The sequence below is a fragment of the Sorex araneus genome, chromosome X, assembly GCF_027595985.1.
Source record: "Sorex araneus isolate mSorAra2 chromosome X, mSorAra2.pri, whole genome shotgun sequence".
Taxonomy (NCBI): Eukaryota; Metazoa; Chordata; class Mammalia; order Eulipotyphla; family Soricidae; genus Sorex; species Sorex araneus.
In genome coordinates this window covers 343,670,692-343,742,780 of record NC_073313.1, presented here as the reverse complement: position 1 = coordinate 343,742,780, position 72,089 = coordinate 343,670,692, and the positions used below count along the sequence as shown (strand labels likewise).

Genomic DNA, 72,089 nt, shown 5'->3' with positions numbered 1-72,089 from the left:
ACACTTAGAGGTAATATATTATTTGGTAAAAGGTACTGAAACTTAAATGATTTTTAAAAAATATTTTTCTTTCCTATTATCTACTTTGGACTGGAGCCATAGCACAGTGAGTAGGACATTTGCCTTGCATGCGGCCGACCCCGGTTCAATTCCTCCATCCCTCTCAGAGAGCCCAGCAAGCTACCAAGAGTATCCCGCCCACACGGCAGAGCCTGGAAAATCACCCGTGGTGTATTCCATATTCCAAAAACAGTAACAACAAGTCTCACAATGGAGACGTTACTGGTGCCTGCTTGAGCAAATCGATGAACAGTGGGAAAATAATGCTATAGTGCTACAGTGCAGTGCATTACCTACTTTAATTATAGAATCTATTATAAACATTAATGGAACATTATTCATTGCATATTATTATTATCCCACCAAATCAGCACTTCTTTTCCATGTAAAATAGTAAATAATATAGTAAATAATAAAAAATAGTAAAATAGTAAAAAAGTAAATTATTTTCATGCAATGGGTTTGCTAACAGGTGTTTAGATTTGGGGTCATCATCACTTAGTTGGAGTCCAAGAGCAGCAATAGACTAAGTGACTGGGGTGTCCTTCTCTACCACAGGAAAGGGTTTATTTCGCCCTGAAAAAAGATAAGTTCAATCATAGCCATTTAATCCCTTTGAAACTGACTTCGTCTAGATAAGCCACATATTTTAAGAAGAGAGACTGACCAAGCTGGTTTAGACCTTGCGGCTCTGCAAGAGGAATCAGGATAGACAAAGTTACCCACAGGAAGATTTCTGTCCTTTCTGCATTGTACAAGAAGTAAACTAAAATATTTAGAAAACACTGACTTAGACTTGACTTATGGTTTAATTTTAATCAAGGATGAAGCCTTAGATCTGTTTCCTAATTTGGGAGGCTATCATGAGAAGACCTGCTGAAATATGTATGTGAGATATTATATTTAAAGCTCTTCAGTCCCTGCATAGAACCTGTTCACTGCATGTGGTTCTGCTGGCATTGATCCCGCCAGCAGTTGGCTCTTTCAGATAAGCCTCCAGGATGGGCTCGGGGGCTAGTTACAGAGTCAGGTATCTGCAGAATTGAGTGAACTCTGAGAGACAGGCCCATGGGGAACTGTGGTTTCTCCACCAAATATGTGGCTCCTATGATTTTACTTTTCTTCATAATTCTGTATCAAGGTTGATTTCAGTTCAGTAGCAAAGCAGTCTTTTATTCAAGTTTTCGAAGGAAAACCATGAGGGGCTTGGGATGTCACTCATGGTAGAACACTTGACTGGCAAGTGCGAGGAACTGGATTTGATTTCTAATGCTGCCAGAACATCCCCACCAGCCTACCACAGCCTCAGAACTGTCAAAATAATCCAATTTTTTAAAAAGAAAATGAGTATGAGCTATAATAAATGATATCACGTAGCTTAATGTGAAGTCTGTTTCAACTATGCAAAATGATATAAGCCTTCTAACAAAATTATCTTTGCTCTTCTGATCCAGTCATTCATTAACAAAAATGATTACAATAAGAACGTTTGCATTTTTTCTTTTGTAACGTGGTTGAAAATAGTGTTCATGTTCATGCTTTGATTTAGAAATTAATTTCACTTTTACCACCATCAAAGAACCAAAATCCTCCACTGCTGTTCTTATGATGCTTCTAGTCCGTGTCATCATTTCTGTATAACAATACAAGAACATAGCAAACTCCTGATTATTCTAAGCAACTCCTTGAAGCAAGGAGAGAGGGAAATATTTACTGAGGTTTCTGTTGAGAGTTACAGCACTTGGATTTCTGTATGGTATAACCTTGAAGGACTGGAGCAATAGCACAGCGGGTAGGCATTTGCCTTCCACGCAGCCAAACTGGATTCAATTCCTCGGTCCCTCTTGAAAAGCCTGGCAAGCTACTGAGAATATCCCGCCTGCACTGCAGAGCCTGGCAAGCTACCTGTGGGGATATTCAAAATGCCAAAAATAGTAACAAGTCTCACAATGGAGATGTTACTGGTGCCCGCTCAAGCAAATCCATGAACAACAGGATGACAGTGAGACAGTGTTATAACCTTCTTCCCCTCCTGCTCATTCCAGTAGGTGTTGTTTCATTCTGAGCTTTCGAGTTACTTTCTTCTTTTTATCCTTCTTGTTCTTCCTGCCAGGAAGCTCCATGCATCTCCCTAGTTTTGTCTGCTCTTCATGATATTTCCCTAGCTTCTACTCACTCTACTTCTTTATGGAGAAGTTCAACTTCTTTTTCCTCGAGAAAATTCAGAACCAGTGTGAAGATCGCCTCTTTTTAAATGGGGTGAGATAAAGAAGTTTTGATAATTCCCATGATAATAAAATGATTCAATAACACTTAATACCCTCCCGATCTGATTAGTCAGTTGTTTCAGACATCATAAAGTACAAATTTCTATGGGATAAGAGAAATATTTTATGGCGGTACAGACGGCAACTGAAAAGAAGCAAGCTATTTACAAACTAGAGTGAGAAAGAACTTATGGCTTTGTTTATTTTTACAGTCTAGGCATTTTTACCTGTTTTTTTTTTTTCTGAGAGTTTATAAAGTTTTTTTCATTTGGTTTGCGTTAACAACTATTTATTAACTGAAAAGTCCTGTCCAAAAAAAAAATTGCAGAATGAGAGAGAAAAAGAGAGACAAGAGATATTAGTGTTAGGGACTTTTATGAAATAGGATTTGCACCACGCAATAAGAAATTGAATCATGATAATTTTGCTCTGAGAACAATGTAGGGCCATGGTTAAGGAATCTGGGACCTAGACTGCGATATCTAGGCCCTCTTCCTGTGCTCTGTGGCTTGTAACTTCCAGAAGATTACCTACTGTCCTTACATCTCAATTTCCCCAATTAATAATGTAATTGCTATTAGTTGAAATGTAATTGCATTTCTGTCTTGCAACTTTGGGAAAATAGATAATAAGTATTTGCAGTTATGCTTGGCAAATTATAAATACTCAATTGTCATGGCTTTTATTATAGGCTACAAGTTAAGTGGTATCTTTTCAAAAGACAAACCCAATGACAGGTTTCCTGGGATGAATAGTGGTGGTTAATGCTAGACCTATTTTCTTTCCTGGTTTTCTGAAGGTTTCAGGATCTGAGTCAGACAAGGGACCTGTGAAATGTCAGAAGGCAGACACATCCCTGCCTGGGCAGGCACCTGCCCCACTAAATTCTTCCCTAAGTTATTTTTGACAGTTACCTCTCTATTAAACACAATGTCCCTGTTTCCATCAAGGACAATATGTGTGTGTCCACTATTGATAGGCACCGTGTTAGGCAGGAAACATAGGCATGATAGAACCATTTATCTCATCTCTTCTCCCTTGCATTCTGGCAAAGGAGATGGGGAGATAGAAAAACAAAAAAAGTATGCAATATGTTGTACTTTTAAAATTATAAAATTTTCATTGAACTTTTAAATTTCAGATAATTTTAGGTTCACACATACTTACAAAAATAATACAAGCAGACTCTAGGGGCTCTTGATTTTCCTGATTGAAAACATCTGACAAATTATAGCACATATTACAATCAGGATATTGGCTTTGACTCACCTAAGATCCAGATGTCTTCATGGCCACACAAACCCCTTTGGTGACCTTTCATAGACACACTATTTCCCATAATCCTGAAACTACTCATCTGTTCTCTATTTCTATAATTCTGTAATTTCAAAAATGTTAAGAGGATTGGTATAACCTTTTGGATCTTGCATCTTTTTTTTTTATGAACCTGATCCTCTAGAGATTTTTTTCCGGTGGTGATATGTAGCAGTACCACTGTAGCACTGTTGTCCTGTTGTTCATCAATTTGCTCGAGTGGGCATCAGTAATGTCTCCATTGTGAGACTTGTTGTTACTGTCTTTGGCATATCGAATACACCACAGGTAGCTTGCCAGGCTCTGCTGTGCAGGTGAAATACTCTCGGTAGCTTGCCAGGCTCTCCGAGAGGAATGGAAGAATCAAACTCGGGTTGGCTGCGTGCAAGGCAAATGCCCTACCCGCTGGGCTATTGCGCCAGTCATGTAGCAGTAATCTCTTTCTTTTTTGTTGCTATTCCATGATCTGGATGTTCACAGTATGTTTAACGGTTTACCCTTTGGACAAGTGGGCTATTTCCAGATTTTGGCCAATAGAAATCAAGTTGCTTTAAAGTTTTATGAGCAATATTTTTGTTTTAAATGAACAAAATTTTTAATATATCTGCTATATAATGTCCCAGGAATGCAACTCTTGGGTGTATTGTAATCCCATACTTAATTTTTAAAAATTCCAGACTGTTTTTCAGAGTGGTTGTACTGATCCACTCTGTGATGGGCAACATACGGTTCATTCAACTTCTCTGCATATTCAACAGTATTTGGTACCCTCATGTAAAAAAACTATTATGATGGTTTTGTAGTGATATTTTATTGTGGTTTTATTTTATATTCCCATAATGGATAATGATGCTAAATATCCTTTCATGTGCATATTTACCATCTGTATAGCCTCACCATTGAAATGTCTGTTCATGTCTTTTGTATATTTTGTAATTGGAGTGTTTGTTTTTCTTACTGTTGAGATTTTAGAGCTGTTTGTATATTCTAGGGATTAGTTCTGTGTTAGATATGTGGTTCGTAAATATTTTCTTGTGTCTGTACCTTGTCTTTTTATGATCTTAATACAGTCTTTCATGTAGTAAAAATATTTTTATTAATGATATTCTGTTGCTCTTCATATGGGGGGGTGTCAGAAAAGGAATCTCTTATGGTAATTTAAGTAGAGTTCTAAATAAGTGAGCCTTGTATACCTGTACATTCTAGGAAGAATAAACAGCAAGACCTTGGACTGGGATCTTGGGACACTCAAGAAGACTCAATACAGGCTGGTAAAAATTCAGTGGTTGAGGGAAGAGTGTTGGCGATGAGATCTGGGAAGTGATATGTGATTAGACCATCACTTGTATCACTTGTCAACCCATTGATCTTCGATTTGCTCCAGCGGGCGCCAGTAACGTCTCCATTTGTCCCTGCTGCGTGCTAGTGCAGTCCAATGATATCTGCTTGCTCCAGGAACAGGAAGAGCCTCAAATCGTTCATTCACAGATTTGGCGAAGAAATATGACCATCTAGTTGGTCGGCAGCCATGAGGTCTTTGGACATCTTGTGGAGTCCAGTCGGTAATAGCTCTAGTCCAGCGGTAGTCTCTGAATCGCATTACATGAATGGCCCATCTGATTTTTGATGCCTTGGCAAATGAGACAGCATTCCTGATTTTTGACCATCGATGGAGGTCAGAACTTTGGATTCTTTCTCTCACTTGAGTGAGACATGATATTCCCAGCATAGCTATTTCGATTCCTCTTTGGGATACCCTAATAGCATTCTCATCCTGTTTGCGTAGGGCCCAGGTCTCTGAGGCATATGTTAGTGCAGGAAGAATGGTGGAATCGAAAAGACGTGCCTGGAGTCAGAGGTTCTTCGTTTTCTTAACCACTTTTTCGATGCTCTTGAAGGCATTCCATGCTGTTCTCTTCCTCCTGCGCAGTTCTGGCACCAAGTCATTCCTCATGTTGATTTCTTGACCCAGGTACACATAGCTGCTGCATTCAGAGATGTTCATTCCATTGAGAGCAAATGGAGCTTCAGGGACCAGTTCGTTTTTCATGAACATCGTCTTGTTGAGATTCAGCTGCAATCCGACCTTTCCACACTCGTGGTTGAAGTTGGCCAGCATTGGTGCCGCTTGACTAATGTTTGGTGTTATGAGAATGATGTCATTAGCAAAGCGGAGGTGGTGTAATTGCTGACCATCTATCTTCACTCCCATTCCTTCCCATTCCAGTCGTCTCATGATGCTCTCGAGGGTGGCACTGAAGAGTTTTGGTGAAATGGTATCACCTTGCTGAACCCCTCTCTTTACATCAATGATCACTTCCTTGTAGAATGGTGATATCCTGGTGGTGAATCCACAATACAGCTCGCGGAGGATTTTGATATACTGAGTTTGAATGTCCTGTTTGGCCAGCGCTTCAATGACTGCCTCAGTCTCAACAGAATCGAAGACCTTCTTTAAGTCGATGAACGTTAGACAGAGCAGCATCTTGAACTCTCTTGAAACTTCTGTGAGTTTGGTCACTGTGTGGATATGGTTTATCGTGCTGAATCCCCTTCGGAACCCGGCTTGCTCACATGGTTGTCCTTCATCTAGTGTTCTGCCTATTCTATTCAGGATGACACGAGTGAACAATTTGTAGACGACAGACAGCAGGCAGATCGGGCGATAGTTGCTGATGTCGTGGATGTCTCCCTTCTTGTACTACAGAACTCCTCCAATCTCCGGCATCTGAGGGAGGCGTCAAACCCAGACGCTCCACCCTACCCAAACCAGATAAATACCTCACTGGCTGACCCCCACTACATCCACTACCCAGCCACCACCACACTCCAGGCCACTCTCTGGACACACCATAAAACACGTAATACCCATTATTCCCACATCATATTTGATAGGTTTAAATTTGGTGTGAACCATGGTAACAACTCTGAGGGCAATTGGAGGCCTCCCTAAAAGCCTTCGTCCCTCTCGGAGAACCTGGCAAGCTACCAAGAGTATCCCGCCCACACGGCAGACTAGCAAGCTACCCGTGGCATATACTATAAGCCAACAACAGTAGCAACAATTGGCCTCATTCACCTGTCACCGAAAGAGCCCCCAATTTACAGTGTTAAGAAAGATGAGCAAGGAGAGGCTAAAAAAATCTTGGGGACAAACTAGACTGCCAAAACGAAGAAAGACTAAAATGATTGTCTGTATTTTCAACGCACATACGCTGGCACTAGAAGCATCCATCAAGGAGCTGATGGTACAAGTGCAGAAGATCAAGTACGACATCATTGGTCTGACTGAAACGAGGAGACATCAATCACATCACGCCATTTTTGACACTGGAGAAGAATTTTCCTCGGAACATGTGACAACAGAGGCGTTGGTGGCATTGGTGTCCTTGTCAACATGAATTTGGCCATGAGCATTGATTCATTCGAATGCCTAACAACCCAAATTGGATGATTACGCTTGAATAGATGTGGCTCACTGCCTGAAGTTTCTATCTTCGTTGTCTACAGACCAACTTCCAACTATGATGAAGAAGAAATTGAGAGGTTCTACATGGAACTGGAGACATTCTATAAAGAGGACCACACCTTCTACCACATCATTGTTGGTGATTTTAATGCCAAGTTAGGTCTGAGAAGGTCGCCCGAAGAACTCCACATTGGGACACATGGCCTAGAATAGAACGATCAGGGTGAGAGACTGTCTGAATTCATCATATTGACCAAGACTATCCATGGTAACTCACAGTTCCAGAAGGCAGAATCTAAACTCTGGACATGGGAGTCTCCCGGTGGACAGTTCCACAATGAAATTGACCACATCATATTCAATCGAAGGTTTTGACTGATGTTACTGTTGTTTCAAAATTCCAAATGGGATCGGACCTCCATCTCCTTTATGCAAAATTCTACTTCACAGAGCGGGAAGAAAAGTCTGCAAAATTTAAGTCCAAGAAGGCAACTCCCAGAATGACCACCAACTGGGAGCTCTCTGGCACTATTGCAGCAACGTGGGAAGATGCCGTCCTTGACAACATCGACGAGGAATACGATCAACTGGTTTTAGCACCTCTATGACTGTGCGAAGAATGCCGAGAGTGAGAAAGCCACAAACAGACACCTATCTTTGGAAACTCTTGAGCTCATTCATCAGCATGATTTGGCGCGAGCCTCAGGCAATCACAAGCTAACGTCCGAACTCACAAAGCTGTGCAGAGATGCAATAAAGGAAGACCTCAAAGAGAGAAGAGCAGCAGTGTTGGCCAGTGCAGCAGAAGGCGGGAAAAGTATTCGCAACGCTCGCCTGTCGTTCGCCAACTACAAGACCAAGATGATTACCCTCCAACGTCCTGATGGATCTATCACATCAGAAGGGCAATGGAGAGGATTATTCACATCTTCTACTTGGATCTCTTTGACAGCCATGTCCACCTGCCCACATACCAAATTCCACAGGATGGATATGTCCTTCCCAACATTCTCCCTTCTGAAATCTGACATGCCATTTTGTTGGTAAAGATGAGTATAGCACCTGGTCGGGACAAGGTCAGACCCGAACACCTGAAGAATCTGCTGCCAGTACTCATCAATACACTGGCTCAACTCTTCACATGCTACCTGTCTGAATGCAGAGATCACCTTAAAGTATATTTGAAATATTTTAACTTTTACTCAGAAACAGCTGGGAGCCAGGGTGTGACCATAGCTGAGATAGATTTTAAATCTATCTGCTATGTGGAAAATAATTGGAGATTCAGAAGAGGAGAACATTGTACAGGCAAACCAATTTAAACTTAATTGCTTAGCTTTAGAGTGTCTCAAATACCTAAGTCAGAGAGTATCAAATACCTAAGTCTTATAACTTTTATTCTAGTGCAGAGTTTCGTACATGTCAATGAAACAATTGGGATGACTTTATTACTGGTGGTCTGGATCTTACAAAATCTGGATTGGTAATGTTAGAAATAAAATTTTCAATTCAGAGTGTTTATGATCACTTTTGTAAGCAATCTCACTGTATCTATATACCATTTGACTTGTTCCTAAGAGTTGGCATGTTACTGGCATGTCTTTTCTGAGAATCAACACAGTTAAAACGTTTTGTTGCCTGCCAATGCTTTTCATCATTCTATCTTTTCTGAAAGTCCCTGCCTGAAATGCAGACTAGCTCCATCTAAAACTGGGTTGTGTTGCTTGCAACTTTGGGTGTGTTTATTGCATCAGCTGCTATTGGGAAAGCATGAGTTATTACATTGTAATTGATAATGTCTTTTTTGAATAAGATACATGTATCAACTGAGAGTGACATTCAGGACTTTCCCTGAACAACAGGGTACAGCTCTGGCACACTCAATTCAAACAAGATTTTCTTTTTAGTTTACTATTAGCTGATATGTTTAAAAAAGATTCTGTGAGTTTTATGGTCATAAGGCTCAACATCAGTTGGAGGACATTTAAAGACAGCCCTGACTGGCTTCAGCTGCACACAACAGTTCGTCTATATTGGAGAGCACAGGTTAGTCACTGCTTTTAGTTACTCCCATTTATAAATCAGTTTGCCAACCTTTTTCTCTCGAGGTGTAGTCAATTACCTTTGTTGATTAATGAAGGGGAGCACGTTGCAGATGCAATTGTTATATTTAGTGGTGTTTGAGATGAAGCCCTTAGTGACCCATGTGAAACAAAGACCATTAAGATCATCTGATAGACTGTCATTTTTTCCAAACTCAACCACAGAAGTAGAAGGAGTAGGTGCTTGGATTCTCACCTACTCCCCAGAGGATTCGTTTCAGTTCTCTCTTCCCCTGATCCTAATGCAGCATTTCTAAACCACCAAACAGAGTCTACATTTATCTCTTCTTAATATTACTTCATTGGCTTGAGGAAATTAAAGGTAATATTCATTGCATTGCTTCAAAATAAATCTACTCTATGTGTCTAACAATCAAAAAAGAACACTCAGGAAAATCCAGGACAGTTTTCAAGAAAGGCTCTGAAGAGGATGTGGACTTTGAAGGAACTTTTAAATACTTCTCTTCTGCCCCCTATCTTTTGATCATAACGTTAACCACCTGCAATTATGAGGATTAAATGAAACAATGCAAGATTTGCTACTCACTGCATGATGACAGATCACTGTTATGTTCTAAAGCCACTTCTAGTCCATAACAGATAATGTGGTTTTTTTAGAGTACATCATAGACTTAATAAATTCATTTGGATACACCGAGAACCCTCTGACTAATCCAGAGAATGTTTTACAGAAATGGTTGTGGTTACATACAGATCTAGATATACACCTATAATCTCAAAACACATTAAATGGCTTAATAATCACTTATAAATTGTGAACTATCCATTTATGCGTCAGAGGTCATTCTTAACTAATAAATGTAAAGTTTATAGAAATACATAAGCTGAGTCTCTAACACCTTTTTGGGTGGAATTTCTTGAATGTATGCATTTATTTTCCATCTTTTTTATTCTACCATACTGTTTGTGATAGGGATTCAAGCATACAATGTTCCAACACTATACTGTCCACCAGAGTTTCCCTCCACACCTCTCACCATGGTATAGTTTATGAATATTTTTATTTTTAAAACATTTTTATTACATGAATTTACAATATTGGTAGAGGAATGGGTGTTGGAATACTGTATAACTGAAACCGAATCACAAAAAGCTTTGTAAGAGTCTATCTCACAATGACTCAATTAAAAAACTTTAAAAAAAACAAATTGCCATTATCAGGCCTGATTAAATGAAATAAAACAAATTTTTTAAGCATTTAAAAAAAGAGAAAAGAAACAGTGAGAGGACAATAAATGGCCAAAGTCATAGAAACTAGATATTTCTGTCCAGAATTGAGCTTACCTGGGAATCGTAGGGCTTCTGGGTTAGCCTTCTGGACAATGATGGAAGAAAGCAGGCTCTCTGGTGATGGATATGGTGCTGGGATGTTGTAACACATTGTTTAAAGTCAGAAAAATCCTAAATCTTTTAACTTTAACTATTTTCCACTTGAAGTAGGAATTGAAATTTATGGTATTTTATGTACTACTTGATATTTACTCAGTAAGTATCAACTGTACATATAGTATTTTAAGCCAATTTATTCTATACTGGGTATAATTGCTCTTAAGAAATTTAAAATCAAGTAGTTTAGTGGAATGCACATATAATGTACTAGACTTGGGTACAGTCCTAGCCAATATTTATTGTTTATTGAACGCCAGGAACTGTTCTAAGAAGTTTAGATGTCCATAACTTCTTCTGAGTTCATGGTAGAGTTAGTACTCAGGAGATTTGATTCCTATCATTCCTGTTTTGTAGCCAATAAAGGCTAAAATACAATAAGGATCAGTAGAGAGAAGATTCCAAATAGGCCATTTGACTCCAAGATTCGGACTTTTAATGACTGCAATTGAAGATGTTAGAACATCATAAAGAAAAGTCCCACTCAACCAACAGGACAATGTTTGCTTCCCGCAAATGGTATCCAGGAACTGGGATCCAAGATCTATTTCCAGAGACAGGCAACTGGACAGCTCATGAATATGTTCCTGGAAACAAGAAAATGCAGTAGGAATGACTTCTAAATGTTACAAAGAAGGGAAGAAGGGAGTGGGAGTAAGTTACCCAGGGAACAGTAGATTGTGGGGCGACAAGAAAGAAATAAGTGAGAAGCAGTAAGTTCTTTTTCTCATTTCCATAACTGCATCATGGAGACATATGCTCCAGCAGTTTTTACTCCTTCACTTTGCCAAGATCCACCCCTCCACCCACAGCACCAGCCCTTCCCTGCTGCCACACTCACCTGGCTTGTAGCCATTCGCCCTCAAATTAGCATGACCTACCCCACCCCTCCCTGGAGGTATGTTCCGGGCTATTTGGGTGATTATTGAAATATCTGCAAAAATCCTGTCCTTTTTTGTCTGATTCTAGTTCAAGAGGACAAGAACAGTTTTGTTTTATTCTTCTTTGCACACCTTAACCCTAGAGCTCTATCATGGACAAGGTCAGTACCTGTCAGTAATTAAAGTGTGGTTCCCTCCACCAAAAGACATGTCATAATCTTAAATATTGGTACCTTAGAATGAGACCTTATTTAGAAATAGAGTATTTATAGGAGGAACCAGGTTAAGATAAAGTCATTAAGATGAATCCTATAACTTGTTTTGGTTTGGGGGCCATACCCGAAAATGCTCACAGGTTACTCCTGGATCTTCACTTGGAAATTATTTCTGGCAGTGCTCCAGGGACCATATGGGATGCAGGGGATTGAACCTGGGTTGACCAAGTGCAAAGAAAATGCCCTACCTGCTGCAATATTGCTTCAACCCATAAGTTTAATTTTTGTTTTACTCTAAAATAATTCTCCTCTACAATGGTGTTTTAGCCTCCCAATGACTAATAAATTCTTTGCTTCCTGGATGTTTTGACTCGAGAGAAGAGTGCAGGGATAAGGGACAAAGAGAATGGCAAGAAGGGTTAGGAGACATCCATGTCACCCGGGACCATGTGTGACATTAGCTATATGCATAAAATCTCAAAATTCACATATTGTTGAACAAGCACTAAAATGTAGGGAAAAGTGTGAGTCAGCCATGCATTTGTGACGATCTTGTCATGCACGGATTGGTACCTGGCAGGTTGCGTTTTCTCTAGGATTTCTGCCACCAACTGTCACTACATACTTTTCAATTTGCACAATCTCATCATTGCCAAGAATGAAGCACCTCCATGCGCCTTGTAATTACAGAACTGTTCCTGTCGCCCCCTCCCTAAATCCCCTGGAGATTAAATTTGCACATTCTGACAAAGTAATTTTTGATTTTGTTTTCTGTAAGGAATCATTGAAGATTTCCCTCATGAGACCTCTATCATAAACAATGAGTTGGCTTCGACTCTGCAAAGTTCTTCCTCTGTTGACAGTTTAATTGTTCTCTCTGCTTCCAGGCTTTTCACCTTTTATGAAATATGATGCTTTCACTACATCTTGTCTAAATACAGGTATGAAAAAATTGGGTGTGTTCATGAGTTAAAGAGCTAATGTCTAATTAGAATGTGGTGTTTGCAAATATTCACAAAGCTTCTTTTAAAATGACGGGGGAGTTTTTTGAATATTCTTAAAAGATTCAATATGGGAGTTCCAGGATGTGAATAAGAGGAAAGGCAGATTCTTTGGAACGTAGTCAGCATACTTCAGCCCCGACCAGAGACAATTTTATTGTCTCCCCTTTGTCCTACTACATAGATTCATCATCTGGGCTGCATAAGGACTAAGTTCCTACCCATTTAGCTGCGTTATGGCTCCTTAGAAGCTACATGGTGCTTCCAGGAAAATGTCGTCAGTCTGGACCAAGGCAGGTCTCCCACCTGTACTCTCCATCCAGGCTTTCATGCCTCCTCTGAAGTTATTCTTTGCCTCTTGAATTTTTTTCTGCTTCCCCTGACTTCTCTTGCTTTTTTATCTTCCCCCTTGTCTCAAACCACATAAAATATGCACCATTCTTAAACAAAAGGAAACAAAACTAAATTTTTATCAAGCTTCCTTTCCATGGCAGGGGTTTTACTTCATTGCTCTTTGCAAAGGCCTGAGAAGTCTAAACATATCTTTTTCTTGTTGCCTTTCATTCTCCGAAGCTCACTGTGTTGTAACCTCACACCATAAGAGCTTAAGAAAACCATGCACTTCCTAAAATGGGAAACTTAGTCCTCATCCCACTTGACCTCAGAATCATTTACGACTAGCAATGAGAAGCCATGTGCTAAGTTCAAACTAGAGATTTGATAAACAGAGAGAAGGGGTAGATGGATGTTACTCATTCATTGTGCCCTACTAGACCTTCTCTTCTCCCCACTCCTCAATGTTTACCCTCATCAGAGATTATTTTTGAATTTATACTCTCATTCTTTTCTTGTTCCCTTTCCTCCCCCAGTGTGGATTCTTACTTTACTTTGTGCTCTTGGCCTTTAAAAAGAGTTACAAAACTGCTGTGTTGTGTATGTGTCAATATTGCACTGGGACACTATATAGTCCTTAGAGTCTATTCATAGTTTCTTGGATATCTAAGTAGAAGTGGGATTGCTAGTTCACATGGCAATTATCTCCTTTTTTAAAATCTCTTTTTGAGAAACCTCCATACTTTGCCCATTTTACATTCCAGCAGTGGGAAAAAATCTTCACTAACATTTTTTTAATTTCTGATTTTTGACTGCAGCAAACCTAATGGTGTGAGTTGATGTCTTGTGGTGATTTTGGTGTGTATTACCATGGTGGCTAAAAAAGTAAGACAATTAATGATGAGCCATTGATGGAGGAACTTGATTATTTAGCTTGGAGAATAGAGGATATATCTCTCTCCTACCAACATTACATCTGCTATTTTTCAATATTTGCCAAGTTACTATATTAGAGGAGATGACTGGGAATCAGATTTCTGCCCAATGTTAAAGATGTATGAATATTTGGAGTTGTCCAGGGATGGAAGGGTGTACACTGCAGGTGTTGCTCTAACATAGTTCTCGGGGGATACTTCATAGCTCCTTCACTGCATAATAGGTCATGTAAATGACCTCGGTATTGCTTTGTACCCCTGTTACGAATACCATGTATGTTTTAGTGAGGTGGCTCTGGGAGTGGATGTGCTTCTCAGGACAATTCACTGATTGTAGATGTAGGTTACTAGATATTATGGATGGCAGAATAATTAGAAAAAGATGTTTTACCTAGATTTTTGCTCCTAAATCCAGTCTAAATGAATGATTGTTTCGTCTCTTGCAGTTTTCTAAAATGTTCTATGAAAAATCATTGATAAACTTATCAGCAGTTGCAAACATATTTCTGTTAAAGTGCAGAGAGTGAAAATTTGAGATGTCTTGTTGACCCTGGGATCTCCGCAACTATTTGTTGTAGCATGAAAACAACTATAATCTGTTTACAAATAAATGGATATGTCTGGGTGTCAATATGACTTTATGAAAACAAATAATAAGACAAAATTGTCCCAATGGATCAAACAATCCTGTAGAAGGAAACTTTCTCTCTACTTAGTCTGACATGTTGATTGACATACAGAAAATGGATTCAGCAAGTCTTTTCTATGAGGCTCATGTGGGTTTATTTTTATAATCCCTAGAGGTAGACAAGGTTTGTATGCGTATGTTAATTTGTTTAGGCTGGTACTATTGAAACATCAATATTACCTTTGAGGATCAGTTTTACCTCTTGTTGCTATAAAAAAATAAATAACAAAAACAACCAACCAACCAAACAAAATAAAACCCACTCCAAACCTACCATAAATTTACTATCAAAACTGGTTATCTTTAATAATAGCATGTTGACTTGTTTTGACCTTGAAAATTCTAAATGTTAAAATAAACAACATATGATGTTTAAAAATATAATTTATATTGAACAGTCAGTAGAGAGCAGTAGAAGAGGCAGCCAGGCACGTGGTGGAGGAGTGGCTTCTAGTATTCTCTGATTATTGGAATGATAGCAAAAAGATGGTGACCACTTCATTTTGGGGTCTATTTAATATTCAGTTGTAGATATGTGATTAATCATGTCTTGGAAAACAAAATGCTATTTTCAGGACCTGCAATGGTTTCCATGTGCTGGCTAGAGTGTATGCCTGTGTTATCTCACCAACCTGTTGGACTGTTTCTCTGTTCAGTGACTCAGAGGGAAGCCCTGCTAGACCTACCATTTTCACTGTCAATGTTGCAGTGAACTTATCACCTGAGATGGTTGGCTTTTTTCTTTCGGACCTAACTAAGAAAATGAAGAAAATGATAGTGTAAGCTTGCAAAGTTCATTAAAATTTCAATACACAAATTGCCAACTTGTGACTTACTACATTTCTATCAGTTGCTATCTTCTACTTGCAAACAGCTGAGTGTCTTCCTCCCAATTTTGGATGAGACATAGAAAGGGCACCAAAACCTTCCTCAAAAGGTCCTAAAGGAAACATGTGTTGCTTTAGACAAAGGAAACGGGGAGTGCTACTTTCAAACAGTAAGAAATGCAGGATACATCTGCTACAGGAGTTTTAGACTGCTTGAATGAAGTATATCTAAGTAGAGTTATTTGCAGGGCAGATTTAACTCAGCACATGAAAAATTTTCAATTCACATTTGAAATAGGAGAGATTTTTGAGTCAAAACTTATTTTTAAGACTTCATTCTCTATGGAGTTTTGTAATTGAAATTTCTTAGAGATTTCACCTCTTAATCTTAAACATTTGAACATATACCATACGTACATGAATTCTACCATTGGAATTCCCATTTATACTATTTCCACAATGAGAGCCAGTGGTGACATTTGAGAGGATGAAATGTATGGCAAAACATATGGAAGCCTGGTAATTCATCTCAGTGAAAGATTTCCTGGGGAAGGCTGCAATGTACTTTTGATGAAGAATGTTCTGCACTGTACCCTTTGGAAGCTTTAGCCTTTATGAAATAGATGAATTTATATTCATATTTTCAAATTTATGTTTCTAGAATTTTTTCTAAATGAACGTCTTGTATCTTTTCTTTTATTATTTTTGTGTGTGTATGAACGTAATTTTTTCAGTCTTATTTGTGAGGATCTCACCCTAGACAGGTAGCTTGGTAAGGGAAATTGAGTTTTTGTGTTCAATGGTGCTATTAGAGGTTAGAAAAGACTACCCTAAGAGTCTGCAGCATTAGATGTTCCTAAGTAGAAGTACATTAGTTGGAAAAAAATATTTAACTAATTCATGGCAACATGCATTTTAAATTCCAGGTCTAGTTTGATCACCATCACGATCACGAAATCCCGTTGATCGTCGAGTGGCTCGAGCGGTCTCAGTAACCTCTACATTCGTCCTATCCCTGAGATTTTAGAAGCTTCTCTTTATTCGGCCTTCCCAATGATGCCGCACTGGAGGCTCTCTCAGGGTCAGGGGAATGATATTCAGGTGGTTACTGGCTTTGGCATATAGATACACCATAGGAAGCTTGTGAGGCTGTCCCATGTGGGCAGGAAGCTCTCAGTAGCTTGCGAGTTTCTCCCAGAGGGAAAAGTAGGTTATAGATATCACATGGCCGCTTTGCAGCCACATGCTTCTGAGAGCTTGCTTATAAGTCTCTGGATGTTGGCCGTTGATGGGATTACACACACCTGGGTTCCTCTGCCGATACCTTCATGCGTGAGGCCTGTCCGAACATGTGGAGAGGGGCCTTGAGCATGGCTGTGGCTAGGTTCCGGTGGTCTTTGGCTGCCAGGACCTCTGCTCGGGGCAGGGAGGGAAGCTGGAGCCCATCTCCTCCGAGGGGCCCCAGGGAAGACAGCCAGGCATGCGAGCAAGAGGCTCTCTGCCTCTTGTTTGATACATTCTGAAATCTCCCTCTTTCTTCTGATTATTAAATGATCTGCTTTATTATCTGCTTTATTCTCCAAGAAAACGATGTGACTGACCAGACCTCTTTAAACATTTAAATGACCCAGCTTCACAACTAACCTTGAAAATAAGCCAAGCCACTGAATTATCACAGATAGATTATTCTCTAGGCTGAAAATTCAGACACCTTCTTGGAATTTTTCACAGTATTAACAGCCTAGGAAGACTACACCAATGTGATGGGAAAGTTGCGTGTTAGCCCACCGAATTCAGTGAATGAAAACAATAACACTAAAAAGCTCAACCAGCACTAATCAGTTAAGTTAATCTTCAAGGACTCCAGTGGCATAGTTGTGAGGCATAACAGTGATCACAAATTGACTTTTATTGACCTGTTTTTTAAAAAATATTTCCATTCACCATTTGTCGTAACAAAAAATATAAAATAAATGCTAAGGAGGCAGGCACTGGGGTGGAAGTTGTTGGACATTGGGTGAGAGAAGGTCACAACCGTGGTTGGATTGGTGTTGGAACATTGACCGCCTGAAACAGCTGTATTGTGAACAACTTTGTAAATCATGATGTTTAAATAAGAATAAAAAAATAAATTAAAGTATGTGACTAGACCATAAATTTATACACTCATAATAGTGTCATGGAAAGCTAGTCTCCTGGAAAAGACAAAAGTGAAAACATTGAGTGGGCTCTGTCAAATTAGTTCAGGGATATTGTCACACTTCTCGGTAAAATATAAAGTTTCAAGGGGGCTATTTCAATTTATTTTAAAATCCTGGAGTTTTAGAAATTTTGGCATCTGACTGTATAGACATTTCTAAAGCAGTTTGATCTATAGAACAATTGACTACTTGACCTGGCCCCATCTAGCTCTGGGTTCCCCTCAGAACACTCTATCCTGGGAGAAAGCAATTTTTCTTGTCAATCTTTTCCTCTATCGTTGATCAAGGTGATCAGTTGTTCTTTCCATGACTACTTTTTTTGAATGAAAGAATGGATAAAAAATAAGAGAAGAGAAAGAGAGGGATATATAAAAGGTAGGTGGGGCTGAGGGAAGGATAGAAGGATGAAAGAAAGAAAGGAAGCAAGGAAGGAAAGAGGGTAGGAAGGGATAAAGGTTGAAGAAAGAAAATAGGGAAGTTAGGAAGGGGAAGGAAAAAAGAAGAAAGGAAAGAAGGAAGGAAGGCAGGAGGGAAGGAATGTAAGGAAAAAAGAAGGCAAACAAGGAAGAATGGTAGAAAAAGAGGAAGCTGGAAGGGAGATAAGGAGACTTTTACCATTGAAGAGATTTTAGTGCATTTTTTAGCAAATGATTATAAAAAGGATTCTAAAGGGTAGATATTGATCATTCATCAGCTGCCAGAATCAGCGAAACATTATTTTCATGCTGTGAATACTCTGAGTCATGCCTGCTTCTTAGATGGACTTTAAGCCTCTGAGTAGAGCACGTTCTGAAATTAACTTGAATAACCTAATTTCCACCTTCCCCTAGCTCTCTTCTTACACACTGTGCAAAGGGCAAAACAAAAGTGAGACAAGAAAGATTAACAAGGCCTGTGCCAGCTGTTAGAGAGAAGTCATTGTTTGTCTGCATTTAAGGAGAAAAGGACACTATTTGGCAATGTGGGGCGCCTCTGCATCGCTTGGAGCTAATGATCATCCTGAGAATTGAGCTGTAAGGAGAGTTGCCCATTGACCAGCCCTGACTGCTCTCACTGACAGGTGCTAATGGGCGGGGGCAGGACACAGCTGCCTGAGCAGGAATCCCATTATCCTTTGCTGGGTATTGATTCACCCTGTGGGATGTTTCCTTTCTGGCTGTGTTAATTTCCAGAGTGCACATTTGCCTGGTTCTGGGCACAGAGAGAGAGAGTCAGAGGCGCTCAGGGCAAATGTAATGGGCTCTACCCTTCAGTCTGCAGCGGTTCTAACTGTGGGGATAGAGACTTCCTCTAATTATAGAGCCTGCTAGGGGACATGATCTGGAAGAATAGCTTTGCCACTAATATAATTGCCTGAGGTGCATAGCAAATTAATCTAATGACATGAGGTGCGTTTTGAAAGTTTTCCCCTTCATCTATAAGATGTAGTTCTCATTTTAAGCAACTTCATGTTTTTATACTGAAAATTCAGCAAGTCATTCCAAAAATCACCCAACTGTTAGAATCTTCATCATTTATAGTCATCTCAAATTTTTTCAGTCTCTTCTTTGTTTTTTTATCAGGCCTTAAAAATTATTCAGAGATAATTTAGAAGTGATCTTTGCCTTCTGGGTAAATTCTGTGATTTGGTGGTTTGGGTTGAAGGACAATATGTGAGGGACATGGGTCTACTACAGTTGATGTTATTGAATATAATGTTTTAAGATTTTTTTTTACTTAGATCAGAATAGTTTAGGTTATCTCATCCAATTATTCTCAGCATTAGCCAGTTCATATCATTTAATAGGTTTTTAGCTGAAATAGACTTCCTTATACTGAGTCAGAAACCTGTTTCTGTCAATTTTATGTCGTTCCGTATGTATTGTGTATGTGTCTCTGTGTGTGTGTTGTATCATGAAAGTGACATTTCAGGTAAATTTAAATACTTGAACATTCAATTTAGTTGACAAATTGTCCCCATTTCCTTGGTTCCCTTGCATATGTTTTCTTATGATACAAACTGTGTGAGTCTGAAAGAACACCAGTCACGTATCATTTTTGTTTCTCAGCCTCCATCTGGCCATCTTTCTACGAACGACTGGATGTGTAGCATTTTGCTCATGTTTCTGAATTAGTAAAGGCGTTAGACATTTTTAATTCCTTTGCATTCATCTCCCCTGGGGAAGGTGAGAGAAGGAAGGAGGGATCTGGGCTCGGAGCCTTGAAAGAAGGCAGTTCTAGCACCACCAGCTGTGATTTCTGTTCTCTAGAAATAGGTTTCTACATCGTCCATTTGCAGTATCTTGCCTAACAAGAAAAACCTTCCCTTCCCTATTAAGTTAAAAAAAATGTTCAATTCCATACTTGATGTCTTTATGGAAAAGCTATATGGAAATTAAGCTTAGCACTATGGTCGGTTTGCTAGGTCTGAGAAAGAAGTGGAGTGTGAGCATTCAAGAGCAGGAGGTGGGGAGTGGGAGGTACTATAGAGCAGTATTTGGTAAAACTATTTACGTGGATTTGGTTAAAAAATAGGTAGAATTTTCTTAAACAAGAGACTAAAATCTTTGTAAAATGCACTGCATTTTCATGATTATAGAAACCATTATATAGGTTTTGAAGAAAGTTAAAAATACAAAAAAAAATAGGCCGCCAACATGTGATCCCGGGGGCTGCACGTGTGTGCGGCCTCTCCGCAGTGGCAGGAGCGTGACTCCAGACATCAGCTAAATTTTTTGGCACGGGCAGCTCCTCGCAGAATGTCTCCAGACTGAGAACTAAGCCGAGGCCCCATGCCTGCCCAGGAGGGGAAAGGTATTTCTCTCTCTCGCCTCTTCCTTGCCAGGGGTGAAGGGCGTGGTGACCGCCATACTAAGACGACCACAGATGGGGTTTACAAGCTTGCAATGATCCAATATCTGGAAGAAATCTCCCTGTACTTAGTTGCTAAAGTACAGAAATCCAAAACCTCATATCTCTCCACAACAGGTCTGACTCTAGTGGGGTACTCCTAACAATAAGAGTGAGGTTTGTGTTGAAAAATTGAATGTAACCAAAGTAAATAGAAAGTAAAGTGAAGTTTATCAGTTACAAGGTGGGGGGGGCGGGTGCAGGGGGGGCGGGATGAGAGGTGTACTGTTTTTGTTTTGTTTTGTTTTGTTTTGGATATGGGCACTGGTGAAGGGATGGTTGTTTCAGCATTGTATAACTGAGACTTAAGCCTGAAAGCATTGTAATTTTCCACATGGTGATTCAATAAAATAAAATTCTTAAAAAAACTACAAAAAATAGTAGTTTCTATAATTCTGCCATTCATAAATAATGACCATGATTACATTTTATATAATTTTCATCGTATTCTAAATATTTTATTCTTGCATTGTTTTCTGTCATTTGCTATTTTGTTAAAATCAGTTCCCCAAAGCATTAAGAAACCCTCAAATATAGCAATATGAATGGCTAAGTAGTAGTTGGGGCATGTAACAACGGATGTTGGGGAGTTGCTTTTCTCTTTAAACCTATATAGCACAGTGGAGGTAGAAAGACTTCTCCAAAGCAGGCAGAAAAACACTTTTGAAAAAAAGGTGAGTTCCATGATAGCCTTTAGGAGATTTGAATGGGCCTGTTGGATAAAATGAAAGTTAGAAAGGAGTCCATAAAGAGCTTCATTGTGATTGCATCTCTGAAAGAAGCAGATGTTTTAACATGGATTCCATAGGACAGGTAGAAAACGCTACCTCAAAGATTCTGTTCTTATCAAAGCTTCAGAGAATGACGCTGAAACCACCTTGTGTAGAATTGAAGCTGGTAGAAAAGATCCACTGCAACTCCGTGGAAAGGGATTTGAGAGTGCTCAGAAGTCTGGAGCTCAAAATTCAGATTTCCAGCGACTCAAGTTCAATCTTTTGCTCCTCCCTGGTATACTATCTTGCAAATAGATAACTCACAACACACAAAAAATTATCATAAGGTAGATGAACATTGTAAATTTACTCCAAAAGCAGCCATAGAATTGTAGCACTCTCACTGTAGCACTGTCGTCCCGTTGTTCATCGATTTGCTCTGGCAGGCACCAGTAACGTCTCCATTGTGAGACTTGTTACTGTTTTTGGCATAACATATACACCACAGGTAGCTTGCCAGCCATAGAATTAGAAGAGGAGAAGCAAGAGCTGAGCCAAGGATATTGCTCAATGGGCTGAAGTGCCTGTGTGAGGTCTGGAGTGTGAACCCCAGCACCACATGACCTGGGAACACTGTCTGATAGAGGGTTGGTGGCACACCTAGCACTGTGGGGTCCGAGCAGTACTGCATCACATGGCACAACTTAGAATCTTTAGGTCTGTAACACCATGCTGAGAATTACCAAGTTTTATCTCTATTAAAAGAAAAGGGTCATAAAGATAAAACTTACTGGAAAAGAACTATGTCAAAGCTTAAAGGAATACATATAATAAATAACTCTCATTTAATGACTCATTCAAACCAATGAATGAAAATGTAATCCTTTCTAAAAAGAGAGAAATGAAAAGTCTAACACCTCAAAATAAAGATCATAATAGTATAAAAATTGCAAATTATCATGAAACTAACTGTATCTTTATTAAAATACAAACACTGAAGAGATAGCACAGCAGATAAGGGGCTTGCGTTTTGCTGACTTGGTTTGATCCCTACTCCCCAGATGGTTCCCTCAACCTGCCAGGAGTGATTCCTCAGCAAATATCCAGGAGTAAACTCTGAGCACTACTAGTGTTGGCATATACATGTGTATATGTATATATGCTTATATATATACATATATGGGTGTGACTTTACTATATTTATTATGTACATGGCTACAGTCATTCTGTGACATGGGGGTAAATTTAGGGGTTGGAGGAATGAAGAGGTGAGGTAGAGTAGTATAAAGATATTGGAGAAGGGTTAGGACTTGGGTGGTGCGTGGTATTTTAAACTAAAAATAAATAAGTTTGGGATATGGAGAAAAAATCAGAAAAAAATTCACAGATGATTACACAAAAAACCATTCAAAATGATGAGAGGTAAGGAATATTCATATTTGATAATTGTGATTGGAAAGGGAAAAGTTTACAAAAACTCTTTAAATAATATTTAAGATATTCAGAAATTAAAAAAAGAAAGATGCTGCTCTACTCATGACAAAAGGAACACATAAAAACAAACCGATTTTTATTAAAATATATTAATAAAGATAATTTTAAGACAAACAGGAACAAATCAAGAGGACTGTCTCTCTATCTCTAAGGGGAGAAGTTTAGGGTATTCCCATGACTTTTTAAAGCATTCATTTTGAAAGGTTTTGGAACAATGTCCACAAAGTGCTTAGAAATGAAAGTGACTCGTGACATTTATATGTAGCCCAGCTGCTACTCAGGTATAAGGAAGACAGGTCTTCAGCATCCAAGAATCAAGGTCTGTAGTGACTAGCAGTCTCACAAAACCTAAACCAAAACAAAATATGATACAATAGAGTTCAGGCTAACAAATCCTAAATCTGTGGAGGAAAAGGAGGTGAGAAGGAGAGGAATAAGAAAGGAGAGCGAAAAGGATGGAATGGAGAGGAAGGGAAGAAAGGGAAAAAACTGATAGAATTAAGTGACTGACATGAGACAAAGTTGAATAACTGGAGAGTATGATTATAAAATGTAATATGTGTTATAAATATTGTAATGATACACTAAGAAATACTAAATTTAAGTGTGAAAAAAGATGGGGATTATTTAAAGATTATAGATGAATAATGAGAAACACAGAGGAAATATTTTTACTAGAAAAGCTAGTGATATATCAGGAAAATGCAAATGGAATTAAGGTAGGTTTGTAAAATTACTGTCTAGAAAGCTCTAATAACAAAAAAAAAGATATAAACAAAGTGGATAGTAGGTAATGATAAAGACTATAATTCACAATGAAGAACTATTGTAAATTCAGAAAAATAAGAAATGAAAAATGAACGAAAACAGAATAGAGAACTAATAAATTTTACTTTTTTCTACTTATGATAGATCAAAAAAATTTTAAATACAGAAAGTCAAAAATAACCATATAATATAGCAAATTCATTGAGTTTAGCCTTTCTGAAATTGGCAATAGTTCAAATATTGTCAGATAAGGATGACCTAAAACCCAGATAATGAAGAACTAAATTGATACTGCCACAATTAACCCAATATTCCCTGGCTCCTCTGCCTAAACGCATTTAGAAAACATTAGTCCTATCTGAGTAGCAACGTTTTTGCTGCAAATATTCACCTAGTATTCATCTCTATTAGGTTCCTCAGGAGAAGGCTAAGTCAGCTGTTAGTTAAGAATTCTGGAAATTTCTGTTTTCCTACTGATTTTGTTTATAAATTAAACCTGATACTTAGAATGGAAATGAAAAACTCAAGGGAAACATTTACATAGATGCATACAAGGTATGTGCTACTCACGTACCTGCTTATTACGAATGGGTTATTGAGGAGAGGGTTGGGCTTGTTTCTAAACAAGATGAGACACATACATTTACCTGTATCTGTTCAATTTTTAAACACTGAAGTATTATTTTTCATTATTGCATTTAAATGAAAACTAATTGAATAAGCCAATGGATAACATATCCCTGTACCTCAGAAATACAAAGTATAAACCTGAAGTAGCAGAATATTTAGAAAATAATTATTGTAAAGAATTTCATGGCAAAAAATTCAACACCTTAGTCAAAAATAGAAACATTTTTAAAAATACAAACCATCACACTGAAGTAACAAGAAACATATTTTTGAAATTGATATTTATTTGAGTATTTTTGGCCACACCCAGTGGTACTCAGGGCTTACTCCTGGCTCTGTATTCAGGGATAATTTTTAGTCTTGGGATGCATATGAGGTCCAGGGGAGCAAACTTGGGTCATCTGCAAGCAAGGTAAATGCCTTACTTGCTGCCCAATTGCTCTAGTTCCTGAAATTGATATTCGTTTTCTTTCTTTTTGGGTGACCCAGCGATGCTCAGGGATTACTCCTGGCTCTGCATTCAGGAGTTACTTGGGGAACCATATGGGATGCTGGGAATTGAACCCGGGTTGGTCAAGTGCGAGGCAAATGCCTACCCACTGTACTATCGCTCCAACCCTGAAATTTATATTCTTTGAAAATTATTTATTCAAAGCCCTGAGTTCAAATTATAACTGACATTAAGCTTATAGTTGAAAAATTTCTCACTAATGAAATTCCAGGGTCATGAACAGAGAAAAGCAAAAATACCTCTACAAAAATACTTATACCACAAAATAAAGGAAGAGATATTTTCCAACTAATTTTATGAGGCCAGCATTACTATCATAAAGGCATTACTAAAAAGCTGTACACTTATAACCTTCACGAATACAGACATTGAAAGGACCTCCCAGGCAGTTCTCCAAAGTTTTCTTAGAATCAATTATTTCTTCCTAGTTGCATTTACAACTTCCTGATATTTATTATAAACTGCTAATTCACACATATGCTTTTGCCAGAGAATTACAGGATAATCGCCCAACTCCCACAATCACAGGAACCTGGTAAACAGGTCTTTCAATCTTTTTTTTTGTTTTTTTGTTTACTTTTTATTTTTTAATTCTTTAATTAGTGAGTCACCATGAGGGTACAGATACAGATTTACACATTTTCGAGCTTGTTTTTCCCTCATACAATGTTTGCAAACCCATCCCTCCACCAGTGCCCATTCTCCACCACCAATAAATTCAGTATTCCTCCCACCCCCCAATCCCATCTCCCCCCCCCACCCCACCCTGCCTCTGTGGCAGGGCATTCCCTTTTGATCTCTCTCTCCAATTGGGTGTTGTGGTTTGCAATAGGGTTATTGAGTGGCCATTGTGTTCAGATTCTAGTCTACTTTCAGCACGCATCTCCCTTCCCGAAGGCATCTCCAACCACATTTTACTTGGTGTTCCCTTCTCTATCTGAGCTGCCTTTTTCCCCAGCATGTGGGACCAGCTTCCAAGCCATGGAGCCAACCTCCTGGTACTTATTTCTACTATTCTTGGATATTAGTCTCCTACTCTGTTATTTTATATTCCACAGATGAGTGCAATCTTTCTATGTCTATTTTATTTTGACCACACCTGGAGGTACTCAGGATTTACTCTTGACAAGCTCGGGGACTTTGTGGGCTGGGAATGGAACCCAGATCAGTCATGCAAGGCAAGCACCCTACCTACTATATTACAGCTCTGGCTCCACCCATGTTTTAATCTTTTAAGGCAAAGGCAAATTTATTATCTATTGGAAATGATCTACTTTACTATATTTCTTAACACACACATGCATACACACACACAAAGGTATGATTAATGAATAGCGTTTGAGTAGAATACTTCTGTTATCCTGGATCTGGCACATAGTTGTTGTAATTTTTAATTTCATCTTTCTTATCTATAAAATGGAGATAAGAATATTACATTTGCACAAGGCAATTTTGAGAATTGTGCAAGTTCATATGAGGTGGAATGTGGTGGTACTCAGGAACTATTCATGGCTTTGCTGATGAATCACTATTGTACTCAAGGGACCATGTGATCCCAGGGATTGAATTGAGATCTGCTGCATGTCAAGCAATTGACTTAACTCTTGAATCATTTTTCTTATGCCAGAACAAATTAAATTTAAAAGAACTTGCAAAGTGGCATACACTTATAGATTAATAATTATGGGTTTTCAATTTGGAAATATTCATTGTGGTGGGTTATGAAGGATCTTGAGTGAAATAATCATTAATTTATGATTCAATAAGGAACCACTACAATGTCTCTAATGAAGAGAAATTGTATCAACAAAGAGATGCAATAAGAGTTATATAAGGGAAAAGATAAAGTGTAATGAGATGATCTTGGTAAGATTTTTTTAATTGGTTCTCTGTTTTCAATTGTATTGGCTTCAATTAAAATCCTTTCATATTATTGAGTTATATTTGTTCTTCCTTTTCTAGTTTACTGAGGTAGAAAGTGAGTTCACTTACCTTATTTAAAACCTTGTACAGATTCAATGCGATCCCCATAAGGATACCCATGACATTTTTCAAAAAAGTGGATCAAGCAATCATAAACTTCATATGGAACAACAAACTCCCACGAATAGTTAAAGCAATTCTGGGAAAAAAGATGGGATGCATCACCTTCCCCAACCTCAAACTCTATTACAAAGTGGTAATAATTAAAACAGCATGGTACTGGAACAAAGGCAGAGCAGCAGACCAATGGAACAGGGTTGAATATCCTTGTACACACGCTCAAATATATGATCACCTAATCTTTGATAAGGGAGCAAGAAACGTGAAGTGGAGCAAGGAAAGCCTCTTTAACAAATGTTGCTGGCAAAATTGTACAACTCACTGTAAAAAAATGGGCTCAGATCTCTATTTAAAACCATGTATTAAAATCAGATCAAAATGAATTTATGGAAAATGCACTAAAGACATGGTTGGCAAAACCTTTCACGACATTGAGCTAAAGGTATATTCAAAGATGACACACAATTGGCCAAGCAAGTGGAAACAGAGACAAAAGGGACTATCTTAAACTAAGAAGCTTCTGCACCTCAAAAGAAACAGTGACCAAAATACAAAGACAGTCAACAGAATGGAAAAGGATATGGAGCGATAGCACAGCAGTAGGGCGTTCATCTTTCATGCGGCCAACCCGTGTTCGATTCCTCCGCCCTTCTCAGAGAGCCCGGCAAGCTACGGAGAGTATCGAGCCCGCACAGCAGAACCTGGCAAGCTACCCATGCCATATTGGATATGCCAAAAACAGTAACAATAAGTCTCATGATGAGAGACGTTTCTGGTGCCCGCTCGAACAAATCGATGAGCAACGGGATGACAGTGACAGTGACAGTGACCCAATGGATAAGGGGTTGATATCAAGAACATACAAGGCACTAGTTGAATTCTATAAAAAGAAGATATCAACCCCATCAGAAAGTGGGGCGATGAAATTAACAGAAACTTTCTCAAAGAAGAAATCCAAATGGCCAAAAGGCACATGAAAAAATGCTCTTCATCACTAAACATCAGGGAGATGCAGATCAAAACAACAATGAGATATCATCTTAGACCACAAAGACTGGCCCACATTCAAAAGAACATAAGCAACTGGTGTTGGCGTGGATGTGGGGAGAAAGGGAGTCTCCTTCACTGCTGGTGGAAAGGCTGACTGGTTCAGCCCTTTTGGAAAACAGTATGGACGATCCTCAAAAAATTAGAAATTGAACTCCCATTCAACCCAGCTATACCACTTTTGGGAATATATCCTGGAGACACAAAAGAGTATAGTAGAAATTACATCTGCACTTGTGTGTTCATTGCAGTACTGTTTACAATAGCCAAAATCTGGAAAAAAAATCTAAGTGCCCAAGAACAGATGACTGGTTAAAGAAACTTTGGTACATCTTCACAATGGAGTACTATTCAGCTGTTAGAAAAGATGAAGTCGTGAAATTTGCATAAAATTGGATCAACATGGAAAGTATCATGTTACATGAAATGAGTCAGAAAGAGAGGGAGAGATATAGAAAGATTGCACTCAACTGTGGAATATAAAGTAACGGAATGGGAGACTAACACCCAAGAATAGTAGATATTAGGGCTAGGAGGTCTACTCCATGGCTTGGAATCCGGCCTCAAATGCTGGGGAAAAAGACAGCTCAGATAGAGAAGGGAACACCAAGTAAAGGGTATTTGGAGGACCAACTTGGGTTGAGAGATGGGAGCCGAATATAAACAATAGATCAAACACGATGGCCACGCAACGCCTCTAGAGCAAACTACAATACCCAAAAGGAAAGAGAGAACAAAAGGGAATGCCCTGCCACAGAGGCGGGGTTGGGTGGGAGTGGAGGGGGTGGTGGTGGTGGGAGGGATAATGGGATCATTGGTGGTGGAGAATGGGTACTGGTAGAGGGATGGGTACTCGATCACTGTATGACTGAAATGCAAGCACAGAAGTTTGTAAGTATGTAACTGTACCCCACGGTGATTCACTAACAAAAAAATAAAAAAAAAAAAAAAGGAAAAGTCCTTGTTGAATGCCAGAAAGCTTTCTTTAAACTCTGCTTTAGCTATAAGTTGCAGTCCAGAAAGCTTGAAATGTTATTTCTTTGTTTGTGTTTCATTCAAAGTATTTCATAAGAACCTTGGGTAATGCATATACTTATTGATCTTCCAGGTAGCTTTCTGTTATTTATTTATTTATTTATTTATTTATTTATTTATTTATTATTTATTTTTGCTTTTTGGGTTATAGCTGATGATACTCAGGGGTTATTCTTGGCTCTGCACTCAGGAATCACTCATGGAAGTACTCAGGAAACTGGGATGCTGGGAATGGAACCAGGGTCGAGTATGCAAGGCAAACTCCCTGCCTGCTAAACTATCACTCCAGCCCCAGTTTTCTGTTTTTGATTTCAATTTAATTATATTTGTTTAGAGAACTTATGTACATTGATTTCTGATTTCTTAAATTGTGGGGTTATCTTAGGGCTCATTGCAAGATCTATCTTTTGAATACTACATGATCTAAGGCAACTTAGTTAATATTTTTTGCTGAAATATTCTATATGAGGGGAGGGAAGAATAATACAGTAGGTATGCCTTGCAAGCAACTGACCCAGAGTTGATGCCCGCTCCTCTATTCCCACCAGAAGTGATTCCTGAGAACAGAGCCAGGAGTAAGCCCTAAACACCACCAAGGTGTGGTCAGAAAACAATTCATATCTGATTTTTATGATCTTTGCAGTAAGGTACTTAACTTAGTGTAAGTTAACACTCACCTAGAGAATGATTATGAACGGTATCAGAAACATAAGTAAAGAACGGTGACCAAGATACAAAGACAGACCATGGAAGAAGAAAAATTATTCAGCAAATACTCATCTGATAAGAGATTCATATCAAAGATATATAAGGCACTGGTAAAACTGTACAGGAAAAATAATTCAATCCCATCAAAAAATGGGAACAAGAAATGAACAAAAACTTGCTCAAAGAAGAAAATCAAATGGTTAAATGGCACATGAAAAAATGTTCTACCCCACTAATCATCAGGAAGATGCAAATCAAAACAACAATGAGATATCATCTCATACCACAGAGACTGGCACACATCCAAAAGAATAAGAACAAGCAATGCTGGCATGGATATGGGGAGACAAGGATTCTCATTCATTGTTGGTAGGAATATAGACTGGTACAGCCTTTTTGGATAACGATATGGACTTTCTTCAAAAAACCAGAAATTCATCTTCTGTATAACCCAACATTATCACTTCTGGAAATATGCCCTGACCCCAAAACACACAGTATGAACACAAACACTGCACTTCCATGTTCACTGAAGCACTGTTTACAATAGTCAGATTCTGGAAATAACCTGAGTGCATGAGAAAAGACAACTGGTTAAAGGAAACTGTGGTACACCTACACAATGGAGTACTATGCAGTTATTAGGAAAACCAAAGTCATGAAATTTGCTTAAAAATGGATGGACATGAAGAGTATCATGATGAGTGAAATGAGTCACAAGGAAGATATATAATGAATTCATTAATTTATGGTATATGGAAAAAAACAGTATGAGACTAATATCCAAACCCAAGGAAAACATAGGTCAGGAGGATGGATTGGTAGCTAGCACAGGTGTGTGTGGGGGGCAGGGGGAAGTTAGGATAGAGAAGGGACCAGTATGACAATAATAGTTAGAAATGATCACTGGACAAGAACTGCGTGTTGAAATTAAAGGGACATAAAAGGGATATATATGTAAAAGGATATATAATATAACCTTTTAGAATCTGTATTGCAAACAGTAATGCCCAAAAGGAAAGAGAGAGGGAGAGAAAAGAGAGACAGAGATAGAGACAGAGAAAAGTATAGTGCCTACCATAAACGCTGGGGGTGGGTGCGGGAGGGATACTGGGGAAATTGGTGGTGGGGAAATGTACATTGGTGAAGGGATGGGTATTATAATATGATATGACTTAAATCCAATAATGAAAACTTTGTAATGTGTATCTCACTGTGATTTAATTTAAAAATTAATTAATTAATTAATTAAAAAAGAAAGAAACATGCAAGTTAAGGGACTGGAGTGATAGTACAGGGGATAAGGCATTTGCTTTGCTTTCAGCAATCTTGGATTCCATTCCCAAGTATACCAAGTGATACCCTAAGCCCTGCCAGGAGTGATCCTTGAGTTAAAAACCAGGAGTAATATCTGAACACCACCAGGTGTGACCCCAAAATAAACAAACTTAAAAAGCAGCTTCAATTTTGTATTTTATTTTCATTTATTTATTTTTTCCAAGTACTCCTTAAATCTGATTTCTATTTAGTTTCTTAGCTAAGCGTTTTTAGTTTGAAATAATTGGCCGCCTCATATATAGTTGTAAAAATAACATGAAGTTATTCTAAGTGTTCTATCCCATTTATTCCGCAGTATGATATCACAAACATTACATTGCCATTAACACCGAAGATATGAGGAGCTTCATATTACTCTATCCCTTCTCTATGCTTCTATTTCAAAGGCATTGTCACTACCTGCTTTTTGCTTCACTTCCCTGTGGCATTTGGTTTCCAACATTCACATATAGATAGAGGTCACTTGGTTACCTCTGGACTTGCTGACCACCAGCAACTTAGTCATATGCTCTGGCAAACTCTTCCAACTGATGGGAAGAGTGAAGTGTGGGATATATTAGAGCAACCGCAATTCACAGGAGAGCCAGCAGCGATTTGAAACCATTACTTAGGTGTTCCTTGCCCAGCAATCTCTTGTCAAGTCTCGACACTAAAGGATATTCTCTGATTGATTTTTCTTCTTGGTCTCAAGCATTTCGCCATGTTGCTCACTTATCTCTTCTCACCTCATCTTTTCTCTTTCCTTCAACCCACTCCCCAAATCTCAGTTCACTGCTCGTGTGAGGTTCATTAGCTTCATCAATTTGGTGGAGCTTAGACCTTATCCAGGGAGCAGCCTTGTCTTTTTCACTCAAATCTTCCAAAGGCATTCTTTCTTACAAAGAATTTTTTTCTCTCTTCAGGTTGATATATTGAAAATCCCCATGGGGTGCCTTTTATATTTTCATAGAAAATAGGTCCTAGAACTATCACTGTGGAAACTCAGGTCTCTGTACTGTGCCGAAGTGGGTTCTTTGACTGTTAACAGATGCCTTGAAAACACTTTTGCTAGTTTGCCATTTGTCTTAAAATGTATGTTGTTTTATTCTGCTGTGCAAAAATATTTATATACACAAAAACCTGTATTTGCCGTTGAATGTATAATTTTTCCTTTGTGTGTATTTATTATTCAGGCTTATTTAGAAAATAGTTTTCAGCATGAAGTTTATGAAACATCATGTTTTCTTCTGGTGCACCGATTATTTTTGTTTAATTGTATTTTTTAAAAGTCTCCAATGTTTTTGGAAACATTTTGAAGTAAGAAGAGACCCTGCTTTCCTCTCCCAATTGCCACACAGATTGTTAGACATAATTTATAGGTGTAAGAATACCTGTGTTGCATTAAAATACCTTTTCTTGCAGACTGAGCATAATCAATCATTATTTATTTTTGAATGTTTATCTGAGTTCAAGTTTAACATTTGTTTTTATATGAATGCCACCCTGCTCACCCCCTTATGTGAGTCAATTCAAAGTGGATCAAGTACTTAAGATATGACCAGAAAGTCTAAAGAGCATTAAGATAAATATAGGCAGACTACTCTACAATTTTGACCTCAGAGCATCTTCAGTGATATGATGTTACTAGCAAAAGCACCAGAATCAAATGTAAACAAATGAGACAACATCAAATTAAACAGTTTCTGCATATCAATAGAAACAAAGGCTAAGACTAATTTACATTCAACACATTGGATAAAATATTGATATCCAGGATATATAAAGTACTCACAAAGAACAACAGAAACAAATTCCAAAACTCTATAGCCTTCATTTTCACCTTAACATTGATATCCTTCAAATCATCTGATTGCTGAAAACAAGATGGTCTCCACTTCCCACCACTTCTACCTCTAAATGTTTCTATTTTATCTCTCTTATTCAGCCTTTACCTCTCTTATTCATGTCTTTATTTTACCTCTCTTATTTTCCTTTACCTCTCTTATTTATCATTTATCTCTCTTACTCATCCTTTATTCACCATTTGGGGGCTCAAGTTCCTACACAGGTAATCATTGAATCTAGGCTCATCGTGCACCAGATTAGGAAACTGAAGACTAAAACGAAGCAATTTATTATTGATAGGCAGTTAACAATATTCCAATGTTTCTTGCAAGTCAAGTAAATGCTTCCTTCAAATGCATTTTGCCTCTATACTTCATTTTCATTTTTACAGCAACCCATTTATCTAACCTTAGAGCTTCTCTTTCCTTTCCTTAGTAGTACCTCTTCCTCACCATGATACAGGCATGAATGACCTTAGTAAAGCAGAATCTACTCTAAGAGAAGAGGAAATGTATCCTGTGTGGAACTACCATGCTATGGCTTCTTGAACTTTGGACTAACCAGTAAGTAAAATATCCACATAACCAGGGCCATCATAGAGCCTGGGTAGTCTGACTCAAGACTCACTGGTGATAAGTTGAAATGGGAGGCCTTTTTGCACTCTTTGTGTAGGAATCCAAGGAGGTTGGATGACTCAGCAGCTGTTTCTGGAGCTGATGGAGAACTGTGTCAAGTCCAGGCAGCAGTCAACATCGATGGGTGTAGAAACAGGAGAGCAAGTGTAAGAAATGTGCAATAGTGGTTCCTGGAAGGCAAGATACAAGTGCTGCATTGAAAGTTGTGGGGTAATAGAGTCCAAGGGTATGAGCACCGGGTGAGTAAAGGTGTGCTCTGTGCTCCCCCATATGCTTCCGAGATTAGGGATGTAAACAGTGTGGTGAGCAGAAAGAGCTGTGCGTGCTGAGGCCTTGGGCAAATGGCCTGAGGAGTGGAAAACTCACTGACCTGGGTTCAAATGTTGTAGGTGAGGGATTTGTCTATCTCTGTCCTTCCCTGCAATTTCTCTGCTAGCTGACGCTGGGTGCTGGGCTAGAAAGGATTTTAGGAATCTTCTTCAGGTGAGGTGATTTTTCTAGCAGGCCTCAGCAACATGATCATCAATGTTGTCTGGTACAGGGTAGGTAGGCGACAGAGCTGACCAAAGTGGAGACACGAGTTTCTCTAAAACTCAAATATTGGACCCAGAAGGGCATCCAGAAACAACAGAGGAAACTTTTCATGGAAACATGTTTTGTGGAACAAGAGCAATACATAATTTATAGCCTAAGTAACTTACACTTTATGACCAATGTCACCCCATTTTTCTTCTTCTTTTTATTTTTTTGACCTCATTTTTATTAGCCAGCTGGGGTGGCCTGAGAACCCAAGAGTTAGTTACGTGTAATTTCCGATGTTGCCTTGGAGTCGGGGACATGTGGTGTGTGTTCCTAAAGCTGAAGCCATGTGGATTAACAGCATTCAAAATATGCTACATTTGCCCCAAATATGTGCCTGCATCTTTTCAAGGGTGTAGCCTGTCAGGACAGAAAGTGAAGAGAGTTATGGGAAAGTTTGATAGCAGCTGGGAAAAAAGAGACTATCTCTTATAAGAACACACTGGATGAGATTACCATGGAAATCATGTTGTTTGTAATAGAAACAAGAAACAGGTATTTAGAATGTTCCCACTTTTTAAATGAATTTAAAAATATCAAATCTCAGTAGTTCTATGAGGAAGCATCATGTAAATATTAACAGATGGAGATATGGACTGAAAATAGTAGCTTCTCATAGTAATCAACTCCCCTACAGAAGAAACTTTAGGCTGCTTCCCTTGGAATGGAGGGAGAGGAATTTCACCCTCTTGAGGACAGATGTCTGTGGCTGATGTACCTTTTTTGTGTGCAGACATCTAACATTTCATCAGTTGTCAGTGACATGGGAAACAACTTGCCCATTGGAGTGGGTTCATGAAAACTTTGGGAAACATTTTACTGTTTTTTTCTACCTTGGGACTGCAGAAAAGCCACAGAGGCAGGTTGTTACCCACTGAATATTTGTCCCCTGCTCCATCCATATATGTCAGCATAATTTTAGGTAAAAATTTATATTTCCTAAGATTTTGGATTCTTAAAGATTGTATAAAATATTTGCATATACAACTCTAGATGCCTGCAGAATTAATTTATTACACAGTTTAAATAGGAGGTCCTAGGTCCCTCTGTCATGTTCAGGTCACTCTGGTACAGTCCCTATACCATCTACAAGCCCTCTCAGGCAAGTCTACCTGGCTACTACCTTCACAATTCTCTGTCCAGTGTATGTCCCCCTCCCCGGTCTGAGGTATCTGGCTAGAATCCTGTAAACCCATGTCCCATTGCTAGAGCTTGCTATATTATAGACAGTCACTGGGCCATTCTAGGACCATAGTTCAGAAGTTCCTTGCCCTCTTGGGTTCCCTTATTCTCTGACCATGGTGGTGAGAGCCTCTTTATCCTGCCATCTGCCTGGGCATAGGTGAGGAAACAAAAAGGAAATTAGTTGACCTGAGGTCTCCTTTTATCTTTTACTAATTTATCATCTTCAGCCATTTCCATTCTTCGTTTAATTAGTTACTTCTTTGGTAGGTTGTGTTTAAAGGGGCCTATTAGGTTGACTGGGTTCCTTCCCTCCACTGCCCAAATGATGTTATCACCAATGTAATACTATTTGGAGGTATGGCTGTGGGGGAATGTTAGATTAGGTAGGATCATGAGGGTAAAGCCTCTTGGGTGGAATTCATGGCCCTATCAGAAGAGTGGGAATGCCAGAGCTTCTGAGGGGTAGCTCTAATAAATTTGATAAATACTAACTTTCAAAGGATATATTTATAATTTGTTTTTAATTTGGAGAACTAGTGTATCCTACATTGGATACACTAGGAATTGACTTATTATTGTGATACTTTTATATAAATACAACAAAGTTAGCATACATTATATACTCTAGAGGTAAGCCCCCAAAAGAAACCGTATGGTTGATGTAGGAAAGTAGACAGGGAAGGACCCAAGACAATGAATTTCTTGGGAAATAATATCAGTATCTCTGAAGTCGTAAAGAGCCAACTTTGCAGAAAACAGGAACTAAGGCCTGATAAGACTTTCACCCAGCACCAGACACAGACCAAGAGAAGGCTGGACCTTTCCCAAAGAAGCTCCAGCAGACAGAGAAGCGGCAGGCATTCTGGTGAGCAACGCGGCCCGGACAATGCTCCGGACCCGAACCGGGGCCAGCAACACCGGGGGGCTGGAAGGAGGAGGTGCCGCCAGCACACCTTCTCCAGATGGAACCCTGGCGACACTGAGCAGCAACTAACACGGCTCCAGGATTCGGGACTGGGATACATCCGAGCCACGCGACCGCTAACGCGGCCGTGTGACCTTTTCTAAAACCTGAAAACATACAATCTTTGAATGGAAAACTAATTATCAAATGCCTCCTTATTAGGGTTATTTTGTTTGGGGATATAACTCCCACAACAATAGTGAGTTTTGTGTTGAAATATGGAACGTAATCAAGGTGAAGAGAAAATAAAGTGAAATTCATCAGTTATACAGTTGGGGTGGGGGGCGGGGGGTATACCGGGGATTTTGGTGGTGGAATATGGGCACTGGTGAAGGGATGGTGTTTGAATACGGTATAACTGAGACATAAACCTGAGAACTCTGTAACTTTCCACATGGTGATAAAATTTAAAAAAAAATTAAAAAAAATAAATGAATTTTAGCTAATAAAACAAAACAAAACAAAACAAAACAAAAAGAAGCTCCAGCAGAGTGGCTGGAGCGATAGCATAGCGGGTAGGGTGTTTGCCTTGCACGCGGCCGACCCGGGTTCTAATCCCAGCATCCCATATGGTCCCCTGAGCACCTACAGGGGTAATTTCTGAGTGAAAAGCCAGGAGTAACCCCTGTGCATCACCGGGTGTGACCCCCCCAAAAAAAAACAAACAAACAAAAAAAACAAATAAAGAAGCTCCAGCAGAAACAAAAGTCCAGGAAAAGAATTTCAAAGAAGACCATCAACCCCTCTCAACTCTACCATCCTTGGCAACCTCCCTAGCAACGGACTTTTACCTAGGTAGAAACCCTACATGAGGGTAGGTTGGAAAAAGCCTATAAAAGCCACCTTGAACAAAGGAAAGGCACACATATGCTGCCCAAGCCCATGTGCTGTTTGTGCTCACGTGGCCAAGCACATGTGGTGCCTGAGCACGGGTATAGCCTGCCACTTCCTTCTTGAGGTATATACTTTCATGCTTTCATTTCTAATGCTGGGATGTGTGTAGGGGATTTCTCTCTGCCTTTGGAGAAGCCCTCTTTTTCCTTGAGTGCTGTTCTCTCTCTCACTCTCCCCCCCACTCCTTCCCCTTCCTGAAATAAATAAAATCCAAAATAAAATCTTTTCTTACTGCACTATTTGTCTACTCCTGAAATTCTTTTCTGTGAGATAAGACAAGAACTCTGACACCCTGGGCCCCAGGTGTGTGTGGGGGTGGGGGTGGGGAAGGGAGGTGGTAGCAGTGGATCTGGAGAAAGTGAGTGGCTCTCTCCTCCCTGCCTCACCTAAGCCACTCATGGATCCCACCCACTACATGACTAGTAAAGGAAAATTGCACCTACATCTTTTCTATTTTTTGATGAATAAAATCTGATGTCACAGTAATGGTATTAAGTAAATTATAATGCTCCTATTAAATTTTAGTTCTGTAGAAAATAGTTATGAATTTAATTATGCTGCTTAGCTTCTATCCATTCTCACATCTCATCAAAACTAACTTGCCAGTAAGGGAAATAGTTTCACATTCATCTAAGGAAAGGGACATATTTGATAAAAGTTTGTGTTGAAAGTCAGGGAAGCAATGAAGGAATCAGTCAAAATTTCATATTATCTCAGTCCTGGCAATAACTTCCCTCTGACATGAGCTTACCTTGAGTTTTTCTGATGGGAAGAGTCTGTCTTCATTGTTTTCTCCTTTCAGTTCTACTGCACAGGTACTCAAAAAAGAAAAGTAATGCACGATTCCTCTTCACTTCTATGCAAAAACTTATAGCTAAGTGTAGATCTCAGGTGGGAAAGGGAGAAAACAGGTTGTTGAGCTCAGATTTAAGCCTGCTCAGAAGTCCCAAGACATTTTGGCACCCAGCAAACTCAGACACCACTAAAAAACAGGAAGACGGTGTGTCAGCTTTCACGGATCCCAGTTCCTTTGGTCCCAAATTAAATAGCTTCCCGAGGAGAACTAAAACAGCTTCAAACAAAGAGGTCTTCAAAGTAAGATCAAGAGTAATATGCATTTTTTTCATGACCCAAGATAGTGGTTGTCCAGCAATGGCAAGCAAATGCCCAACTGTTGTGCTATCGCTTCAGCTCCTCCTTTGTGCTTTACAATTCCTAAATCAGACTCGGTTACTTAGGTGACTCTGGACTTTTTATTTGAAGTGAATTACTTGCTTTTCTAATTCCCCTATAGCCTTTTCATATCTTACCATCGTGTATTCTTCTTTAATTAAACAGAAAGATCATCAATGCTGTGCTCCTAATACACAGGAGTTGTTTGACTCTGAAATATGTCTACTTCTGGGCATCCACCATAATTACTTGATTTAGGCTTTGGTTGCCATAACTCCTAACACCCCACAAAGGGACATCCCACCTCGGGACTAGGATGGACCTGGGGCTAGTAGCAAAGCTACCACAGTATCAAAATGGAACAATCTAGAAAACATAAAAGCACAGTCTTGATGCAAGCCGTTATGACTTAAGAGACAGGACCCCCATGGGGAAGGACAAACTGGACCAGCCTGTGGACCTAGTCTGGAATTTACAGGAAAAGGCTTGCTTGCCCTCCCATCCCAGAGAACTAGGTTTTGGAATCTCTGTCTCTTACTGTGTTTATTCAAATAACTGCAAGTATTAATGAGACGTAAACTTAATTGTTCAATATGCACAACTAAAGGGAAAGAGAAAAACAATATAGATGTTCCTGGGAGAGAGAGAGTGCCTCTTGAGTTAACCCCCTGCCCTCCAAGAGAATTGCCTCTGCCGAAAGGCTTTACTATGTAAATGATCAATCACACCTATGTGCAGTCCTATACCTTGACCTCCTCAGATGTTCTATAGTATCCTAACAGCTCTGCAACAAATGGGTCATTTTTATCATCCATCTGTTAGAGACATCCTTGTCTCTTTGTTTCTCTGCTGGGGAGGCCAGGGAGGTACCTCTCGGCCACAGAACCCACACATTGCACATCCTCCACTTGTGAACTCACATTTTGGAGGTTGCTCCTCCACCCTCATATAGTTGAAATCTGCAAAAACAATTTTACCTTAGTTGAGACTATCCTGCCAAGCTAAAGCAGGAAACTTGGGATATTTGAAATGTTATTGATGCTTCTGCAGGAGTCATGCTAGTACTCATTCAGGAGATCAATGTTGAAGTGGTAAAGGATATTTACTGGAACAATACATTATAAAATAAAAGTTCTAAGTCAAGTGTCCAAGAAGACATCAGTTAAGTATGTTTTTATCCAAGCAAAGCTAATGTTTGTCTGTTCGTTTTAACTTGGAGTATCTTCAAATATGAATGTTTTAAACAAGTACACTCATTTATTCTATTTTAAATTAAATTATCAAGTCTGGATCCCAAATGCATTTTTTCATTGATTGACTGACATTATTGTTTCATACTTGCAGCACTGCTATTCTATGTCCACCAACTTTATTTAGATCAACTTTATTAAGAAAGCAACTTTTACCTATATAAAAATATTTTCTATTAGTATTGCTGTTATTCCACTTGATGCATCTGGTTTATCGTTTACTACACTTAATTGATGTGATAGGGAAAGTGTTTAGGGATTATAAATGATACTTCAAAATGATTTTAGGGTGTGCTTTACAGAGGGCTGGCTGCATAGCTCATTTTCCTTCTTGATATTTAGTTTTCTCTACTTTAAAATGGAAGAAATTTTCATTTATTATATATTCGTTAGACCTGATTAAAATTTCCACAAACTGGTCTCTGTAGCACTGAAAAAATATACATGTGCAAGTTGGAGTAGCTGGCAGTGTGCTTTTGTTCCTCAGGAATTTGGTTGCATTTAAATTTGGAATCTTCTAGCAATCTTATAAATGTTTTTCCCCATTTCCTTTAGTAGTATGCACTGAACAAGATGTACTTTGAATTTTAAAGGTTTTCTCTGGCATAAGACCCTTTGATATGTTGTTTACAGTGGTCCCCTTGAGACTTCTTTCTGGCTTATGATTTGACTGAAAAGAGATCTGATTACTAAAAACAAAGCAAAATAGTTCATTCTAGGCATATAAAGAGCTTTGTTGAAAAGCATATCAGAAAAAGTAGCCAGAATGTAACAAATAATAGTTGCTTTCATTCATTTATGCATTCATTCATTCTTCTGTTTGTTCACCCCGCACATGTAATTACTGTGTACCTAGGACACACTAGGCCCTGGATGCCCTAAGTTATTTGTTAGCTCTTAAAACCCAGATATTGTTCTCCACTTTACTTGAGTGTTTGGAGGCGCTGAATTATACTGTTGAACTGTTTGTCACAATATTACTGTTGGTGTATTGTAAAAATTACAGTGTGTTCATTGTTCCTTCTCCCTGTACTAATTTACTTCTTTCCAGCTGATGGTGAATTAGAACAGATGCAGAGAGAAGAGGGCAGGATCTCAACCTTCCATAACACAGGCAGGGACAAAGGGAGTGGAGGGTCAGAGTCTGTGGGGACATATTTGAGATATTTTCTTTCTTGTACTCTGCACTGACTACACTTTCCCAAGAATGAAAAACAAAGTGAAATACCACACACAGGTCAGGGATTTAAGGCTTGTTTGTTTGGGGTCTTTATCTTGGAACCAAGAAAGCAGCCTAGAGGACATTTGCTACTTACTCCAAGATGTGGACACTTTTGTTTTCTATCTTTGACCTGCACTTTGCCTGGTGAAGGGGTCCTGAGTGACATTCAATGCATAATCATACTGAGTTTACCTTTCAACTAATGATGGGGGCCATAGAAACGTATAACACTGACCCATTTATCCAGTCTGCTTATACCTAAACATAGGAGAATGTGAAAAAGGAAAACTCTCATAGCAGTGGAAGATTCCATTGTGCCCTCTTCATTGTACAAGTCACTGGAATAAAGGATTTTGCAAGCCACTTGGGAAATATATCTCCTTTCTGTTGCATGTAGATTGTTATTTGGAATAACTGGAGAGCTAAATAGTTACAACTTGCCATTTTTTTGCAAGATACCAATAATAACCTAGTGACAAACTGTTCAACGGCAATAGGAAAATTTACTTTGTGTCTTTATTGCTAAGGGAACTACAGATATACATATGATTTTATTTAAATTGTGTGTTTTTTATAAAAAGGTTCTGCTCACTCAGAAAAATAAGATAATTTAAGAAACTAGAAGAATACTTTTATGCACGCACATTTCACGATCACATCATGATCCTTCTGACCTTTGGGGTTTTAAGCAGGAGGTGTCACAAAAGTTACCACAGGGATAACTGGCTTGTGGCGGCCAAGCGTTCATAGCGACGCTGCTTTTTGATTCTTCAATGTCGGCTCTTCCTATCATTGTGAAGCAGAATTCACCAAGGAAAATTAAATATATATGATAAATCTCAATTTCACGTATTTACATAATTTTTCTTATGTTGTCATAGAAATTTTTCTCAGTATTTAAAATACAAATTTATATGCCTCCCTTTATAATCCTTATGATTGACTGTATAATATTCCATTCTATAGCCAAATAGTGTTTTTTTTAAATATTTATTATGATATAACAGGTTGTTCTCTCTACCTGAAAAAAATATCCTGCAACTCTAAGATATTTGTTAGAACAATAATTTTTAAAAAATCCACAGAATTTAGCCAGCAATTATTATCATGTTCACCCACTCTCATCCAAAACTAGAAAGAGTTAACATATGTGCTGTCAGCAAAGCACAAGTGTGGGAAGAAAAGCCTTTCTCTGCGCTCACTGTTTTTAAATCACAAATCATACCCATAATGTGGCTGGAAGTGAATGTCAGGCCAAGATAGAACATTTCTATATCTAATGAATACAGCGATAGCATTACAAATAAGAACACTTGGAACAGAGAAAATCAAGTGTGGAGGAAGGAATTCAGTTACACTAAGTTTATCTGTGTAGACTATTCAACAAAAACAGTGTTGTCATTTTCTAATTAAATTCAATGCAACTTCTCACTTTGTGAAACATATTTCATTCACACACATCATATAAAATCATACAACTTGAAAGAAAAAAATCTATAAGAGTTTTTTCTTTTGACTTTTAACTCATTGTACAGAAGGAAGAACATTTTTAATTCCTAACTATTCTCACTTGATTATACACATAATGGATGAATTGACCAGCATATCTTTGTTTGGCTTCACCCAGGGCCTGGGCTTCTGGGATTAGAGAGACCATTGCTGGACCTCCTGATATAGGAAGTCAAACTGTGATTTTGACTCCAGGGCTACTTTGGTCAAGTAATGTCATCCCCATTAAAACTTCTTAGGAGACACATTTAATTTTAGTGCTGTTTTCAGACAGCACTTTTTAAAGCTGTCCCAAGAATATATCACGGCCACTAGTTTAGTATGTGAAATGGAGCACAGGAACTTTGGTCTATTATTAAAATGCAACTATTTGTGTACTGGGAATATTGGCCAGGAGAAGAAACGATAAGGTCAGGAGAACAAGTGATCTGTAATCTCAAGGGTTTCTGGGAGGTTCATACCTGGAATGGAAGAACTATAAGTGTGAGATCATCCTAGGAGTTCCTAAGTGATTAACCCCCACACTCAGTCTTACAGTTGAGGATTAGCAAGATAGAATTGCTTTCATTCTTTACACTGGAAAAAATAATAAAATTCTTAGCAGCAGTAAGGGAGGATTTGGTGAGAGGAAGAGGCACAGAGAACAGACAGATACATAGTTCTTTGGGGGGAGGGGCGGGGAGTGGGGAGGGTTGAAGCACACCCAGCAATGCTCAGGACTTAATTCTGCCTCATGCTGCTGGAGATGTCTAGGGGTTTATATATAGTGCCAAGGGTAGGACAGGAGTCAGTGACAGGCTAGGCAAGTACCTTAACCTCTATGATATATTTCTGGCCTGGTAAATGGGTCTTTCCAGAGAAAGTGGACCAATCAGGTTAAAGGATGATACAAATCTGTGTATACTGAAAACTCACACCTGATGTTTGAGGAACAGTAAATATTGACCTAGGACAAATTGGTAGAGGCATAGAAGTCAGAGAAGGCTTCATGGAAATAATAGATAACTTGAACGAATTGAGTGAGATTAGTGGTATCACACAGTGACACAGAAGCAGGTAGGAAGATGAGTGGCTGTACAGCAAAAGGAAAGCTTAGGGAGAAAGCAGAATGGTACATATTAGCCTTGATGTAGAGAACAAAGATTGATGCAGCCTTGATGTAGAGCAAACTTGTTCATCAGCAAAGAACAAGTCCAAAGGGACTGAGGGATATAAAAGATTGGTCAAGCTCTATTGGGTGGAGACATTAGGGAAGTTTCTCAGGAGAAGTGGTGGAAGGCACAGGAGAAAAGGGGGCAAAGAGGTCAGGGGAAAGACAGGTAAATGCTTGAGGTGTTTGGGGAGTAAGATGGTGCTTACTATGGTAGAGCCTAGCTTGACTGGGCCACACATGGAAAAGTGCTCTGTCCTCTTTGTCCTTGACCTTGATGTAACTCTGAATATGTGATTGGCTGGAAGGGCCTGGAAAGCCTGTGACCTTTTGTTCAATGCATTTTGAGAAAGTGCCCTGGAGATCTCCACCAGCTCTGTAGAAGCACATGTTGGAAATGAGTCCAGTAAGTTGCAGAGAACAATTTCCTTTCATATTAGGAGGCAATTTTTAGAAAGCATATTTTATAATGTCTCCACTGTACAGATGAATCATTTCAAGTCATTTGTTGGGCACATACAATCATCGGTTTAGAGCTAAATGGCAAACAATATGCCAGGAGACATTACCAATGAGAAGCTTCTAGTGGTTGGATTGACTCAGCCAATTAGCTGAATTACTCAGCTGAAAGAAAGGCTGTAAATGTTGACCTAGGACAAACTGGTAGGGGCAGAGAAGGCAAGAGAAGACTTCATGAAAATAACACATAACTTAACCTGAATTGAGAATGAGATTAATAGTATGACATTGTGACACAGTAGCTTAAATTTGTAGATCAACATAAATGGAATGGAACCAATCCAAGGTAGCCTGACTAGGAGGGTGATAGCATGGAGGGAAGAAATAGATGATTGAGGATACAGGTAGGTGCATTGAACTCTGTTACATTAAGAAGCATGGTAAGCATTAAGGCATCGGTACCTTCAGGATTTGGCAGCTATCTTAATTTAAGATACGTGATCAAGTAGGGCAATAGAGAGTGAAGTCTGTAGTGAAGCGGAGAGTCCAGAGCTGGCCTGCTGACAAGAAAGTCTCATTTTATAACAGTTCTAGGAAAAGCAAGATTTTTGTGATGATCCTGATTATAGGACTTTGTTTTTGTTAACCACTTTTTTTTTCTGGGAAGTAAGACCATTTTAATATCTCAAACTATCTTGGGAAATAAAGTAAAAGTAGTTTAGTGAACTAGACTGATACTGAGCCAGAGGGGGAGCAGAGACAGCTAGTCTGGCCCCAAGGAGGTGATTTATGGCATTTCGGCAGTGAGCCATGTTCTGGCTGCGAGGGCTGGGCTCCGTGGAAGGCTGAGAAAGAACAACTAAGTGATATGGAGAAGAAAGAGCTGGCTCTGGCCAGGAAGGCGAAGCAGGGAGGATCCTCTGTATCTACAAGTCATCCATATAGAGAAGAAAGGGTCAGTGAGAGATTGGAAGGGGCAGTACTCCTGTTCAGTGGGGATTTTTCTCAGCATGCAGTGATGTAGTTCCAGAAAGGCAATGTGCAGTCAAGGATATTCACACTCAGTTTTTGAAGTCTTACAATTTCCCATTTCCTGAGCCTGAAATGACAAAGCCAGAACAGTTTGACAAGAAAATAAAACAAACAAACAAAAAACATGGCATATAAAAAAAACATAAAAAAATCCGCCAAGCCCCCTGACTCCCTCTCCCCCCACATTTTCTGTGTTATTATTAACAAAAACATTGCTTTCACAGAAAGTCTGATATTCATATATCTCCAAGAACTGTGCTGAAGAAAGGAAAATGAAAGTAGAATTTAAGGGCAGAAACATGAAACATCTCCAGCTTCAAAACTAACAAAATATTGTCATGATGATTAAAAATAGAAAACTAAGATCAAAAAAATCTAAAGACTTTACAAATCCAACAACAGTTTTTTTCTTCTTTTTTATTAATTCATCAAAGAAAAACACCCACAGCTCATCTGAGATTTCCACAGTGCTGAGAATGGGGGCAGGGTATAAATAGCTTTAAAGGAGGGAGATACGGATGCAAAGCTTGCTGACAGTAGGGTAAACAAATGAGCATTTGCCTTCCTTCATGACACAAACACTGGGACTCGGCTAGTTTTGCTTTTTAGCTCTGATTCTGTGTGGCTGTGCCACTGAAATTAAGATTTCTCACTTTACATCTCACCATTCTTGATGGGGCCAGAGCTGGTACAACATTACATTCCGTCTAGAATGATTTCACCCTTGAAGCAAAACTGCAACATCTCTTACAGCAACATAGCGTTGTATTCAAGCCTGCCTTTTCTTTCTTTCTTTTTTTCTTCCTTTCCTTTCCTTTCTTTTCTTTTTTTCTTTGTGTGTGTGTAAGCAGAAAAATAATGTGGTTTGATGCAATGGCCCAACACAATAGGAGCTAATGAATAGAGCGTGTTGCACTCGAGAGACTGCAGTTCAATTACTGGTGGTGCCAATCAAGTCAGAAATATTAACCATGGTAACCGCAGATTTCCAGCTCTATAGAAGCATTGGGGAAGGCAGTTGCTCTTTGGGAATCGTTGGGGTCCTGGGAGGGAGAAGGGCTCAGAGTGACAAAGCACCACTGAGCTGGTGAATACTCCCTACAAAAGATGGCCATTGACGGACTTCTGCTCCAAGAATTCCCGCTGTGGAGGCCCAGAGCTTGATTCCCTGAAAACTTGCAGGAGTCCAAAGGGAAGCTACAATGGCAAAGAAATATGTATTTAGAGGGAGCTGAATAGTGCAAGAAAGAAAGTTGTGTGCTGTTGTTTATTCATTACTACAATGATCTAGATTCATTAGGATTTTAGGGCTGTGAGTTACGTACTGAGTTAAGTAGACACTATAGATTGAACTGCATCTCTGCCAAATTCTTGTACCAGTGTCCTAATTCTGAGTACTTCAAAATGTGACCTCAGGAAATATGGTCATCTTTGAGTAATCAGTTAAGGTGATGTCTTTCTGGAATAGTAGATTCATAATTAGTGTGACTTGCATGTTTTGAAGAAGGGGACTTTGATACAGACATTAACAGAGACAGGAAGTTCTCTGTGAAGATGAACACAGATATTGGGTGATGTACAAGCCAAGGCATACCACAGGTTGTCAGAAAACCACCAATACCTGGGAGAGAGATATGAAATAGACTCCCTCACAGATTCAGAAGGAATCAACTTTGCCACACCTTGATTTTGGATTAGTAGCATCAAAAATGAAGATGATAAATATCTATTTTTTCTATTATTTATTTATTTATTTTTAATTTTTTATCATTGTATTGTTATCCCCCCTTTTTTTGATTCACCATGAGATATAAGTTATAAAGCTTTCATGTTTGCGCTTCCGTCATACAATCATCAAACCCCATCTCTTCACTAGTGCATTTTCCACTGCCCAAATCCTCAGTACTCCCCCACCCTACACCCCCATTCCAACCCTCCCCCTGCCTGTGTGGCAGATAATTTCCCCCATACTCTCTCTTTACTTTGGTTACATTCTATACTTCGACACCACTCCCACCACCACTCAAACCTGCCAAAAAGGCAATGCTAGACGATTTGTTTTGTATTACTTGTTACGGATAGAATATACTGTTCAGGAAATTTGGTGTCATTCTCTTCTGGGAGCTTTGGTTTATAGTTTTTGGGTCTTGGTCATTGATAAGATAACATGGCACTGGGGGCAGTTTGTGAGTGTGATTGCCAAGCTTCTGGAAAACTGGGGAACTGGGGGAGGAGACTCAGACCAGATCTGAGCGGGCTTAGAGATCTCAGTCCTGGGTTCTAGCATTTCCTGCTGGTCCACTCTCTGGTGAGGTTCATTCCATCTTGGGTGAGGCTCGTCCCCTCTTGGGTGAGGCTCATCTGAGCATGTGGAGAGTGGTCTTGGGAATGGCACCAGTTAGGTTCTGGAGGTTTTAGGCTGCTGGGGTTCTGCTTGAGGCAGGGAGGAAAACTCAACCTGCCCCCCTCCAAGGTGCCTCTGTGAAGACAGCCTGGCTCAGTGTCAGGACATTCTGTGGCACTCTTTTCTGGGAGTTTTAGTTTATAGTCTCTGTGTCGTGGCCATTAATGAAATTACAGGCACCAGAGCAGTTTGTGGGTGTGACTGCCAAGCTACTGGAAAACTGAGTACCTGGAGGGAGGACACCCAATCCTGATCCAAGCGGGCCTGGAGATCTCAGTCACGAGTTCCCACCTACCTCTGAACTACAGACCCTAACTTCATCTTTTGATCTCTTTTGAGATTTATGGGTCTCTGAAACAAGGCCAATAAATGAGCTTATATAGCTGAGCCAGAGGTGGTTTGTGGGTGTGTCTCCCACATAGCTAACTTTTGGCCACTTAATTTCATAGTAAACTTGGCCCCAAGTTGTTGGGGTCTGGCCAAAGGAACAGCAGCAATTTTGTGGTATCTGGAAGTCTGAAGGCACCATCAAGCTGCTGATGCACTAGCCCCACAGGTACAGTTGAGCTGCTGGTGGCACCATACCCCCCAAATATCTGTTTTGTAAACTAGCCAGTGTTGCCATGTGTGGCACTTTGTTAAAGCAGTCCTAGAAAACGGATAAACACTTCTGTAATGAACCAGGAACTTCAGGAATAGAGCCTAGATATCTGAACTTTGAATATTCATCACCAGGGCACTGAGTGCTCACCACCATTAGTTTCCAGAAAAACCTAGACTTTTTTTTTCCTGAGAGAGGGAGGGAGAAAGGGAGAGAGAGCGAGCGAGAGAGAGAGAGAGACAGAGACAGAGAGAGACAAAGACAGAGAGACAGAGACAGAGACGAAGAGTACGAGAGACTTTGTACTCTCTTAGAAGCAATCATCAAACAATTATCACCTCTCCCACCTACAAACACATGCACACACACACATTTGTTATTTCTTGAAATTTCTTTTTAGAAAGCAAGTACTTTTCCAGTAAAGAACCATGATTATTGCATAGCTTCTCAGTTTATAATACTCTAACATACACCATCTCTTTTGCTTTATTTTAGGTCCCAATCGAAGCCCTCATGGGACAGAGTCAGCAAGATAAACTGTTATTAGTTCTATGCTCCCTCAGAAGTTTGACCCACGTCTATGTGAGCTGGTGCTCTAGATTCCAGGAGAGTCTGTGGCCTCTGAAAGAATTAGACAAGTTTGATTTGCAGTCAGAGAATCTTATAACACTTGTATGTCCTTGCAATGTCAAGTCATTATTGAGTTAAATCTATTTGGCTGATCTTGAAATTCGGCCTTGACCAGATGTTCATGCATGCCCACATTGATAGGGCCTTCTCTGTTTGTTTTTCTTTAGGAAATGCTGATTCCTGGGTGCACTTTCACTCCACATACCTATCCACACTCATTTCATGCCTGAGTGTGATATAACTCCAGCTTTAACTAGGGAGGTCATGAAAGCATTGATGAAATGGCCCTTGCATGTGTGCTCTATGTTCTCTCCACATGCCAGAGACAGGATGGTCCTTGGTGACTGAGGGCCCTATTCTGTGTTGGAAGTGCAGGACTCATTTCTAAGAAACTCCTTAGTTAAATATTTCAGTAAAACCCCATGGGGTGGGTGTTATTGTTAATTTTCCACTATTCTTATGGGGAAACTAAGGCTTAAAGCAGTAAAGTAATTTGTAAGGTCACACAATGAGTAATTGACAGAATTTGAATTCCAGCTCAGGACTTTTGTCTCTAAGGTCCATTTTCTTATCCTGTCTGCATTTCAAACAGGAATAACAAACTATCTGTGGCTCCCAGGTCTCCATCTTCTCTCACTCCTCCATGAGTTTATCAATCTCCCTTTGTCTCAGTGTTCTCATGTGTGAAATGATAAAACCTATGTCATAAGGTTGTTGTGAGGATTAAAGGAGACAATTTATATTGCTTTCTTCTTATCATTATTATAATTGTGTGTAAAAATATGGTGTATGTCCCCTTCCTGTGTATATTTATTGTCTCTCTAGCAGCCTATTTCCTGAATGAGCTGCTGTGTTATGCTCTGTAAGTTTATCACATCCTCTAAAAAGGGTTTCACAGGATTATTTCTTTACCTAACAATTTTGTTAAAGATTAACTAGTTAATAGGTATGATCTCTAGAAATAAGTTTGATGTTTAAGAAGCTAATTAAAATGTTACTCATTGTGATGTGATCCCGGGGGCCGCACTCGTGTGCGGCCTCTCCGCAGCTGCACAAGCGTGAATCCAGACCCAGCAAAACCTCTTTTGGCATGGGCATCTCCTCGCAGAATGTCTTCAGCCTGAGAACTAAGCCTCGGCCCCGTGCCCGCCCAGGAGGGGAAAGGTATTTCTCTCTCTCGCCTCTTTCTCTCCGGGGATGAAGGGCGCGGTGTCCGCCATAATAAGATGACCACAGATTGGGTTTTCAAGCCTGCAATGATCCAATATCTGGAAGAAATCTCCCTGGACTTAAAGTACAGAAATTCAAAACCGTGCGGCCACGCGACCTCATTTTTCTTCACAGTAGGTCTGAATCTAGCGGAGTACTCCTAACAATAGTAGTGAGGTTTGTGTTGAAATATTGAATGTAACCAAAGTAAAAAGAAAGTAAAATGAAACTTTTCAGTTACAAGGTAGGGGGTGTGGGGGCGGGATGGGAGGTGTACTGTGTGGGTTTTTTTTTTTGGTTGTGGTATATGGGCACTGGTGAAGGGATGGTTGTTTCAGCATTGTATAACTGAGACCTAAGCCTGAAAGCGTTGTAATCTTCCACACAGTGATTTAATAAAATAAAATTTTTGTTAAAAAAATAAATAAAATGTTACTCATTGTATTTAATAAGCATGCCTTTTCTAGCAATATCTACACATTCATATTAAATTACTAATCTAAGAACTTTCACATATAGCCTCTTACTTAATTCTTATAATCTCACGAAATGCTTATTTCCACTGTACAGAGGAGAGAACCAAGTTCCAAAACCATTATGACTTGTTTAATGCAGCTTATTAGCCGTGGAATAAAGTCTAACTTTCAATTGTGTCCATTGATTCTTACTTTAATCACCAAAGCTGGTCAGTTGTATGACTATCATAAAGAGTGACAAAGGATAAAAACAAGAACATCCACATGTGTGGACTTAATAATTGTCTCTGTAACTCAACTATTGATTTACTCCCTTCCCTTTGAGATTCTTTATGGTTTTCTTAATTTATTTTCTTTTAATTATGCATTCATGTTGCTTTCTTTTCTGCCTTGTACATTTATTCTCTTCTCACTCCAATTGTGGCTCCTTTGTGGTAGTTTGGGTGACATGGCATGGCAGCATAGGAGCCGAGAACTGATTTCTTCTTTATCCCTTAAGGCGAGTCACTTTAATTGGTCCTCCTGTGCCAGCTCCCCCAAACAAGATGTTGGAGCTAGAGGAGGAAAGAGTTTAGCATGCCTACTCCTCATAATGAATTTCTCCCTTCATCTATGGAGCAGGAGTAAGAGCCACTAATAAACATTGAAAACCGAGACTGGGTGAATTTCAGTGTGCTCATGCTCTGTACAACATTCTGAGATAAGCTAAACATTGTCTGTGGTGGAGGCACATATTTTCCTTAAGTAAATCAGAACCTTTCCTTTTGGAGTTAGAATTATTTCTCCCCAAAGACAGAGTTATAAGTCTTGAGGTTGCAGGTGGAAGGTAACAAGATTGCGACAGAGATGGTGGAGCTCCATCAGCTGAAGCTTGCTGAGCTGAAGCAGGCATGTCTTGCTCATGGATTGGAGACAAGGGGATAAAACAAGATCACATTAACAGACTCCAGGCGTATCCTGAGGAACATGCTGAAGAGGAGGAAAATGAATAAGATGTACTGGGAGACAAAACAGAGGAAGAAAAACCAAAACCCTTAGAACTGCCTTTAGTTAAAGAGGAAGAATCCTCTAAAAAAAAGTTGGTGTCAACTGATTCCTCCAGCCATCATTTTCTTAGTGATCCTTTCTCCATTCCTCTTTCTCCCCTCTGCTCATGAAGCAGGCTTCTAACTATGGGGCAATCCTACTGGTCCTTGGATCTTCTGTCCTTGAGTGTCAGTCTCATGGTAGATAATTGACTAAACATGATGAACTCTCAGTATCTGTTTTTCAAACCATAATGCCCAAAAGTAGAGAGAGAGTATGGGGAATGTTGCCTGCCATGGAGGCAGGGGGAGGGTAGGAAGGGGGTGGTATACTGGGAATATTGGTGGTGGGGAATGTGCACTGGTGGAGGGATGGGTGTCTGATCATGTGTGATTGTAAACCAAATATGAAAACTTGTAACTATCTCACGGTGATTCAATAAAATTAAAAAAATATACACACACAAACACCAACAGTTGATGTGGCAGCAGAAAAGAAAGTGGTAAAATTGCATCTGAAATACCATAGACTGAGAGGATGCAGAAGAGAACTGAACAATTCAATGTGGCTGTGAGTTTAGAGAATAAGAGAACTGCCCAAGCGGCTAGATTTGGGATTTCTTTAGTTTCATCCAAAGGACTGTCCTCTGACTCCAAAACTATAGTTAACCCAGAGAAACTAAAGGAGTAAGCACCAAGAATTGCTTGGAATGTCTCTTCAGTCTCCAGGAAGTCTGAAGATGATGAGAAGCTGAAAAAGAGGAAGGAGCAATTTGGGATTGTCACAAGTTCTGCTGGAAATGGAATCACAGAAGATAGAGAGGTAAAGAAGAGGAAAAGAGCAGAGCACTTTGCCCAGTGAAAAGCTTTTGCTTCCTGTTCCCCAGTGGTTTCCGGATCTCCGATTCTTCTTCATCACATATGTACCTAAGTGCACCTTCATGGTCCTAGGTCTTGTCTTGCAATAAGGGAGCAAGTACCCCAGGTACATCTGTGAACTTAGGCAGCTATTTGACTTGCTGCTGTTTCAACTTTCTCTACTTTGTGTGTGTATGTGTGTGTGTGTTACTCTTATTTTACTTGTTAAAATAAATTTTTAAAAAAGAGTTACAAGTCTTATGTAAGTTTGATTTGTGTGATTTAATCACACAAATTTAAATCAATTTGCATTGATCTTATTTTCACTTCAATAAGCATTTATCACAGGCCTGTGATGTGCCTTTGAAAGAAATTATGCATACTAGGTTGGTATGCTAACATGATTTCAGAGTGGAATGCTCTGCTTGCTTTGCAAAGTCTTTTTTCCTTTTCTCTTAGTGGTGCTCAGGAGACCTTCTGGGATCGAACCCAGGGTTTCAACATACTTAGCATGAACTCCAGTCCCTTGAGTGTTTGGTCCTGGGGCTTCTGATGTGCTTTTAAATGGGGCAAATATTTTCAGGATTAAAGGAACTAGAGCATGTGCACTCAGACACTGACACACATTGACACACATGGGATCTATCATAAGGCTCCCAAGGAGAGTTGCTTCTCCTTGGAGGACTTACAAAGAAAACAGTTGGGAAAAATTTATAATGTTTCCAATTAAGAATCTGATTGGTCTTGTGGTAAAATGTTGGGTGATTTGTTGTCAGGCAAAAGTACCACTTTGAGAATAAATTATACCACTTTGTCCTTCTTAAGTAAGAGACAGTGTTCACATTCTTTGGAATAGAGATGGAGAAGGGATGTGGAGCTCTCCTTTATCATGATAGAGATGGTGTTGATACTAAAACAATAATGAACGTGCAGGCCAAAGACTTATATTCCAACATTTAATCTGCTACTTGTTCAAAGGGGATCTCAAGCAAATATGAATCTAATTTGATCATTTTTAAGATCATTTGTATCACTTGTCATCCTGTTGCTCATCGATTTGCTCGACTGGGCTGGGCGCCAGTAATGTCTCCATTTTTCCCTGGTCCCTGTTGTGTGCTAGTGTAGCCCAATGGTGTCTGCTCTCTCCAGGAACATGAAGAGCATCAAGCCATTCATTCAGAGTCTTGATGAAGAAGTCCAGCCATCTCTTAGGTGGGTGGCCAGCATTCTTTTGACGTCCCGTGGAATCCAATTTTTAAGATATAGTTGATAATATATTTACTTTATGGATTCCTGAATGGAAGAACTTCTTTTTAAAAGATGAGAACTCATTCTGTAAATACTAAAGTGCTCTGTTCACTAAAGGGTTGTAATTAAAGCAATGTTAACAGCTGAGCTCACCTGAACATACAAATGTGGAGGTGATAAAAAGCAAAGCAGTGATGGAACAGAGCGTTGCCATTGTTCCTGAGGAATGGCCAGACCTGAGCAAGGGGAGGAGAGTTGAAGTGCAAAAATGGTAGAACAAATGAGACAAATTTGGAGAATTAGTGGCAATGACTTATATTCAGTGTGATGCAAGCATTATCATTATCTCCTTCCAGAGTTTTTCCATCACCCTAAATAGAAGCCTCAATACCATTTGAAGTCACTTCTTATTCCTCCTCCCCAGCTCCTGCCAAATACAAATCTGGTTTTTGTTTCTATGAATTTGCCTATTCTGGATATTTTCTATAAATTTAATCATGAAATATGTGGTGTGTCTGGTTTCTTTCACCAGGCAATACAATCATTTCTAGGCTCATGCTTGTTTTAGTAAGTATAGTCAAGCATTACTTTACAACTTTCAGTCAGTGAAGAATTTGTATGATAATCTCTTAATATGACCTAGGTATCCAGTAGACTCCACCATCTAGGTGTGTGTAACTACACTTGATGTCATTAGTACAATGAAATGACCTAAGGACACATTTCCTTAGAATAGCTCCTGTCATTAAGTTATAGATACTTGTCTCTACACTTCATATCTTTTCATGTCTAGGTAATATTCCATTGTATGGCTGTCACATTTTGTTATCTATTCATTAGCTAATAATTATTTGTGCCTTTTCTACCTTTGTGCTATTATGAAATAGTACTACTATGAACATTGGTATGCAAAATTTTGTTTAGATCTTCTCTGCTCTTACCTTTCATTATTTAATTCTCCATATGGTCCTCAAATTATTTTAGACAGAAATCTCGCACTTTATAGTAAACCTTCTCACACCCTGTATTAAACCTTCACAGAATTTCTTTGCCTTGTAGAATAAAATGAAAAACCATTCATTTGATCTACATGGCCCTATGTGTTCTTCCTTTAGTCTGTGCATGTCTCTCTTCCTGCTTTGTTCATATCAGCCACTCAATATTGTTTCTAGTTCCTTGAATACAGCATACTTCTACAGCTCTGTTAATTCTCACTGCATTTTCATCTCAGCCTATACAGCTCTTTTAGATTCCTCTTTATCAAGATATCGCAATCATTCTTCAGATTTCAGCTAAAATATTACTTTCCAGAGCAATCTTAATGATGATCAGACTAAGTCCAGACCCCATCTTTCATGTCCTTTGTGTCCTTGCACTTCTCCTTTGTCGCAAACATCACCATTTAAAATACAGGCATTATGGGATCCACCCCTTAACCTAATTTGTAAAATCTGCGAGAGTAATCCTACACACAGTTGTAAATCCAGACCTTGGCTCATTTCCTGACAGATTGATCCAGTGTCAAGGCCATCTGAGCCCAGCAATGTGGTCACGACGGACAGTTTCTGTCCTCCCTCACCACCACTTAGAACTTCCTGTTTGCACAGTTGAAGGCATAAACAGGGAGGCTGCTTTTGTCCTGGAGAATTTGGGGAATGTGCATAATTTCCTGTGAGGTCCACGAAGATGGCAATGTTCTTCATGTTCTGCAATAGCTGTAAGGTGAGAGGTGCAGCCTTTTACATAGAGACTGGAAAATAAAATGAAGGTACCATGTGGGAAAATTACTTTCATCTGGTCCATGACTGTTTCATGTTAAATGGAGGAACTGCAGTCCGAGCAAAAGTTGAGAATGTAGGATGGCTGAAATACATTGAAGTCTGGGCCAATGTTCATACATTCACGATGATATCAGAGGCTGAAAGACAAATTCATTTAATCTCCTACAGAAGACTGAAGCTATAGCACTGGAGCGATAGCACAGCAGGTAAGGCGTTTGCTTTGCATCCAGCTGACCCGGGTTCAATTCCTCCATCTCTCTCGGAGAGCTGAGCAATTTACCAAGAGTATCTCACCCTCACAACAGAGCCTGGTAAACTCCCGTGCTGTATTCGATATGCCAAAAACAGTCATCAAGTCTCACAATGGAGACATTAACTGGTGCCCCCTTGAGCAAATTGATGAACAATGGGATGACAGTGCTACAGAATACTGAATAAAGTTGGTGTCCTGTGGGAGATTGTTTACAATATTTTCCTCTTGAAACAAATGTGGGGCAAGTGGGGTACAAAGTGTCTACCAGAACTTCAGCAACAGTAATTCCATTGTACAGGTCTTCACAGCAGGAGCTGAAGCCAGCTGGGGCCACACTTTCAGACTGATGGTCTCCACTGAATGGGTGGGGTGTTGTAAAGGGCACACTCTAGGTGAGTGGCCCAGGGCAAAGTCAGTGACCAAGACCCAGCAGTGGAAGAGCAAGGGAGGCTCCATAGACAGGCTCTTAGCTAGAAAAAAATTTAGATTATTCTGACTGATTTGTAACCCATGAGGCATATGAGAAGTCAGTAATGTGACCGCTTCAGTTAAGGCATTTCATTTTTTTATTAAAATGTTTTTAGTGAGGAAATATCGATGATAAAGCATTAATCATCCTCCAAAGTGATAGCTAATACTCATTGATTATGCTCCTGTTCTTGTGGTTCATGACACGTGCTGGACTGCATTCTATGCATGCATCATTGCTTTTGAGTCCCTACAGTGACCTCTAAGGTGGGTGTCCTGATGAGCTGCCTGATGTAGAAATAAACCCAGAACTTAGGGACATTAAAGAACTTCTCTAAGGGAATTTAGCTAGTAAGTGACAGAGAGAAAAATAAACCTAGGGGTTTTTGTTTGTTTGTTTTTTGTTTTTAAATCCAAAGCCTGAGATACTATTTATTTATTTATTTTTTAATTTTTTGGGGGGGAGAGTTACACCCAGCGATGTTCAGAGAGTACTCCTGGTTCCGGCTCAGGGATCACTCTTGGAAGCTCTCAGGGAACTATACGTGCTGCCACAGATTGAATCCAGATTTGCTGCATGACAGACTAGTCTCCTGCACACCATACTATCTCTCCAGTCCCAAGCCAGAGTTTTCAGAGACACTATTTTGGAGATTTGAGACAATTTCCGGACGATTTTAGAATTCAGTTCCGTGCAACACAAAGTATTTCTCATGTGAGATTAGTATAGCAGGATGATTGCACCCTGCTATGGCCTATTTTATGTGCTAACTTGACTGGATTATTTTAACCAGATTATTTAATTATCTAGTGAGTTTTGCTATGAGAACAATTCTAGATGATATGGTATTAATATTTAACTAAGCAGATTTTAATTAAAGAAAATTAACTCCATAATGTGGGTGGACCTCATGCTATCAGTTAAAAATCTAAATAAAAAAATCCGATATCCCTCCAAGAAAAGGAAATTTTGCCTGTGGTTGGCCTAAGGAATGAATCTATGCTTCACAAGAGAGAAATGGAAGTGGTTGAGAAGAAAATCTGAACCAATAGTGGCGGAAATTGGATACTCTGGTTGAAGGTGTAGTGTTGGAACATTGCATGCATAAAACCCTATCATTGAAAATCATGGTGCTTCAAATAAAAGTATATCATATGCATGCATAAGTTTACATATGTATACTTGTATATGAATAATATCAATTCTATTTTCTGCAAAATTGTGTCTAAAACAAAAACACTCTTCTTTATTGGGTTGTCTGGAACATGAATTGAGTTATGACACATCAAGCTCACAAATCAGTGCCTATCCAAAGAGGTTAATGTGCTGACAATTATGTCAAATCTAGTATGAAATTTGCAATCTGCACACGTACTGTGTGGTGCAGGTACTGAGTGAGTCATGGGGTTGAGGGAGCCACGGACTTTGTTCCCAAAAGAAAGTAGTCCAGTGGGAAGGACAAACATGCAGTTATTATGTGCTATGTAATTAATATGATTAAGAGATAGTCAAAGAAGGAATCCTAACTGTTTCAATTGTATTTTATAGCTGGGCACCTTGATAGCCTGCTCAAGGTTAAAATTTTTTAATGATGATATTCCTCACTCCCTATAATTTGAGCCATCTTATTTTATTTTTAAGAAACATGGAGAACACCATTATTTAAAAAGCAGTAAAAAATTGAATTTCAGAAATATGATTTTCCAGCTCTATTCTCAACATCAATATCCCTAAATTCCCTACTAAGCCCATGTCTACCCCTTAACACCTTTCTAAAGTTTAAATTTTATACTTGGAGTCCCCTGCTTACAGTAGTGTTGGCTCTAGTGGTTTTGATGTATACAGACACCTGAACTCTACACCACCAATGTGGCTACTACCCCACACCATGGTCTATTGGATTCCCTCTCTGTTACTGTTTCCCAACCATCTGGATGCTGCAGCCCTGTAGATTATACATCTGGGGGTTCTCCTTGAGGTGAGAGAGCTTTGGAGACATTGCCTCAGAGGCAAAGGACAATGCCAGAAGGGGCACTGGTCTCCACATAATTTGCTATCACTGCTCCTCTATATGAGCAGTTCAGCCTGGCTCAGGTCTGTTCCCCTTGCTGGAGGTTATGTTAATTGAGTTGCCTGCCACCCTTCTGTCTCACCCGTTGCAGTGCTCTTCCGTAGCTCATTCACTCCCCAGGGACACTCACAATTCCCTGTACCTGTATTAAACTTCTTTGTGCTGTGTTTCCCCTACGCTGTTTCCTAGTCTCTCTATCACTGTCCCCCTCACTCTCTAGCAGTTTTTCTCCCCTATATCTGATCTGTGAAATTGGGAATAAAGATTGTTGATTATTATTCTGGTGATTGATCTGCAATCTGTTCCTTGTCTATTGGCCCCAAATGCCAGGGGCCCCTGTCACCGTGGGACACTGACTCTGACTTAGATAATGACCCTTATGTTACCTCTACTCCACCTCTTCTCACTTTCTGCTTCTATTTCTCTCCTTACTTGACATTTTTATGTTTTGTAATCTAGGGCAAATGGTTTGCTCATCTTTGATCCATTCTTTTCCTTTGTCTTATTTATTCAACAGACCTCCAGGTAAGTGAGAACATCTGTTATTTTACCTTTTTTCTTTTTATATCACTTATTATGAGATCCTCCAGTTCCATTCAAATTTAACAAATTGAATTATATCATTTTTATGGCTGCATAATATTTCATCATGTATATATACCACAATTAACCACTCAGCAGTAGTGGACATTGGATTTTTATAAATCCAGGCTATTGTACTAAGTGCTTTAATGACCATATGTCATTCTAAAACATGTCTTTTTTAATGGATACTTTCATGTTTGGAGGAGGAGGCTAAATGTCAAGAAATGGGAAGAGAGGTGGGTGGGTAGGAAGAGAGGCATTGTGGGATGTTTGTGGAAGGATATGTGAACCAGTGAAGGATGGCTGTTGGAACATTGTATGACTGAATCTCAATCGTGGACAACTTTGTAACTGTGAATCTTACAGTGATTCAAATATTAAAAAGTTAAAAAAAAGAAGTAGAGGGGCTGGAGAGATAGCACGGCGGGTAGGGCGTTTACCTTGCACGCGGCCGACCCGGGTTCAAATCCCAGCGTCCCATATGGTCCCCTGAGCATGGCCAGGGGTAATTCCTGAGTGCAGAGCCAGGAGTAACCCCTGTACATTGCCAGGTGTGACCCAAAAAGAAAAAAAAAAGAAGTAGAATCACTGGGTCATATGGGCACTCTATTTTACTTTTATTTTAGAGAAATATTCATACTACTTTCTGTGAGTGCTGAATCAGATATTTCCAACAGCAGTGGACAAGAGTTACTTCTTCACCATATCTTCACCAACACAGACTATTTCCATTTTTTAAAAATATGCTGTTTTTATTGGTGTAGGATGACATCTTATTATCTTAGTTTGAATTTCTCTGATAATAATTTTCTGATGATGAACACTATTTTTTCACATACTGGTCTTTGGTCTGTGTTTTGATAGGTTTTTTGTTGTTGTAGTTGCTGTTGTTATTCTTTACTAATGATTTATGTATTTTTGGATATTAATCCTTTATCCGATAATATCATGTGCAAATATTTTTACCATTCAAAAATGTTTACCGTTCAATATTTTTACCATTGAATAATCATATCTTTTAAATTTAATCTATAACTTTTTTGTGATACAGAAACTTTTTAATTTGATGTAGTCCCATTTGTTTATTTTTATTTATGTTGTCTATGTCAATTGAGTCATATCATTGAAGACACTGTTGAGGTTCAAATACTGGGGCATTCTGCTTACAATTTTCTCAGATATTTTCATGGATACTAATATAATATCAAGGTCTTTTTAAAGATCTGATCCATTTTAATGTAAGGTGTGAAATATGGGACCAGTTTAATAATTTTTTTTTCATGTGGCTATCCAGTTTTCCAAGCACCATTTGTTGGGGAAATGAACTTTATTTCCCTTTGTGTATATGCTTTGAGGGAGGTCATTCTAGTGTCAAAAGAAGAGAGATATTTGAGGTTATGTCAAACTCTCAAATGAAGACTGAGTTTTGCACTGGGAAGTTGATTCTTGATCAATAGGCTTTCAAAGGCAGAACTACAGAGCTACAAATGAAGCTGTCTGTAACTCTAGGCCATAGATATGTATCAAACATATATTCCATCTCTGGTAAGATTGTATAGGAATAGGTTAATTAGAAAGTCAGCTCCTGACCTCCTGACCTTCGGGAACTCAGAATCTGGAGAGGGACATCACCAGAAGGTAAATTCATTGTATTGGCTTGCTAAAGCAAAAATCAGTGCCAAGGCTATGGAAGCAGGAGGTGACAATGCACAAGGCTAGGGGGAGCCAGGGAAAGCAGTGGACTCTCAGTGTATAAATAATCCTGGGAAAAGTCAAGGAGGAAAACTTCCCAGAAAGAGAAAAGGGCCTGAGCAAAGGCTTTGCTGAACACGAGGAAGTGGTAGGCAGTTTGATATGCCGCAGAAAATCTTTGTGTCCTAGTCTGGGGGAAAAAGTTGCAACAGATGAAGGAAGTAAGTCCTACCCTACCACAACATAGTTCCTCCTCAACAAACTCAGTGACAATTATGCATGATTCATGTTCATTATGAGAAAACAGGGGCGTAATTGCTAAAAACTGCTTTTACTCTAACCCATTCTTTTACTGAATTTTAAGATAATTTTACAGTGCTACTGTGAGAAGAAGTCCCAGATCTTTGGAGAAAAAAGCATTTATTCCATGTTTTCTTGTAGAGTTCTCCTAACACTAATCATGGTGTATCACAAAAAGATAAATATTAGTGTATTGTAATAGAAGTTAAATCTGACTGGAATAATAGCACAGTGGGTAAGGCGTTTGCCTTGCACACAGCTGACCTGGGTTTGATTCCTCCATCCCTCTTGGAGAGCCCAGCAAGCTACCGAGAGTATCCCAAGCACACGGCAGAGCCTGGCAAGCTACCTGTGGCATTTTCGCTATGCCGAAAACAGTAACAACAAATCTCACAATGGAGATGTTACTGGTCCCCGCTCCAGCAAATCCATGAACAATGGGACTACAGCATGATAGTGCTAACAGAAAATAAATAGGGTTATAGATAGTGCATGCATTGCTCATGGACAATCCCAATTTGATACTTGATGCCACATATGGTCATCTGATCTCTGCCAGGAGTGACTCCTGAGCACAAAGCCTGGAGCACTAAATGTTGCCAAGTATGGTCGCAAATTTCCTCCTCTACTCCCTGAAAAAAATAAATGAGTTAAACATTAAACCTTTGTGTTTTGACTTACTCAGTCTAATCAGTCAGTGTTTGCTATCACTCACAGAAATATAACTAAAGAATATTAGGTCTAAGAGGAACTCAAGACTATTTATTATTTATTACCCATTTCAAGAGAAAATGATAGTAAGGACTTGAGAGGTTGAACAATTTTCCCCAAGTAGCATAGAATGTCAAATAGAGAGCAGCTTAGTCTTTTGAGTCTAAATACTGAGCCATATAAATCCTCTGAAATTGTATATGCCTTAATGGTCTCCTCTTATTTTGAAAGTGGCACTGGCAAGCTAATGATTGTTGGTTCAGTTCCAGTGTGGTTGGTTGAGGCAGCTTTCATGTATCCTTGGATGGTGGTTTGCACCCATCATCTACACACAATCCAGTAAAAAATACGTTGGGAGTACAGCAGGATCAGTGTAGTAGATTCACCTCCCAAGTAGGTGTTTTCCAGAACTCTTCCAGGAGCTGAACCTTAAGGTATATTCTATGGTGAATTAGAAATAGACCTTAACTTAATGAAACTCGGTCATTTTGTAAAAATCATGAACACAAGAAACTGGCAGAAAAAAAGAGTGCAATAATAATACAAGGTTATTGATCTAATTGATCCATTTTTAGACTTTTGCCCCCATATTGGTAGGTCAGCATTTCTCTAACCTCAGCTAGAGTTAAATTTTTCCTGTTAACTGCTTAAATCATAACCTATTTGTGCCTTATTTGTGTTAAAACTGTTAAAAATTGTGTTAAAAATCATTTTTGTTAAAAATGAGGTTGGGAGGCCAGACAAAGAGTACAGGGAGTAAGGCAATTGTCTGGCATGTGACCAACCTCCTCCAATTATCAGTGTTGCTTACAATCTCTGAGCACCTCAGCATAGGAACCGAGAGTTAAGTAGCACATTAGCATTGCAGGATGTGAACCCCCAAATTCCACAAAATAAAGTGAACTTCCTACCAGGAAGATTAATGGTAAAAAAAACAAAATAGTAGGATGCACTATTTACATGCCAACAATTTTGAAATTGAACAAGAGAGTGACATTATGGAATGGTCCAGAATTACTCAAGGCACTGAATGTCTTCATAAATAAAGGAGAACCAGAAATCACTAGTTTGTGGTGTTTGTAGTTTGTAGTTCCAGAAGCCAAAGGAGCATGACAGCCTATAGATGACCTGATACGTCAGAACAAAATTGGTTTTGCATAACAAACCTCTTCAGAAGCTGACACATAATGTCACCTTTAAAAACATGCTAAGGGCACAAAACACAGCTTCTTGGTTGTCTGGATTGGGTGTGCCTTATTAAGCCTACCTTTAAAGAGACAGCTCACCTATAATAGGACATATTTTGCAGAGAGGAGAAAAGACAAATCAAATCATGCTCTTTTCTGATTAGAAAGATCCTTTCTAATGATTATGACTAAATTCCCATGAGAAATTCATCAGAATATGGGCTGGAATGATATTATAGTGGGTGAGGTGGCTTGTCTTGTTTGCAGCAGACCTGGGTTCAATCTCCAGAACCCGATAAGGTCCCCTGAGTACAGACAGGAATGATGATCCCTTAGTGTTGAACCAGGAATAAAACCTGAGCTCCCAGAGATTTTTCCAAAATAAAATGAGACACAAAATTAGCAGGATTTGAATAGACTATTTAGAACTTTCATAGAAATAATATGAAGCATTAAAATATCGCTATAAGCACCTCCTATAGTTAATGCTTTTGAAAACAGTACCCACTCAAAGACTGCATCGCCAGGCACCAAGTCCTGGAAAATGCACTCAACATCTGAGGAGTGAATGAAAAAATAAATGGGGTTTTGGTAAGAAAGATCATTTAAATAGTTCGATTGGTGTCTTTATGTGTAAATATAAATAATTAAGAGACAATAAGGTTGCAGATGTATGAAACCCAGGAACACATTTACTAAAAAATGGGTTGGAATTAAACTTTAAAACTTAGATATGTTATCTAATTTTACCTTCACTACAGAGTAGATACTATTGTCCCCATTTTTAGAAACTGATACTTCAATTCATTAAGTGGTTGCCATGGGTGATTACTGTAAAAATTATGGGTTTATTGGTTGTTACAAATGAATGACTATGGTGGGTACTGCAGATAATACTGGCTATATGGGTAGGGTATCAGTAAATGAGATATCTCTGTGTCTTCTTCTGATGTTTTCTAAGCTCCTGAAGCTGCAATAAGAAATAAAGTCTTCATCAAAAATAGGTAGAGAAAATGAATGAGTAAGCTGTCCAACATAATCAGTAAACCCATGATAGGACAGATAGAACTTGGTTGTTTAAATTCCTATGTAATTCCCTGATTGAAGATAAGTCCTATTTTGAGACTGAACTGCTTTATCTATATAGTCTATGTATAATCTGCCTGTCTGCAGTTTGGTTACTGAATCACTAGTTGAAGGAATCATTTTCTAGGTTAGTTTTCTTCAAGTCCTCATCACTGTTACCATGCTGCTGGGTTTTAAGTAACTCCATCCATTACTTTATCCATGTCTCTCTTGTCACAATGATTCTTAAGTAGACATTTATTTCCTTTTCTTCATCATAATATAATATCCTCAAAGATAGAGACAGTGTCCTCTCCCACCTTTCTGCTCTCTTTTTAACAGCATAGTATATATAATAAGTACCCAAATGTTGCTTACTGTAGAATAAAAACAAGCATTTAATTGCCCTTAACTGCTAAACAGGGAACATATTCCCATTAACTATTTTGGATGAGGATAATAATAACAAGAAATAATGTAAAATGTTATTATGTTACTGGTCCACTTCCAAATAAGATATCACTTAATTGAATTATAGAAGCTTTTTCTTTCAAAACTATGAAGAATTTCACTTGTGCCATAAAATTTTCATATACTTGTGAATTCAGGAGAGGACAATGATCATCTATGGATGATATAAGGGAAAGAAGAAATTCGGATTCCAAGTAGCTGGTTTTCCACACTTGATTCAGAGAGCTTTCTCTTTTGCTCATTAATTTGAACTTCATATCTCAGAAAGACTGTATGATATTTTTTGAATTAGTGGTTATTGAGCCATATCTGGTGAGATTACTCTGAACATGTATGGAGTCAAATATATTCCTTTGTATAAGATAAAGGGAACAAACAACATAAAATGTCCAATTTCTATTGATTTTAAGTGCCTAAGCTTTGGAGATTTTATTTTTTAAATATTAATTTTTATTATATTTAGATAACATGGTTGCAAAAGTGATGGCAGATATGACTTTTATGCACAAAGTTAATGCACCTTCACCACCACAAAAGTGCCCAAGATATTATACCAATGTCCTTGTGCCACTTCAAATCACTATTTTGTAAAAAATTATAGCTTAGGTAGCATGATTGTGGTAGTGTAAACTTTCCTGGTTGTGATGAACAAAGTTATTGAACCTTTAACAACACCAAAGTACTATTAGAGATTTTCTTAAGGTAAATATTCCACTTAAGGAAAGAACATAGTTGGAGTTATAAATCAGTCAACAGAAAGATAAATGTCTGACAGCAGTGTTCATAAGTCAAGGTCAGGGGAAGATTAAAATAAATATTAGGCATATCAGACAGAAAATGTGCTTCAAAACTAAAAATGAATGCATTTAGTAAGTCAAAGATGAACTTGGTTATCAATATGTTGGAAGACTGAATGTTGTCATTGAAAACAATATATACAATCCCAGGGAGTCCAATGTTTGAACTCCAGTTTGAACTCCAATTTTAGAACTGAGTTAAAAATCGACCTCAATAACTTCCTGGCTATTCCTTGTGTTCTTCCTTATAAAAAACAAAACAAAACAAGTCTGTTCTGAATCGAGTTTCAACAAAGTCCTAGTGGAATTTGTCCGAGGCTCTATAAATCGCTAACATTCCATCTTGCCATGTCTCATAAACATATAAAAGGTGTCTGCTGCACAGAGTCAGGCTTTTAATAATTTTTCAACTCCTGAACCTCTGGAGTCCCACTTAAAGTCATTCTTTATTGGGAAGCCATCCTCTAATTCCTGAATATTTGAGTCTTTTATGAGAACAAAGAGGTAGTCTTTCTTGCAGAGAATAATTCTACACTGGCAGAGAGCTGTACTAGATGACCTAATAGGTCTTTTCTATCTCTAATTTCTATGATTCTATGAAAATCATCACCCACTATAAGAAACAGATGTTGGCTGGTAGACAATGGCTCAGAGGATCCAGCTTCCACCATCAGCCCCCTTCAGAGTGTAGGTTGCCACCTCTTTCCCTCCCCCCCACACTTCTCTATTCCCTGGCAGCTGATGAGATATTTATAGCCTTCTTCTTCAGCCTGCCAATTATAATTATCAATATCTCCACTGATAGAAAGAGGCATCATCAGAGTTGTGCACAGTATGTGATAAGCCAAGTTTGAGTTGAAAATGAGAAGAGTTCCTTCCAATTATGGACAAAAGAGAGGTGCATTTGATGGCAGGGTTGCCCCTCGGGCTGTGTTCATGGAGTCACAAGAGATATATTTAACCTCTCTGAAAGCACCTTTGTGGACCCATAGGTGCGGACACTCCGAGAAGCAGCTATTGCTTGAATAGACAATGCTGTCTGTACTGTACAGAGTTAGAGAGTTGCTTTAAATATAATAAATAAAAGTGAAATCTTACACAAGGCAGCACAGCTTAGTAATTGCTGTTTTGGAGCTCACGTCTCTGCAGTTATTTAGCTCAGCATTTCATCTCCAGCTGCAGCACAATTTTTGCCAAATATAGATAAATGAAGTTAAAGTTATTGGCAACCACTAGTTCTGTGTCCCTGTTTTGAGTTTATAGATTTCATAGGAATGGCATTACTTTATTTCTGCAGCAGACAATTGTTCTTCTGAAGCGAGAACTTTTTCCATGGTATAGTCTGTATGGCATTTTGACTGAGGCTGAAAATTTATCAGAGAGATATATAGGGGCGGCAAGAGTAAGATTTCTGTTGGAGCTATGGATCATTTAAAATTCAGAGGTGGAAGGAAGATAAACTCTCAACCTAACAAACATAAGTTGAAGATATCCAAACCTTAGTGGAATTCCAATATGGTGTTTGAAGACGCTCCCTTTCTTCATGGACTTCTACAGTGCTGAAGATTCCATTCCAGACAGCATTTGGGGTTGGGAGTGTCTCAACTTCAGAAATAAGAATCACCTGAAAATAGTGTTTGATGCTAGCATTTTCTTTATGGTGGGACTTGAAGCTACAAAACTTCCTATGAAGGTTGGATTTATAGCTCAAAAAGGCTGAATTCTAAACTTTGCATTTACAAATCCTGCATCTGATCACGGGCACTGTGTAGTCCCCTACCATGGTTGGGAGCAGCATGCTGACAGTAATTCCTGAATGTAAGCAGGTTTGAGTCCCCCAAAAGAGAAAAAAATAAATTAAAAATAAAATGTCCCATTTAATAACTAATAATGCTTATTGTAAGAATAAAAAGTGATTTTAGTGCTGATGGTCAGTTTTGATAGTATATAACTCCCTCTTGAGGTGGACAATTCCTAACTTATTTCTGGTTACCTTTAGATGAACATAAACTTAATCTTCTGAGATGTGTTCACCATTATCTGTTGCCATTATTATAGTTTGGTGCTTTTCCAGTTGGTCAGCATTCATGCCATCCATGGTGTCCTCTTGTTCATTTTGAACACATGGATTCTCTCAATTATCTTGTTGTGTCTTCATCTTTAGACTTCTTATCACTTTAGTGCCTTGGGGGAAAATGCTTACTGTAAGCTTATGTAGCTGCAAAATATAACAAGAAGAAATATTTTGAAAGGAGATCATGGTATGAGTTAAAATTAGTTCTACATACCCTCATATAGAAAATCTCAATATCTTGGCCAATAATTGATAGGAACTGTTTTGGTAGATTTTTAATTTTTTTTGTCATTGTTAATCTTACTTGCATTTTTTACTTCACCTCTCTGCTCACCATATCACAATAGAATCACAGTGATTTCTTTTCACTCTTTTCCTCCTCTACTTCAACTCCCTTTTGCCCTCCATATTTTATTTTACCATGAACAATTTAAGCATTGACAAGTGAACTTTTTCATTCAAAGTCTAAAAGTCAAATACTCTTCAACACACAAGAAGTTACTTAATATTCCAAAACGCATTTTTTCCTATATAATTTTGGTGAGAGGCTGTTAGAAATCACTTCAGGAAATACCTTTATTTCTATTTCCTTCTACCAAATTTCAACACTTTATACAATCCCATCTCTCCTGAGATTCCTGACAGATTTAGAGTGGGGAACACAGTTCTACATAGCCCACTACAGCCCTATTCTCACGCTTAGCCGTACGCAGGAGGAAAACACTCCTGGAAGCACTGGATCAACTGAACCAGAGAGCTCAATGATAGCACGCGAAGATGTGGAGGTGTTTGGTCCCTGCAGTGTTGGGGACCTCTAGACAAACACTGGCAGTGCCCAGGGTCTCAGGGCTATACACAGCAAGGCTTCTAGGGAACCTTATGATGCCAGGATTCAAAATTGGATCTTGGTACATGGGCTCATACACTTCTACTTGCATATAGCTTCTCTCCTCTGAACTCATCAATTTCCATCTTTGATTTTTTTCACTAAATTTTTAAGTCCTAGACACCAGTGATTGAGTCATTGAAAGATTCTTGGACTGAATATTCATTAAATGAATGAATGTTTAAGAAACAAAAATGATTTGGTGCGGATAACTTCCAAATAAGGAAAGAGCCTCTGAACAGAGTTCTAGAAAGAGGCAGATGCTTTAGCGGCCATCTTTGGGATAAGGTGCCCGTCTGCTGTCTTCCTGGTCCTGCTGGCCCATAAGCCCTATGCTGACACACGTCTTTTTGAGATCTTGAGCTGAGTGTGGCTCTGTGCCTTGTGGGTGGGATTCTGGGGAAAAAAGCTGTAAAACATATGTTGTTTGAAAGCACCTTTAAAGTCTCAGCTGTCAGTTAAACATATAAAGTGTATTTTCTAGCTTATCCTCCTTGCTGCTGGATCTAAGGGCCTAGGAGTTCCCTTGGTATCTCCAGATGCACCAGATCTGTCCTTACCTCTTCTTAGAAAAATAAATGCCTCTGGGGGCACCCAAGGGTCTCCATGGTTTCTCTGAGCCTGCGTTTGCAACAACACTTCCTGCCTGTCTTCTCATAATGTAACAAGGAGAAAGTAGGTTTCCATTCTGTCCTGAGTGATTTAATTAGAACATGAGGAAGCTTCTTCCTGGAAGAATAGGGAAAGTCTTCTGTTCTTATACCTGTAGGAGGCTTGAGGAGAACCATTTTTCTTGACTCCTCTGTCCCACCGTGAAAGAGTGACAAGTTTTATGTGCATCCTCTAACTGAAGTGAGTATTTCGTGACTTAGAGGGGATCTGGGTGAGCAGCTGCAAAGGAGATTGAATTGTGTAGTAAGACTTGCTGGCCAAGGCTGAAGGACACCCAGCAGGGGTCAGCCTGTAAGTCCGTTTAGGGTCATCCTTGAGAGCTGGTGCTTTTCTCAAGCTGTGCTTTTCTTGATCTATTTTGGTCCTCAGATACGATTAACATTTTTTAAAATGAGGTTAAATTTCATACAACTCAAAATTAGTCATTTGAAAGTGATGTTCAATACATTTAAAATATTGTGCAATTGCTGTCTTTACCTAGTTCCAAGACATTCTCATCACCCCCCTAATAAAGCCTGAACCCATTAGTTACTCCCCTATCCCCTTGTCAGCCCCTGGCAAGGGCTGTTCCGCTACTGTTGCTTTGTCATCTTAACACAATGAGTGTTGGAAACAATTTCTTTCAGTCCTTCTATCTTATTTTCAAACACACTTTAAATCCATTTTGTGCCAGGTGCTGTGCTAAGCATTTTGGGTGTATTAACTTCTTTAATCCTCACAGCTTCACAATGGAAACTGTGACTACTTCTGTTTATGCTTTACATGTGGGGAGACTGAGGCAGTGCGTGATTAGGTGACTCGGTCCCTGACACACAGCTTTTAAGTAACAGCATTAGGACTCAGAGGCTCTCTAGACCTTATGCATTTAGCTGTTGATTTTCCAGCATGTTTTGTGCAGACACTTCTCCTTCTACCTTTGCTCATGGCTGTCCTTCTTTCCTTTGCTTCCACAGATTGAGCAGACTGGGAAGAAGGTCTTCTTTTCTCATTGGCTATGTGAAACTTTTAACTTTTTTCTGCTTATTCTGCTCCCACTCTCACCCCAGCTTCATGGGCATGGGGTGCTGGAAGAAAGATCCGGTATGCACATCTGGATTGTAATTTTCCACAATTATCTCAGAAGGGCTGAAGACATGACCACTATTTTCTGGATCAAAAACATCTTTTGAGCTTCTTACTGACCTCTTTGGACAAACAGAGCTTAGAAAAGAGTACAAATACTTTAAAACATTCTTTTAGAAATTGGGTAAAGCTGGAAACTTTGTCGGTGAGAAACAACCAAAGTTCAAGGCCAAGTAGTAATGTATTTGTTTAACCTTGGAGGTAGGGGGTCCTTATGTGCTATAAAGGTTGGTGTGATTGCAACCCTTATTCTAATGAAAAGGGTAATAGCACCATTGGGGATGGTACCCAAGACTGAAGGGATTTTTCTGTGACTATGTGCATAATTAGAGAGACAGCACAATTTTTAATTCACTGTAAGTACTAGTTGGTGTCTCTTACAAACCCACGAAACTATTTCTTCATAAAGTTCAGTGTCATAGCAGTTATGTTTTTGCTTATTTTTTTAACATTAATAATTTTTATCCTCATCAAACAAGGCAGATTTCTGAACCACGTACAGAATCTTTAACAAGCATCATAGTTATAAGAGAGATTTGGATTTTGTCCCTGTGTTGGCTGAGAAGACAAGTAGAGGGTGAAGATCTGGCTGTGTGCCCTGATCTTTGGGAATTAGGTTTGGGATGACTATGGATGTAGGTCCATATTACTGCTGGAAGCCCTGGATGGATAAAGATGACCATCAGGGTTCAAGCAAGCCTAAATAGCAGACATAATGCTGTGAGCTGGACCAGTAGTTTCCTCTAATCCTCACAGTAACTTCATGAATTCAGTGTGGTCATCATGTGTTTTACCGAGGAGGGAGCAGAGGGATGCACAGAGCTATTAGCATAGGGTCATTTTCGCCACAGACTCTAGGGACATTAATCGCTTCTCCCTCCTTATCATTCAGCTCCTTTCTTTGAAATAAAAATAAAACTTCAGGAAGAGAAGCTGAATAAGCTGCTGAAATCTTTGTGGGGTGATCTGGGAGGAGTTCCATGCCTTTCAGCTGCCCCTACAACCTCTATTTGAGGGATGTGCCTCATAGCGATACAAGACCTAATATGACCCTGGAAACAAGGCTCTTTTATGCTACTGGTTTTTACCTTAGAGAGAAAATATAATACCAGGTCCTATCTTATGATTTTGGGTTTTCCATTTTATTTTTTTGTTGGAGGAGTGCAAATAGAATTCTACACTGTCTCAAAATAAGAAAGAGTCTTATATTCTTAGAACACACATTGTTTCCTTAAGATTTATGTTGCCTCACCATAGAAGTCACTCAATTTAAATACAGAAGGGGGAGCATAGCATACCTTGAATCTTCAGTGGTTGGAAGTCATGTGGATTATGCAAATTCTTATCATAGTGTCTATTTGTCTTCTTCCATCTTGCAAACTTCTTTGACTCCCAAATCAGAGTCAAACACCATCAGACGCCTCCACATTTCTCTTTTCTCCAAAGACTTAACAACAAAAATATGTGCTTCTTCCCCCCACCGTTCTCCACCAGTGAGTGTAAGGGTCTGAGAAATCTACCCTCTTTGTCCTTAGTGTGATTTTGAATATGTGTGACATGCAAACTATCAGAACATCTTAGAACAGAGGTCCCTTCAGAGAGGACCTGCATGAATGTCTTTCTACACCAGAAAGAAAATTAAAAGAAATAGAGAGGAATAAAGGACAGGGAGAGAAAGAGCAAAATCTCTAGGTGACTGGCATCCTAGGTCAGTAATCCCTCACATCACTCCAAGAGAAGAGAAAAGCATCCATCACAAGGAAGGGCCTGCAGTACAAGGTGCCACAGACTATTTCATATATTGTGAATTTCCTTCTCCTAGATAGTAGGAGGGTTTGATCTAGGTGAAACCAAACTAAAAATGTAGACTTAGTACAACATGAAAAATCTCACTTCCAACTAGTGGCTGTGTAGTGAATGCTGATGAAAAGAATTCCAAGCCCTTGTATCCGTGGGGAAGTGGCAGCCATAACTTTGTCTACCCTGAGTAATTGGGCAGCCTGCATATAGTGACCTGCATATAGTGACCACATATATTTCAACCATCTGTGAGGTTGAAATATTATAATTATATCATTCATTAATTCTTTCCAAGTAAACTAGAGTATACTAGCCATTTGACAAATGTTAACCATTATTGTTAACCATCATACTCTAAATGTGCCCATCCTACACCCTCCTTGCTGCCCCTCTATTGTTAGGTCTGGTGCTGGGTTTCCAGATGAGGTCACTGAGTATGTGAAAATACCTGTCTGGGAGAAAGGGAATTCAGTGACAGTGTCCAGGCGTGACCTTAAGCCTGTTTTATTTCAAAGTCTTCCCTCTGCCCTGTCTCTGGAGTCAGAAGTTAGCTGAGATATCTGGTACATATACTGATAATTGTTTGGTCCAGGGTTAATCTTAGGCAGAGTACTTTCTGATCAGCATAAAGTAGTGATCAAAAAGTACTTTTCTTCTTTGTGAACAGTAAATCCTCAAGAGAAATATGGATGTGAATCTACAGAGTGAACTTACTGTACATCCTGCCTTCCCTTGGACAATATATGCAGGAAATATTCAAAGGAACAAAGAGAGAAATTTTAAGTGAATGAAGATGGAAAAACCTCCTTTACCCAGTTTTGTATCCAGAGGTCCGTTTTTAAGGTGTGTACTTGTTCCAATAAACCCTAAATTACCAGGGTAGTTGCCTTATGATTCATGGCCTCACTTCTCATGTTTAAATTTGATCCAGCAGTAAAAGAAAAAGGACA

The 72,089-nt window shown here is 39.1% G+C and overlaps 1 pseudogene; it reads left to right on the top strand.

Annotated features, from left to right (window-relative positions):
* The first annotated feature begins 21,450 nt into the window (after window positions 1–21,450).
* On the top strand, window positions 21,451–51,959 carry LOC101556621 (SAP domain-containing ribonucleoprotein-like; annotated as a pseudogene).
* Window positions 51,960–72,089: the final 20,130 nt, after the last annotated feature.